The 56343-nt window shown below is 41.0% G+C and overlaps 1 protein-coding gene across 1 annotated transcript; it reads right to left on the reverse strand.

Moving 5' to 3' along the window:
• Positions 1-11953: 11953 nt before the first annotated feature.
• AQP1 (aquaporin 1 (Colton blood group)) lies at positions 11954-31337 on the reverse strand. Its single transcript, XM_005442310.3, has 4 exons — positions 30768-31337; positions 15858-16022; positions 15374-15454; positions 11954-13836 (listed from the first exon to the last, which is right to left on the reverse strand). The coding sequence occupies exons 1-4, from the start codon at positions 31155-31157 to the stop codon at positions 13657-13659; spliced, it is 816 nt and encodes a 271-aa protein (XP_005442367.1). The 5' UTR covers positions 31158-31337; the 3' UTR covers positions 11954-13656.
• Positions 31338-56343: the final 25006 nt, after the last annotated feature.

Consider the following 56343-nt stretch of genomic DNA (forward strand, 5'->3'; position numbering starts at 1 on the left):
GCTGGCACTCTGCACCCTAGACCTTGGCTAGGAAATTACATCTGTAGATATGTACACATGCAAACACTCCTATATACACATGCACGCACACCCTCGCACACGCACATCCGCACGCTATTTCAAGCACCAAGTTATGACAACGGTGACAGAGGATGCTAGAATATCTCTGGAAGACATACGGAACCTGCAGATTATTTGAAATGTAAAAAACCACTTTGATCCAGTTTGAAACACCAGTCCCCACTCTTAGTGGCTGTGAGGCAACGGAAGCCTTTCAGAGACCAGCACTGAGTCCCTATAAAAGAGTTGTTCCAAATCATTAAATAAAATTTACCAAATCATTATTTTTCCTTGTATTTGACCACAGCCCTGGTGGTACCCCTTCCTTACCCAGCTCTTTTCTTTGCTGGCTATATTTATTAAAGGCAGGGCACACTTCCCAAGCTTTTCAGTGCAGGGATGGAGAAAACACATTGGGCATCCCATCCTGGCAAGTCACTTGTGCCTCACTGTCTCCTTATTCTGCTTGTTTGCAGGACCTATTTTATTTTAAAGAACAGAGCCCTTCACACTGGTTAGTAACAAGCTGTGTCTCCGGATGCCAAAGGGACAACACAGAGCCACTTTGTAAAGAAGTAGATTGGCTGTCCTCCCCGCTCGGAGGGAGAAGGGGCTAAGCGAGAAATGCACTTGGATGGTGCTGAAAGCGGTTTGTCAAGTCATCAAAGGGTCTCTGCACCTCTTCGGAGCCGGCCTTGGGAAAGGGAGAAGGGAAATCTCCATCCCAAGACTGTCTTTGTCACACTGGGAGATTAAGAATTAGTGTTTGCCCTTGGTAAAATCAGGGAGGGGAGAGAAGACTCCTGGGAGAAACTTCACTGTGTCAAACACACCGAGGCCAACATCATGGCAATTTACCTTGGCAAGCCTTACTGATCTTATCCCCCCTCCCCCAGTATCTTCAGGCTGCTTTTTGATCGTCTTCAAAGCACATTTTTCCTCTGCTGAATCACAGTATGTTCTGTTCATCTCCCTTTCCCAGACAGTAAAAAGGATGCTTTGCAAGAAGGACCCAAAGGAACTAGATGTAATAAATCCCCATGATGCAGGAGGGCAATTGTCTCACAGGGCTCTGACACACAGCAGCTGTGAGGTCTGAATACAATGCACTTTCCAGTACAGTAAACCTTTGCTTGGCAAAGCTTTTCCATCAAATGACTTATCTGTGGGGGCAGCAATACTTCCCTGTTGGTCTCATTCTTCCAGCCTCCCTCTCCCACCTCAACCATTGTCAACCTTTCAGTCACAGCTCCAACCTAGTCTAGCCGTCGTCATTTCTTTTGGCCCTGTTTCAGACAAAGGCTGTTTCTAAGCTATCTGACAGAGCCGTACCATGTTCACAATGCCATGGAATGACTTAATCCAAGGAGAAAATGTTTGCAGATTACATTTGCTGGAGTAAATACTGGTTTTCCTGCTCCTCTTTTAGCTCAGACGAGGAGGTGTGTTCCCTAGTGACATAACACCAGCAAGCAACAGACTGAGTAATGTACCCACCGTATGGTGTGCCTTTCTGCTGCTCACAGATTGCATCGGTAACAATCTGCAAAAGGCTCACAGTCCTTCCCTGACAGATTGGGGATGTGGGACGTGGTTTTCTCTTTGTGCTTGTGAAACACACATCTTCTGCAGATCTCCATCATCAAAAGGATCACTCGCACGTCCTTCACCACTGCAATTTCATTGAATGTTTATCACTTGCTGGACAAAATGTACACTTTGCCTTCAGGTAGTTAAGTTTGTGCTAAATCCCTGTTTGTGTATAAGCTTAATTTTTGTAGGCAATTCAATTTCTAATGAGATGGCTGCATCAAAGCAAGAAACAAAGCAGGATATCCAAATATTTTCAGCCAGATGTGAGGCAGCTAATAACTTCTACAGTGTGCTATGGAATTGGCCTAGATAAAAACTAAGAAGGAGAACCAGGTATATAAAATGCTTTAGGCCATCTTTTTCAAACCTCATATATTCAAGGAAAATGCCTTTTTTCTGTGGTAAAGGAAAAAATAAAGAAAATCAAGATAAAGAGCATAATAGAAACAAAAGAAAGGCTCCATCATTTATGGTCCCAGTCAAAGTTGTACACCTCAGAATGCTACTACATTTTTTAGAAGAGAAGATGAGAGAGGAGGCTGATCCATGGTAAGTAAATGCATAGAATAGTCAAAAACAGACTACAGCAAAGCAGAACCCAGACAGTAGATATGTATATTCCCATGTATCATGTGTTCTCTGGAACACTTTAGGAAACAACAGATCAACTGCATAAATTTAAGCTTTTGGTTATTTGCCTCCTGCCTCTGAAGTGGCTTCTCTGCTACTTTCCTCCTCTTAGTGACCTCTTCTCACCCATATCCCCTGCATTTTGTACTTTTAATAATTAGATAGCTTTTCAATTAGATAGATTTTGTTTTGTTTTGTTTTCAGGAAGAAGGGAGGAAATTTTCTTACTGAGATATCCATATTATAGCATACGGTTATACCATGCTCCTAAGAAATAAGCAAGGGAAAACATAAGGTGTAATCATCTTCCATTTATATGGTAATAACTGGTGTTCCTCAAAGGACAGCGTGCATTATTTGTATCAAAGCATAAGTTAGCCTTAGGGGAGCGGACTGAATTCAAGACAACTATTTGTGCTGCTTTACACACCAGTTAGTCTGAGGTGCTGCTCTTTCACATCTCAACAGAATTCAGATTTAGACTGTCTTTTCCATCTGCTGCTTGCCTTCCCTGTTGAGTTCAACCTTTCATTCCCCATGTCTCCTCAGACCCTGATAATACTTCTTGTATCCCTTGTGGAGATGATTAGTGAGAACTTGGAGTCAGGAACCTGGATGTGCATTGCATCCAGCAAATGATAAAACATTATAGGAAAGAGCTTGGGAGAAGGACGAAAATACTGTATATGTCTCTCAAAGTCAGGTTGTTCAACAACTGCCTGTGCTAACCAGGCTGTTCCATGGAGTCTGGCTGCACTTCAGGCCAAGTCTCCTGAAGAGCTAATTATCCTTATCCTTCCTTTTGGTTTCTATACCAGTGTTTGACTCCTAATTTTCCCTTCTCCCAAATGTCTCCTTTCAGCAGTCCAGGTTTAAACCCAACTCTATGCTTAAGTGCTTCTCCAGGTAGGAGTATGCTGGAATTACCGGTCTCGGTGATGATCTAAGATTTGGTTTTAGATTTTGATTGGGGTCAAAAAAATAGGAACAAAAGGGTGAAGATAGTTTCATTCCTAAAGGGTGTTTGATGCAGGATGGAGTAAGCCCAGAGCATACAGAGTGTGCAAGGGAGATGCTATGTCCTGAAATACAGGAGGTACCAGAAGCTCTGCAAGAAGGATGGGAGCTGAGCAGCCCAGTTCCTGATTGTATGGTGTGCTGATGGGTGAAGAACATCTCCTCTGAAGGTCAATGAGGAAAGATGGTACTGAGCTGGGAGAAGAAATTTCTGTTAAGGTAGTGACGAAGGTATGAAATACATCATCATCAGGGCTAGGTATCTATGCAAAAATAGGACTGGTCTGATTACATGCTCCAGTATGAAGCAGAGGAAAGGTAAATCATATTAGGGTAAATGTTAATGAAGAAGATCTGAAATAAAAAAGTATGGAAATATTATGAGGTGTGGAGAAACACATGCAAAAGGGATGCAGCATTTTGACAGGGATGTTCTTCATAGTGCAGCAAACTCAGTCGCGTCTCCAGTCTGCTTGGCTGAAGGGAAAAAAGCAGAACAACCTTCCTAAAAGTGTCTGAAACAAATCAGAGAACGGTTCCCGCTGTGGCTCTTTTTTCAGCCTCCAGTTCAAACACACCATGGCCTGTTCGTTCCCACAGTGCAGGGCTGACCTTAAAATCTTTCATGAGCTTTTGCTAACTGCAGCCCAGCTGGCTGCAGCGTTCCAGCCATCTGCTTCTATTTTTAAAACCCCAGGTTGCAGACAGTTTTCTTTAGCTACCACTCCTCTGGGGATTGCCTTAAACAGAACTGCACAAAGCAGCAAGGCCCCCTGTTAGCATCCCTGGGATCCTGAGGGATTGAAGTGCAGCAGAAAAGGAGGCAGGACTGATCTTGTTCTAATAAGGATGTTTAATGGAAGATCCATTCCTATGAAATCTCAGCTCCGGAGGGGCCAGAAGGCTTGGCTGTTCAATACTTAGCCATCAGGCAGCATTTAGGCCAGCTGAGCAAGCTACCAGATGAATTTGGGTAAGGAAGATGTGAAAAAAAAAAAAAAAAATAATATGAAAACTGCATCACCAAGAAACAATTCTTGGCTTGAGGTTTATGTTGAAGACCATAGACAGGAACAGAGAAATTCATTTATTCAGAAAGTTCACTTGCCCAGCTGTTAGAAACATTACTTTATGTACCCAAGTCCACGGTTTCTCCTATAGCTTCGCAGCCCACAGACTGCCCTTCCTACTCACATCTCCATTAGAGCGGGTTTTGGCTCTGAGCATTACTCCAGGGAATGCCCAGATTTACCTTGGCTGTCCTGTCCCATGTCTCATGAAAGACTGAGCTTTTGAAAATCTTTGCAGTCAAACTGCTTCCATGAGACTAAGGGACAGATTTAGCAGACAGCTATGTACTAAAATGTTAGTGGTCTTCTGGATCTCTATTACAGTATAGGCAAATAATTTCTATCCAAATTTAGATGCCATTGGGACACAGTTGATTCCTTTGAAGGTAAAAATCCTTCTTTCTTACCAGACAGGCTTTCTTGACAGGACTACATTGAATATCTTCCCTGGTCCCTGACATTCATGCTGGCAAGGAATTACATTTTATTTTTTATAATGCATAATTTGCCCTTTTGGTGCTAAACCGAGCTGTAAGTTCAAAACCATAGTGTAAAGATTAATGTCAGCTATTGAAAATGCTTTTATTTTTCTTGAAATTTTTATGATATTTTTAGTATTTTATTCTAAATTACTAGTCCTGCCTTTATGTTCTGTTTGCATATGTATGTATCAGCATATACAAGGGAGACAGGTCTCTAACCGAGTCAGTCAAGGCCTCATCAATATTGTCAAGGAAGTTTCCAGTTATTCAGCTAACCCTAATTATGTCATCTGAATAGCTTTTCATGTTTTACTAACTGAATTCAGTAGATCTGCAGTGATAGGCGCCTAGAAAATAACCTCTCATGTGAACTCCAACCTTGCCAACACTTAAATTTAGATGCTTTGGCTTGCAAGTCAAAGCACATCTTCTCTGGAATATCAGAATTACACTGCATCTCAATATTATTAAAAATAATAATTTGATTTAAAACATTTGCAGAATACAGTATGAAAAGGTAATGTTTCCTGCCTCCACAAAAATTAAAAAAAAAAACAACAACAAAACCAAACACAAAAGAAACACCGCAACAAAAGAGTGAAATAGAGCTGTCCAAATCATGCCTATAACTCTAATGTGAGTCTTCATCAAAACTCACCCAAGAACTGTGTTACATCTTCTCTGGGATAACAGGAGTTGGAAAAGTATGTTCCACCCAGGCTCATTAGTATTTTTATCTAAGTCTGGCCCATATACATGCTTTTCCATATATAAGACCACATGCATAAAAGTTTATACACCTACACATGCACACTTTTTACTGAGTCACATGAAAGTCATACACTAGTCTGAGAACCAAGCTTGGCACAGTGCACCTACCACAACAGGGTGTGTGAGCCCACTCCTTTCCATACTGCAGATATCACTAAATCCCATACATTGCCAATTAATTAAACCTGCAGACCTTGCAGCTCTTCCTTTTCTATTCTATTTTCTTTACGCATGCAAAACATTCAAGTGAATTTACTAAACTAAGCTCATAGGACTAGGCACCATTTAAACCATTTACGCTGATTTATATTTGGAATAAATGTGTACTGGTAAACTCCACAATTTTTCTTAGGCCATTATTAAAATTTAACAATGATTTCAATGTTTGAATGGGATCAGGAAACAGCTTTTATTTATCAAGAAGCCAGAGTCAAGGCTTCTTAACAATATTGGACAAAACCAACTAATCAGACAAACAATCCTTCAAGGAAAGAAAGAGGTCATTGTTCACACAGTGAAAACCCTAGCATAATAATTAACCACTCTGAATGTTTTGACAAAAGGTCAGATGCAATAGAAGCTCTAAGTGTTTGAAAAGTCATGTGAAAAGACTGCATGTGACAATCCAAAGTACTTTAAAGATGACATAAACTGACTACAAACATGTAAATATGAAGTGCCTAAATCACTTACTTGTCTACACTGAGCCTAGGTTGTCTTCAAGGTCCCTCAGAGCCTAAAGCTCAAGTTCTGAACAGATCCACACCTTCACTCCTGCCAAAGCTCAACCAGAAGTCAGAAATAATTTCAGAAATCAGAAATTTCTCTAATCTCTCTGAAAGCAGGCATTCCAGGTTGCACTTGGTGCATATCAAGAGGACCAAGACACTTGCCAAAAGTGTCATGCACCTTGTTTGATTTTAGTTTTCTAAAAGCTCATTTCCATGTTTCTACTGAACAGAAATAGGTGACAACTGAGACTAAGTAACTTCATCCTAAAAATGTCACCAAAACATATTCAGTTATTTCAGGATATATTTGTATTAGTAAATAAAATTGTCCAGTGCCTGTCTGCTAGGTCCGAGAGCAAGTAGTAACGTGATTTGCAACAATACAGCTAAATTCTCTTCCTCCCAGTCCAAGGCAGCATCATCCAAACTGCATGTTTGGAACAACCTAGGCACACCCTACTGTACTGTACAGAGCAGAGCCAAGTTACGCCTGCTAGTAATTAAGAGCCTGGGCAGTAGCAGGACAGCATGAAAGCATGCATTGGTCTTTGTTAGTGTAGATGCAGTCTAAAAGAACAAGTGTAGACCTCTAGGAGGAAGGGAGCATCTGGGGCAGTCCTGGGTAACGATGCACTGGTGATGGGCAGCGTTTCAAGGGCTGTCTGGGTCTAGAAAGCTGCTTGTGATGCAGGTGGTTCCAGCTTGAGTTCTGGCATACTTGGTCAGCCTGGTGAAGGAGAAGGGACTAAATTAGGGCTACAAAAGTCACATCTGGAGTAGTGTGTTTTGAGTTTGTTTTGTTTTAAGGAATAGTTTAAATAAAAAGTTTTTCTTCCAAGCACGATGCACTATGGTCACCTTTGACTAACACCCCCAGCAGCATATGGCAACAGTTTTCTTGTCAATCACAAAAGCAGGTGTTTTCTTCTTCTTCTTCTTTTTTTTTTTTTTTTTTTTTTTTTTTCCCCAGTAAGGAAATACAACTTTCACATTCCTTCCAGTCTTTTACCAAGATGTGTAATGGAAATGGGAATCTAGATTCATAAAGCATTTTCTCTGCATTCAATAGACAGAAACTAATGCCAAAAGATGTAAATCTATCAGCACCAGCAATGACAAGAACAAACCCAAAATTTACCCTAAAGCCAAAATACCCACCTGTGGCAAATAAATCTCAGTCTGTCACTTCATGTCTCCTTTATCAATAACCTCTACAAAGAAAGATTCATTGAAGGACACTTCGATGATTAACTGAAATGGACAAACATGGATTAACAAGGAGTAAGACTACGAACCCAGAGCCTCCCTGCGTACTGCACACTGCTGGCAGGGCTTTCCAGGCTTCTCCACCGGTGGCATCCAGGTTAGTGCTGCTTAGACATAAAGGTAATGTGCCAAAGGCACATCATAGGTCTTTCTGGCTCTCACAGTTTGAAATAAGTGTTTGAGATTCATTCCCATGCCTGGCTAATTACCAGCCAGAGCTGAGATCAGATCTCTTATAGGACACATGAAAGTGCTGCTGTCCACTCCCTCATATCTCAAAAAACATTTTACACTACCATGACAATGCAACACACTTTTAAAGCCAGATAGGAATACAATCCAGCTCTTCTTTCATTCCTTAAGCAATGCTAAAACACTTTTGATGAAATCAGATCTGGCTTCAAGACAGAAGATACAGTCACCATACAAGTGACCTCTCTTCCCACACAGCACTGATAGGATATAAAATTGGGCAGGCCCATCATTTCCCCCTATCCCCTTTAATTCATGCCTGATTCTTCTTGATTAAGTAATAATGTGAAATGGTGAAACAAGAAAAAAATTGAGAAGTTCAAGGGAAACTAAATGTGTTCTGCGGCTTGTCGTTTTTATGGTCACATCTGTCTTGAATAGGTTGCTACCTACAAGTGCTCAATTTACTTTTCAGGAAAAAAAAAAAAAAGTAAGACTGTTTCCAGCAATTGCACTGAACTGCCGCTTTTTTGCCAAGAGTTGCTATTTGGCTCCCATGCTTCCAGAGAACATTGTTTTGTTTGTTTTCAATGGCACAAAAGAAAAAAAAATTAATAGACGGTCCCTCCAGGGTTTTTCTAGGAGTAAGGATACACCCTTTAGAAAAGGGAAGTGACCACAAGCTAAAGGGAGAAGAGGTTAAACGGAGGGATCACCTTTAACTGTTTGTCCTGCTCAGGACCATGAAGATGAAGTATAAATGAAAAGAAGAGAAAGAGGAAAGAATTTTCTAGATATGCTACAAAAATGGGCAAATAGTTTCACTGCATTGATCATTTTCCACAAGCTTCTTAATTCTTACTCTGATACAAGAATAGAAACAAAACAGGAAAGGGCACAATGAGGGCAGCTCATGGTAAATGTTAGAGTATAACAGATCACAAAGTTCAGGAGATCATGAAAAGGTGAGCGCATTGAGTTTCTGAGGTTCTTTTTTATCAAAATCTATAAATCTCGTAACAGTGCTTGAAGAAGTTGAAGACCTTTTGTTCAAACAGCCATGGCTCAAGAGCAGTAGGGTATATAGTTCAAGCAAGGTGAAAAGGGAGTGAATCCTTTTGAATGTTAATGAAATCCACATATCTATTGTCTTGTATGTGATGTGTCACTTCCCTCCATGCATTCTTCACTCCTGGATTTGTTTGGGGTTTTTTTTGTTGGTTTGGGGTTTTTTTTGTGTGTGTGCTCAACCTCTTTACCAAATGTTGAAGTATACAAGAATTTATCACAGTATTGCGGCCAATAGGGCTGACATCCACATCTGAATACTATTACAGCTGAAGCAGCTAACCGGTTCTGCCAGTTGCTGTTACCTGCCCGTCTCTTACTATGGGATTAGACAGGGTGTAGAAGAACAGGAATGGCCATGGGCAGACATCCATACTTACATAGAAGTGGTCAGGAGCACAGGTCAGTAGAAAATTTTACTCAGAAGCAAAGACTCACAGCAACAAATAACCCAATCTAGAGGCAAATTGGGTTTCTATCTGGTGATAAATAGTTGCAGTCAAATTTTGCCTTCTCAAAATAAATAACAGATGATGACTGTGGCTTCAGCGAGAATAAAATTCCCCTGAGGCTGTTTAAGCAAAGTCCCACTACTGTCAAATCAGAATTTAGTGTGTTAATTCCCTTTGTAGATCTGAACATATTAGATTTGTCCAACAGCACAAGGGAATCTTGAAGTCAACAGGAGTTGTGCCTTCTCAGGAACATCATTCATAGCTCTATGTGGCACATGATTTCAAGAACCTAAAGCGATGTGATCTCATAGATGACCAATGTCTTATTATCAATGAACCTATTTAAACAGAGGCTTGATTTCCCAGCTTTGGAAAGTCTATAAAATGATGCACTTGTCCCCCAGAAGGAATTCTGGTGCAATTTCTGTAATATCAGGCAATTTATATACAAAAAATAAGGTACTTTCAAGGACATCAGGCTTGGGTAAAATGAAACACAGAACTATTATTGACACAGATGTTTACTAGAGCCCAGGCTTCAGCGGAATCATAACAGTCATATTCTTAATATAATTTTATTGTGTGACTCTTGGCACGTTCAAAGTTCAGCTGGGTAAAAGGAGGGAAAACACCGAAATACTATGAGAAACTCTTTATTGGTATTATTGTGTTATTTTAATTTTTAAAAAACATTAAGCTCTGAATTGTGACTGCTGCAGCTGGTGGATATGGAAAGACAATGGAAGCTTCCTGGCTTATTGGCTGTCATTATGTTATGTTTCAATCACCTTTCTTTCCTTGCACGTGTTAAAAACCTATGTAGAGTTGAGCAAAATGAAACCTAAAATTAAATTGCCACGGTTACAATGGGGAGGCAGAGCATGTATTTACTTCTAAAGATAGATGACCAAAGTTAGGACCTATATCTCTTTAGATTGTCTATAGAATCAATGGGATAACAAGGGGCTTCTCCAGGGATGAATTCAAAACACCTTCATCGGGCTTCTTCCAAGTCTTCTTGTGCTGGTGCGTGCAAAAACCAGGTGGTACTGTCAGCTGCCTAAACCAGAGCGAGTGTGTCTGCCCTGGGATAACAACTGGCCCTCAGACAAAACAAAGTGGGTCATTATATTGGTCAACTTTTCCCAGGAAAAATTTGGGAGAACGTTATTTGGGATGCCCCATACAGGCACTAGCAGCAGTGTCCCTGTGCTTGGGAATAATCCCTTGTGCTTTTTCATTTGCTAGCACCTGTGTGGCCACCCTCTGTGGATATTTGGTATGCTGTGGGCTACCCAGCAGGGTGGCTACTGAGACCATGGCAGGTGGTCCCTAGCTAATCTATGAAAGCACCTACCCTTTGTCATCTTTTCATGTTAGAATGTATGATAAATGCAAAGGTTTGTCCCTGGGAATCACCAGGGCACAGACATGGTCTGTTTTTCCATAGGTCAGAAACTACATACATCATGGGAGCTGTTTCAAATAACCGTTCCAGGCTTCCTCTCAGTGTCAGGGAGATTTTGTTGAGTTTCTGGGTGATCACATGTAAATACATTTGCCCACTTGACATTTGTTACTGGGTTTCGATACTTGCTGCTTCAGCTTTTAATTCCTTTGCTGGGTATCTTCCAAATATTTTAATAAGATTATGATAACTCTTAAGTGTGCTTGTCTAGCACAAAGCAAAACCATTTGTGCCAGGGGTGGGGAAACTTAACAGCTATGGCCTTAAATTGTTTAGAAAATGCTGATCTCAGTTCATAATCTCCGGTAAAGTGCTTACAAAAGCACTTTAAATGCACCACTAATCTTTTCCTGCTTTAAGAAGAGAGGAGTTTAAGCCTGGAATTCTGTTGAAATACATTTTCACTTGATTTCCAAGAGCTTTACTCTAAATTGTTTAAACATTATTACTGTGAATAAATACACTAAGAAATAGCACTTAATTTACTTTCACCTGTTCTTTTTTTTTATTTCTCTAGTGAAACAGTTGTTGTGCATCTTTCATCTGTTTATTATCATGGCGATCATAAGCAGCAGCTAGAGCAGCTAACGTGACTAGTCCTATTGCACACCAAACGGAAAGGCAGTATTGCTTGTCTTCAGAGTTTTGGGCTTTGAGGCATAGAAAATAGGACAAGTTATTGCTCTTCACAGGGTATAGACTAAGGAACAAATTGTGAATCTCAGATTTTCTCCATCACTATATGTGTTAAGTTACCTCAAGCTTGTAAAAAAGCCCTATATGCTGCGGGTGATTCCGCAACTGTTCTGGCCATAGATTCTGCAAGGCAAAAAAAGGGTTAATTGGGGGTCAGTGGATGCACTAGGATACCAACAAATGAAGTTGAGAAAAGATTCTGGAAAGTGGGCAAAAGGTTGTGGTACCTTGCTTTACTTCTAAGTATAATTTAGATAGAGCTTTCTTCCAGGTGAGGGCCTGCTTCCCCTGCCATAGGAAGGAAGAATCTCCCTTTCCCCAAAGACTAGCATCAAATCAAAGGAGTGGAAAAGCAGAAATGGTCTCAGTGTTACAGGTGGGCACCTGAAGAGTGGTATAGGAAATGAAATAGCATTGTGTTACAAGGCAAATTAAAAATCAAGAATCATGAACATTTCATGTGTTAGCACAACTGATTTTATTTTTAAACCACCCCAAAATTCAATCATGCTGTATGTACATAGACAATACATGTGATAGCACACCAAATGTAGACAAGAAAGATAAAATGTATTCTGTTTTATTTTGCTGGTGAATTTCCTTTTTTTTTTTTTTTTTTTTTTTTCATTGTGCATCTGCTCAGCTTGATGAAATGATCCAACCTATGCGGATTCCCATATCAGCCCTCTCTCAACTTCCATGTCCACACCGTCTCTCCAAGGGGAGACATCCATCATATTACCCCTGGGGTGTTTGAATGGTAAAGTGCACAGCTTTTTGTGTAGGTTCCTCTGGGCCTCATTTCTTATGTAAAACTGTTTAGTGCAGAACAAGTATATCAGCATGTATCTGCTTTAACTATATTCTATAGTTAGTAGGTAAGACCAGCTAATGCTTTGGATTACTCAGGAAATCATAAGTAGCACACACACAAAAACGAAAACAGAAAATATTCTTCCACATCATTTAGAGTGTTAATTTTCTTTATGTTTCCAGTGTCATTTATTTGCTAAGCACTGCTGCAATTCTTTCCATTTGTCTTATTTTCTTACAAAACAGTATACTAGGCTTTCTGTATAAAACATATATATAAACATTTATATATATATATATAAAAACAAAGCAATGACCCCCAAAATGGACTTACACACAGTTATGCATTTGTCCCTCATTAGAAAATATACTGTGTGTATATCTACTCATTGTCCCTGAATGTCACAGCACTGGCTATTAGAATGGGGTCAGGAAGAAAGGAACCTTCCCTCCCCCCCCCCCCCCCCCCCCCTTGGTTTGCTTTAAAACATACGGTTCAATTTATAAGATGAACAAAAGCAGAGTAGTCACAGGAACAATCAGATCCTGTTTAGGTATTGGCACTGTGTTGTTCTTCTTGCCATTGTTATTACTACTCTTCAATTTGACCTCTAGTTATTACTTCCTGGTAATTAACGTATCTATACATTTTTTGTCATACGTTCTCTCCCAGCACAATGAGCTGGATGCTCAGGGAGAATGAAGCACAGGAAAATCTAAACGGGTCCTGGGACTGGAGGATCTTGCCCTGCTTAACCTTTCTGGTGCTCTTTCTCAGAGTTTATCAAACATTTAGAAAATCATGGCTGAGTCTACATAACAAGTCATTGTTAGTGGTGTTTGCTTCCAAAGATGCGTTCGGGCAATGGTTTGACATCGTTTTTCACATGTGCTGCTGGCATTAGATACCAGCCTCACATATTTGTATAAATACTTTTTCCAGTATAAGGCCCCTGTTATTGGTACAGAAGGTTTTCTGTCCCCAGTATCTATTCTTTCAGCAAACACACTGGTCATTTGGACTACTTATCATTACTGAGTGATGTGCTGGGAGAACCACTCATGTTAAATACACCAGAAAATTTGGTGGTGGTAAGAAAGGGGTTAATTTTCAGCCCAATTTATTTAGCTCACACAAAAGTGTCTAAAGACTTCTTGGTCTGAAGACTTTTTAATTGAAAAACCCCAGATATAAAAATGTTATTAAGATTGGGGGCAAAAAATGGAAAAACATATTGAATTAAAAAACAAAGTACTGCTTTCTGGTTTACAGTCTATAACACTGATAAAATCTTCGGAAACCAATGTGCTTTTTTTTTTTTTTTTTTTTCCCCTTGTCCTTCTTTATTTTGGCTTCATTTCAACCCGGGAGTTCATATCATCTCCTTCCAGATCATACTCTTCTACTTGGCCACTGGTCCACACCTTCACACGGTCGGTCAGGTCACTGCTTCTGGGAGCCAGGACGAAGTCATAAATCAGGGCAGCGCTTGCTCCTCCAATGATTGGGCCAACCCAGAAGATCTGAAACACAGTTCCAAGCCCAGTTAATGCCTCAGGTATTACGGCATTTCAAGCTGTTCTGAAAATGTCCTCTGAGGATTTTTCACCACAAGATTTACAGTGCAAACATTAAAATTACAGTCTATCACCGGAATGTTCACTCAACTGCAAGGCAAGAAACTGGGAATGTCTCACCATGAATAGGCAATAGACAGAAGAGATTAATAGCTGTGACTATCAAGTGACTTATCAAGTTCTGATATTTAAAATCAGGTATCCGCTGGTAAAACATCTCAGTTCCTCCAGATAGATTTGGCAGGGGAGCACAAATTCTAAAAGCAACAAGGGCATTGGATTCCATTCTCCCACTATCAGCGATTGGTACTTAGAAAGTAACACTCAGTGAGAACCTAATCAGGTGCTTAATTTGCTGCTAGCTGCTATTTAGCTAGTGAGAGTACTGTAATTGTACTGTCTACTCACTTAAGGTAAGTAAAGTTTGGAGGGAGAGGTAATAAAAGTATATTTTTAGGCAGGTTGGTTTTATTAAAAATAACAGTTGATTTCGAGGGATTTGCATGGCCAAAGACTTTCTGAGGCTGAAAATGTTGGGGGTTTTTTTTCAGCAATGTCAGTGGTTTAATATGAATCTATCTCCTTCTCTCTGTACAAAGGAAAATATTTTATTAAATTCTGAAAATAGTAGCTACTAGCTTAGTCACATTACCTTAGTAACCCAATAGAAGTATTTCAGTGAGATTTAAGTGCCATTAATTAATAGCAAGATTTCCCCAGTGTTCACCTTTTGTGTTTTATTCTTTGGATTAAAATAGCATCTGTATCCAAAATTTTCACAATCCATTGTACTACCACTAAATTTCCATGGATGTCTATACAACTGGCTGTCGAAATCATGAGTTGTAGTGTTGGAACAAGCTATATTTAAAATATTCAAAAACACATGGTCATTTAGGGCTTTTATAACAGCCGCCTTTATTGAGCTTTAGTGAAATGTTAATTTTTGTGAAGTTCCTCATGTTAAACACATTTAACCACAGGGAATAATCTAAAAATTATAATGTTTCCAGAGCACTTATCCATGAAAGCACATAAGCAGACACTTAACTTTAAGAAGATTAATATTTTATTAGCTTCCAAATATTAGATGATCCATTTCAGTTTATAGACCTGCTTAAGAACCTTCCTAAATTAGGTTTTACCAGATAAAGCAGTAGCACGTTACAAACCCAGTTTAAACAATAAATACTCAATACAGGATTCTGTGTATGATGCTTTCACATTTAAAAATATTTGAAATAAATAAAATTTAAGGGAAATAAAAAAAATGACTGTATTACTTTGAATATACACACTCAATTTGAGGACTTTGTGATCTCCAGAGGCTGGTTGGAAGTAAAAGGAGATTATTCTTTGTTAAATGAAATGGAAATGGAAACTCACTGACTTGGTGCTAATGATATGTGTTTATATATTCCTGATTTTGTAGATTGTGTATATGCATAGCCTCTTGTAAGCTAAACAAACTGATTCAACTTACCCAGTGATTTTCAAAGTTGTTGGCAATCAGCGCTGAGCCAAAAGATCTGGCTGGGTTAATTCCACAACCGGTGTAATCAATCTAGAAGGTGGAAAGAGAACCAGTGGTGAGGCACTGATGCACGTGTGGCAGCTTCATTACACAGGAGGGCATGTGACAGCCGGCAGTATGGTTTGGATGCTCACAACAGTTTCATTCATCCCACCCACTCTTCCTCAGAAAAAAGGGGGAAGACTCTTTGCCATGTGCCTGTCCTTTCCCACCAGGGAAACAGTTCCTACTGCAGTGGCTCCTCCAACCTCATCACTTAGTGCCACAGCCACAGAGTTCAAGAAAGAAGGGCCATGCGTGTGGCAGAAACGAGGTCAGTATCTGAAGTGGAAGGAGAAGGAAAAAACTATCATCTTCCCATCATCTTCCTGCCTTCACTGGCCCATCCTGGGGTGGGACATTGCAGCTATCAACTGTGAGAGCTAAAACTTACAGCAAGAAGATGTCCCAAGGCAACGGAGAGACCAATGGCCAAAGGTGCTGATCCTGAGACATCATTCCTTCTCCGGTCTGTGGTGGCAAGGACACACAACACCAGCTGGAAGGTAGCAATGATTTCAATACCTAGTCCTTGTCCTGCATTGATTCCCTCTGAAAGCTGCACAGAGATAAGAAGGAAAATGTCACTTGATGCTCCTACCTGACTTCAACCAGTATGACAAAGTTTTGCAGGATCTACTGTCTCAAAAGGAGAATGCAGACCTGAGCAGACATTTCTCTCCTTGGGTTGCTTTTGCTTAACAGGGAAAAAGATAAAAGAAGAAAAAGAAAAAGTGAACAGAAATTCATGGCTGATGGGGGAATTATCTCAGTTTCCTACTGAAGTAAAGCAAATTGTCTAGAAAAACTGACACTGGCAAATGTAGATATTCCAAATGTATTATTAATCATTAAATCAGTGGAGCTTCTTATTTATGTAAATGCTGTAGAACATATTGAAGCCACAGTAATTCACATAAATGAAGATTATACAATAGAAATGCTGTTATGTTTCAGGAGTACTGTTAGAAACTTGTGCTTAACAAGAAACCATGGAGCTAAACCATTCAATGTCATAAGAAGGTTTGAATTCTGCTTCTAATCGCTATATTCAGTGGTATGTCAGTTAAGACAAGAGAAGCCTATATCTGAGTTGAATAACTTGATGTTAAGCAGAAATAACTACATTGCACACACAGGCTGAAATATGAGCTTGGACACAAGCCAGAGAAACTGAGAATGTGAATGACTCAGAGTAGGAAGCAAACTGCAAAACTTCTGCTCAAGAATAGTGCTATCAGTAGGTTACCCCATCTGTTGTAGCCGCTGCATTAAAAATTGCTGGGTCATACATGGCAAAAACATAATGTTATTGTGACCTGTCACACTGTCACAACAATGAAACTATGGGAAAACATAATTTAAATCTGCTTTTGTAGTTTTACACCCTAATTTCCCTAAAACTAATATTTGTATAACTTTAAAAAGTGCAGATGTTTAGCTGAACTCTTTCACATTCCACCTTTGCTATTCACTTGTCTTGTTTCTTTGTAACAATGCAGCATAATTTCAAATTCCTAAGCACTGAAAAAAAAATCATCTGAATATTCAGCCAGCATAAATCTCATTAGCTACATTAAAACCAGTGAAATTATATTGTTTTCTTAGACCTGCCAATCTGAAGCATTAATAATATATTTCTATATCTTGTTCTTTAATATGCAAGACTGATATACTTTGAGTTAGAAGCAGTTTATCATCAGATAGAAGTGAATTCTGGTTGAAATTGTGGGCATTTTGCTTCCTTTGACATCCATACGGTATAAATTAATATCATCAATGAAACCTTCAGTGTTAATAGGACTTAAATAGTGAGAAATATGAGTCTGACATATATATATATATATAGATGAGCTGGCAGTGAAAATTATGTGATCCAGACAATCATGCTGAATGCCTGATATGACTTAAATTACCATTCTGTTACTTTTGTCATCCCCTTTTATAAATAATCACTTTTTTTTTTTTGCTGCAGAGTCAGTGGGAATTGTTGCTGTCAACAAATTAGGTGACAAATGCATCTCATTGGTACTAAAAGTAGCTCTTTAAGAATCTGGACTATAGACTCTCCGGTCAATCCTATCTCACATTTGGAAGTGCAAATGGTCAAACTTATAAAGGCAGGTGTATTGGCAAATGAGTGATATACAGATGCCCAAAAGTGGATAAGAAACTAAAAGATCTTCAATCATAATGCAACAGTTAAGCCCCAGAGAGTCTAGATCTGAGGTCTGACGCACTGAAGTTAGTATTTGACAAAGCCTCGGCATTTCAAATTATTAAACACTGACCTACCATTAGTCTTTCCCTTCGTTTGAAGGCCTTCTATAAAAGGAAAAAGACAATAAGAGCAAAATTGTGTTTTTAAAACCTGTGATAATCCTTATCTTTGGGAGGAGGAAATCATATTCTTCCTTTCCCTCCAGGAAAACACATCCTACGGCTGACGTGACTTGAGGTCATTCTCCCTGCTAATCAGCACTTATTGATGGTCTGTGTGGGATCAAAGAAAACCTGGAAATATCATAGGAAACCTTCTGCTTTCCTCTAGCATGTAATTTTACACAGCCTGCCAGGGATGTAAGATTCCACTGTGAAAGCAAGGACTCTGGGCCATGTTCCAAAATGAGGCAAACTGAGGCAAACCTTGGATGTTCTGCTTTGCTGTGGTCTGTGGATCTGCAGTGTGTAAGTGTACAATCATAGACATTTGTTACCTGCTTCCCTGTCACAGCTATAGTGTCGCTGTGGCAGCAGCCTGGACCATCCAGGGTACAGCAACACATGGAAGAGTATGAGTCTTGACCACCCTAACCATATCCCAGCCAAAGCATAACATGCGTAGTAGGAAGGTGCATTTCCAAGTATCAAGTTAAAATGTACATATGTATGTGTGTGTATTTACTTATATAATCCTTAGTCACAGTGGATTTGCAAGTGTTACTCAGCTAACAATGCAATATGGAACATTTTGCACCTTTTGAATCTGCTCTTTTAAATTCTTGACAGAACGAGGTAGGCATAACCAACATGAGTTTCTGTTTCATTGGTTTTTTTCATTGTATTTTCCATACGCTATGCAGTTTTTTTAAGGAAAGCTTGAATTTTTGTAGAATACCTGACTTAAGAAGCTTCAGGGCTGTCTAAATCTTACTCTGAACCTAGTAGGAAGTAGTACTATACATTACAGAGACCTGACTAGCAAAGGCTGTCATTAAAATAAAGGCAAAAATTAACCACTGGTCTTAATATCTAGCATTCTGCTACTGGGAGTATCCAGAATCTAAAGTGACCGTATCTCTGGTTCTCAAATAGATAGAATAATGCCTTGAAACATAAGACACAGTCACCTCTGCTGTAGTGTTGGGGTGAAGAGGTCCCTTTCCAGCGACCCATATGCACAGTGCAATGACTCTCCCCTGCCTTGGTCAACTGCTCATCAACGGTCACAACAAGGGATGTGGGCAGCATGTGTGGGCTGACACTGCATTTGCCCTTGATGTGTTTGCTGAGAAATCCCTGACCTATTCTTATCTCTGTCCAGTAACTCTCACAAGCTCTGCATTTTAGGTGATGCTCATCAAGGCAACAGAAAAACTGTCAGAGGGCAGGGAACAGCATAGCCACTCCCTCAGCTTTTCATGCTATAGACTTGTGAAACTTGAAGAGTGGATTTGGTGCTTTAAGGAGCCAAATATGCTCTGAGGGATTAAAATGAAACACACAAGCCCACATTAATCTCCCAAACAGTTTCCCACACCACAGGAACCTATCTAGACTTATCCTCCTTTTTCGTTCACAGGAATTGTTCCATTAAACTTCATCTCTAAGTCACTATTTTGACAGGAGAAGCACCAGAAACACAGCAAGAAGTGGATGACATCATTGGCAAGACCTGGGTGTTAAATATAGACACATATAACTGATCAGCTGAATGAATCTTGGCTGCATCAGCTTGCACTGAATAATTCTGCCTTGGCTGCAGTGGCACCCCGACGAGAAGCAGAAGCCTACCTGCAGGCACTCCAAGTGAGGTATACCCTGTGAGCTGAATTCTACCACTAAATCTCAACAAGTTTGCAGAAGAAAAATCCACTGGAATTCAGTAAATTTATAGAAACCACATCTCATTCAGAAAGCTCTTGAGCTGCAGCCAGTTGGAGCCTAAAGAAGCATTTAGGGCATGCTGAAGCCCTCTGATTTGCGTTACTGGACATGGGATGAGGTACAATACTGGTTCCCCATTAAAAATTTTTCTTTATTTGATAATGCTAATGCCGCTCCTGTGACCTAGCTTGAATTCAGTGCTGACTCTGCTTTGAGCAAGAGATTGGGCTAGAGACCTCCTGAGGTCTCGTCTAAGCTGAATTACCTAAGAGACCTTTTTTTTTTGGAAAGCTTCTCCCTGTGGGAAGGTTGGGGACAGAGTTGCCTCAGTGCTGCTCTTTGAGTTTTGCCAAGTTAATGTCCAGAAACAGCTGGTGACATGTGCAGATAGTGGAGCCACGGTCGGTGGGTCCGTCACTGGGAAGTCTCTGCAGAGATGGAATCTGTATTGGTGAGTGAGTCAAGACACTTGTAACACAGTCAAATGAGGAGTGTTAAACTCGAGGGCAAAAGTCATGAAAAATCATTATCTAGTTATTACTGTAAGACTAGTAATTAGCTGAAGCCAACACCTGCTTTTTTTTTTTTTTTTTTTTTGTCTTGGGAAGTGGGCAGTGGTCGCATTGCTTCCATTTCTCCACAACATCAGACAGGAGATGGGAACTAGGGACACCCATTTCTCAGAAGTACCCTTAACAGCCATGTTTAGCTGACTGACTTCCACAGCTTCAAGCAATAATTTGGGCAAATTAATGGGATGTTTTCTTTCCTTTTCTTTTTTTTTCTTTTTTTTTTTTTTTTTTTTAGAGCAGGATATTTATTAGTTGCCTGCCTTCAGACAAGAACTGGGGACAGGAAATTAAACTGGCCCAAGGTAAACTCAGTTGTGTACTTCTCTAGCAGCTTCATATTCTTCTCATTAGGAGTAAAAGTATATCAAGTTCAAACCTGTTTCCCGTTATATGGATAAGACAGTTTGTTATGCAAGGTGGTTTCACCACGTGGTGCTGTGCTCCATCTCATCCAACAAAACCTTAGCCATGGATTGTATCTCTAGGGTCCAGCTTACTTTCATATAACAGGGATTAGTTTCTCATTGTTCCTGAAAAATGAGAGGCCTCTGGAAATGTAAAAGTCTATTTTTCAGTAGGGGAATGTCAACTTTCTACATTCTTATGAAACACTTCACTGCGTGCCATGCTGACTGGTGTTTTTTGGGAGAGGTAAGTTAAGCCACAGCAATTTAGTGACACATACAACATCCTTGATGGCTGAGACTTCTTTGCATATCCCAGCCATCCCCTAGGGAAGGCAGCTTTTGCAGAGCCCCAGCAATAGCATGGCTAGCACATAATAAAAAGCATGTTGTGGACTGACTAAAAATGTATTAACTTTTAATAAAGTGGTTTTAATCTTCATGTTGGGAGAACTAGGTTCTCCTGTCCACACAAAATCTAGCATTTTAAGGACCTCTGCTGCAATAAATAATATCTTTATAGCAGACAGAACTCTTTCCTTCTGTTGAATTCAAATACAAAGCTAACAACATTCACCAGGCCTGCTGTTTTCAGCATTCCAAATTATTAGATTAGCTCAGCCACAGCAGACTGTTTTCTTAAAGGAAGACTTCTAGCATTTTATTCAAGGAAATTCTCTCTGTCTTACTGTGTTTTCTTCCTGTAGCTTAAAAATTCCCTTCTTTGATTTTCTTTATTTTTCTTAATAAGGAAAACTCTTCACATCAGTTTAAGTGGTTCATGCTCTCTTCTTTATCCCCACAGTGGAATTATTAATTATGCTGCTTTATATGAACTATCACTTAAGTTTAGCTGGGCAAATTCTTTAATGCAATGTTCTTCAAATGTAATCTCAGAAATTAATCTCCCTGTTTCCCTCAAAACCATCTTCTACTGCCTGGCCTGTCACTTTCTCTGACTCTTCTCATGCGTTCAGCTCCAACTCTGTCTTGAAAATAACTTGATAATTTCCATCCTGATTATATACCTTTCTTCCACTGGAAGTCTCTTCCTTTAACTCACAGTCAAAATGTACTCAGAGACTTTATCCCCATATATATATAACTGCAGTTATTCTCTTCTCTCCTTGCTATTGACCAGTATCACTCTGAAATGGATGTTTCTATACCTGTTATTTGAGCGTTAGGGATTCAGAGAGTACAGAAATCTAATATCTTTAGTAAGCTGAGACAGGCAAAGATCTAAAGAGTTTCACTTAAAATTATACAACAGGAGCACTCAGAAGAAGCTGCTTATGAGGCAAATAATTAGCTTTGGATCGTATCCTAAATCAACAATAGAAGCATTCAGCAGAACCTAGGGACAAAACATATTGTCCTCTGCTAGATTATCCTTCCTATAAATACAGCCTTAAGAGCTCTAAAGGGGACTCATTCAATTCCCAAAGCAGAATTCATATTTTCCATTCTTTGGACAGCAGACACCCTCCAGGAACAAGCCTAACCTCCCTTCTCCCACCCTGTCTTCAGGCTGATGAGAAACTAGCCAGGGCTCTTCGTGGCAGCAGCCTGCTAAGAGAAGAAGGACGGTTTCATTTATATTAAACCAGAGCACATAAAGTTTACATGTGAGGCCAGTGACAGACAGTAAAAGTCAATTCCTTTACAGCACTTTCATTTAGCTCAGCTCGTTAGAGATAGAGCATTTGTTTCATTTACGCTTTTACTTTTTGATGTGCCTCTGGGAACATTGCTTTGGGGAAATTTTTTTTTTATAAGTCATGCTGCTGAGAAATAAACAACTTCTATTCAGAGGATGAGGAATGGTGAGGGTTTTTTTTTTCTTTTCTTTACCCAGCAAAACCCAAGCAAATAGTTCATTTTCCGTAACACTTTCGAAGCACTCATTTATACCATGGAGCTATTTACGATCTCCTGTATTGTCAGCCCAGAAGGAGGTGGTTTTTCAAAGGAGAATTTTGGGCATATCTGAATTTTGAGCCTAATAGAATTTTCCTTTCTATGTTGTTCCTGGAATAACTAGCTGGATTTGCACAAACCTCACAGTATGGCTGTTGGCAGTTGCACCAAAGCGATATTCACTTTATACTTCTAGACAAACACTCCAGCAAACCTGTGAAGTTTTCAGGTTTCCCAAGACTGAGGTAGTTCGTACAGTCAGTCTTGTGCAGTGCACTGAAGATTTGGCTTTTCCATGGAATTAAAAACCAGCTCTGAATATGTGCAATGGATTTCAGGAACTAGGGGAACAATTCCAGCTCCTTCATTTCTCCACCTTGTTCATCAAGCAAGACGTATCAAAAAAAGGAAAAGGGGCCAAACCTGACTTTATTCATTCCTCAGTCCAAATACAGCCATCATCAACTTCAGGAGAAGTTGTGCATATATGTGTAAGGAAACATGTGCCACAGTTCTGCTTTGAAAGCATTCATTGACTTCGCTTGGCACCAAATTAAGTGTCAAGGGCCTGGAAAAATTTGGCTGTCTGTGGTACCTCTCAGCGGTTCCTGGAGTGAGGATGCACGAGGCTCCACCAGGAAAGTACACAGAGGATTTCTTTGCTCCTTTCCGCTCCACAGGTGCCAAAAGAGAAACCCTGTGCAGAGATTTCAGGACATGTTTTTGCTCTCCTGCTGTTTATAGAGTTTCCTCCAGGATGCCTGTCGGGCCCTGTATATTTGATTTAACAGGTTAATGTTGTGCCTTAGCCTCAGATCTCTTTGACTTCAGTGGAGCTGCAGCAGTTAAACACCAGCACTAGCTTTGGCTCTGGGTGCCAGAAAGATCAGTACTTTCCCATCAGGTTACACATTAATAAATACACAGGACCAAATACTGCTCCCAGCCAGGTCAGAAAAACCTCCAGAAGACATTCACTTGCTCCACGACACTGGTATTTATATTATTCTGGAGGTACTGAGGAGCACAGCCACAGACGATGATGTCTTATTGTGCCAGGTACCCTATCAGCCACAGTGGAAAGGGTGCCTCTGCGCATTGGTAATAGAGACAACAGTTTAAAGACAGGGAAGCACAGAAACTGAGAAATGCAGAGGCATAACATACAGATAGTTTGCTATTTATGAAGTTGAGCACAAGCACAATAGTTTAGACTGGTTTCCCTAACTCTTGAACGGAGATTTTCTAAGAATGAACATTTCTTTGACATTTTCAGTTGTGATACTAGGTAAAGATCACTCTGTTATTGAATTCTCTCAATTAAGCTAAAGAATGGACAAATAAGCAAAAATGTACCACTGCTCTAAAGAAAACAGGCAATTTCCTCTTGAGACAAACAGGAAATTTTTCAAGGGCTATTTTTTCTTCCTTTAGTACTTGTGATGTGGTTTAGCACCCTTGCTTTAAAAATGTTTCCCTTAAAGGTAGCTATATACAGGCAAGATAGTAACATTTTTTAGGATTCTCTGATTAAAGAGATGCTGTTCTCAACTCACCTGAAGGTTCACATTATCTGCTGAAGTATGTGAGCCCTGATACAATGACTTAGAAGTTGTTTTTACCATTGCATCAATTTAACCTGAAGAGCTCCATGATATTCATTCTCATGTTTGCTATGGAAATTTCCATTTGTCCTCAGATTGTGGTTCTTGACATGTCAGATCTTGATTTAGAATCAATATACACTAACAGATACTTTCTTAAATATTTCTAGTTAATTTAAATTATGAAATGAACTTTGGGTTTACCTCATCTGAAGAATCTTTCTATCTATTGATCTGTCTCTGGTATGTGAGTATGTGTGGAGGTGTGTATACACATACACACAAAATATCCGTGTATGCATGGCATAATAGATAGAATGCTAAGGAAAGGAAAAGCATTTTAACTGTTTATTCACCAGTCAAGAAGGGTGGTGGCAGGATCAATTTCCTTGTATTTCATAGTTAATCTTAGTTTGGCAGCTGGTCAAACACAGAAAAAAAAATTGTTCTCAAAAAATCCCAGCATGACTCCATTTGAATTACAGAACCAATCTACCAAATTAATAGTGGGTTTATATCTAATGCAACTCATTATTTACAACCCTCTGTGCATCCCTTTCATAAATTTCTATAGTTTCTAAGTAGAAATAAATAAAGATGACCTTTCATCTGAGGCTTGCAGAGCATTTTTCAAACAATGAACCTGTCATCCTTGGATCCTCTGGACATGGACCCAGTTTATGGCACAAAACCTGCTCTGAACCAGTCTCTTCTGTCATCAGAGGACTGTCCCACAGGTGGACGATCACTAAGGACTATGTCCTGTACCAGAAACAGCCATGCTGTTGCATCCCTGCATGCTCTCTGACAAAAGCTCAGGATATGGCTGTATTATTATAGCAACACTAAGCAAATCTTTGGAGAAATGGAAATATGAAATAACTTGTGACATCTAAGGATTAAAGCTATAACCCCTGTTATCCTGAAAAAATCTGGAGGATGGGTGATAACCATCAGGTTTACATCTCAGCCCAAATGTTTCTGCTGTCACTGTGTGAACACACTAGAAAGCAGCCAAGACTACGGCCAGTTTTGAGCAGGTGCCTTTCCTGTGTTCCACCTGCCCAGCCTGGTACAAGTCAGTACAATGCTGGCATGCCATAAAAGACTGCTGTTGTAAAACTGAAATTGAGTAATGAACTATTGTTGTGGCGCCCTTTGTTAAGAAAATAAAATCCCAGACTAATCTCATGTACAGGAACCTTTTTGCTCACTCTGAAAATGCAGCAACTTCTGCTCCCTTGTAGAAGTTCAAGTGCTTAAGCCCCCAGATGCCAGCACAGGCAAGGCTGGCAGGAGAAGCCTAGGCTGAACTGAAAAGAGGGAGGGCAGAAGACAAGGACAAGGAGAATGAAGCTCACTGTATCAAAACTTGAGAAAGGCGTAGTATATAATCTGCATTGAGAAAACGCATCCAGGGATTTTTAATAAGCGCTGGAGGTCAGGAACTCAGCTGCATGTTTCATCCATCCAGCGGCACCTCTGGAACTGCAATTTTCCATACTGACTCAGAGGAAAAGCAGCATCACTTACTCAATTGTCCACTCACACTGTCAAGCTCTCAGTTTATTTTGGAAGTGCTTCCAAGTCAACCTGACTTTGTTTAATTTGAGGTTGGAGGAGAACAGACTCATAGGGCAAGGGCACAATGAGAGAGGGAAATCACAAGGTAAACACTGAGTCATCGAGTCCAGCCATGCAAGTCCCACTGCCCATGGTCAGAGGGCCACCACTGGTGCACTGGTTTGGACCAAATGTGGGGAGTTTGGTGATTCCTCTCCATGATCCCCTTGGAAGCAACTTTCTAAAGGATGGGAAAGATTCAGTGAGGTATATCAAGATAAAAACATCAGTCCTGACCCACACAAGCCATTAAAAGGTGTGGCAGGCCACAACTTCATGAAAGGGAACTCCCAGTGCAGGAGCAATTTTACGTTTGCACTAGAGGTTTCTGTCTTGGCAATTTCTTGGCAGAAAAATCACCACCACTGATGTCCTAGAGATAAGATGGTACATCTGTGGAAGGTAAGGATCTGCAGACAAGAGATTGTCCAACCTTCAGCTTTCACAAGTAGCAGAATAAGGCTGAACCTGGGGGACACAGACAGCACAGAAAAATGCCATCTCCAGCAGAGGGGTTCAAAGCTGCTCTGCTGCTGCTGCTGTACCACAATCCAGCTCATTGGGATTACCTATGGAAAGGGGACTCATTCTGTAGTGTGACTTTGATGAGTGTGGAATGTATCTCAAAATAGCAGATACTGCCCTGGTATGAAGAATCAAGGACAGCAAAGAGGTCCTTCCTCCCTGTCTTTGACAAAGGATTTGGAGTTGGCCACTGTGTGTTTTATCACCAAAGGGCATTGCACCCCTTTGTGCACCAATTCTGCTGCCACAGCTGATCCAGCTCTGGGGACACTGCTGGGCACTGGTGGCAGAGACACTGGAATGCCAAAGGGTGTTCCAGCAACAAGTGACTTTTCGTGCTCTGGGAGCAGTATCTATATGACTACTCACCTGTCTTCAGAAAACGTTCCAGACCTCTGAATCAACTGCCCACAGATCAATTCTGGCTTTTCCAGAAAGTTCCTCAGTTACACAAACAACATTTATCAGTCCACTGAGTGTTTTTTAAAACTAAGTCCTTCTATTTGTTATTCTTGGTTGGTTTTCTTTTCTCTTTATCTACCCGAGCAACACTACCTTCAGGTCTGTTTTTCTTGCCTACAATTTTTGATCCACTTATAACTTTTAAAATAATATCTTTCATCATAAACTTCAAGGCAGAGTTTTCAAATACTTTCCAAATTATACCCCCAAGACTTAGGGGGCACGTTTCCTGGCACTCTAATCAGTATGCCAAAATATGAAATTGTAAAACAGTGCCTGCATTTTTCACAAACTCTGATAATTTTCACAAATAAAAATAAAAAAAGAAACTGAGCTAAGTTTGGGTGGGTTTTTTTTTTTGCTTAGCATGTTTTTAAAAGCTTGATAAAAGTTCTCAAGATAATCATTGCTGAACCACAAATATTGTGTTACCTTACAGTACAGAAACAGAAGTCTCCTCTCACCCGCCTTTCCTGCTTGAGCTCTTTGTTGGTCATTAACTGACCGTGATGAATAGTTTCTTCCATTATCCAAACTACAGATCTGTCCTCACTAGACAATAGCCAACTATGCTGGCAGATGAGTGCATTTTGGATTAGGTATTTTCTGTTCTTACAGTTTTACCTAATGGAAATTTGTAACATGTAGTAATCCAATTGCCAAAAAAAAGATACAAGATACTCTAAGAAAAATATTTAAATTTTTAGAACAAACACACTCCATGGTCCTCTTTCAGCTTTTCCAATTTTTGAAGATTTTACTTTGGCACCCACATCACTACTAAAATATATGGGAGTTTAAGTGTCTTTAAAAGATTCAGTAATCTAAATACCTCCCTGAATATTGCCTAGAATGTCTTATTTGGAAACAATCAACATAACTAAAAATCTTCCCATTGACTTTAGTAAAGTTTGGAACAAACTCTTCCTATGTGACTGTTTTGCTTGTCCTAGTTTAAGGCAGACCTTACTATTGAACATGTTAAAGGACCATCCTGCTTTTCCATCCTCCCTTCCTTCTCTTAAACCTTACACCTTCCGTGGTTGGTTTTTTGTGCTTCATTTGCTTCTGTTCCCCTTTTTCCCTTTTTCCCTTTGGGCAATAAGAAAGGGACAGATTGATCCCACTTCATTCTGGATACTTAACAGAGGCTCCCAAGCCTTGAACCTCAGAGCTGGCTGTCTTTGGAGGACAACTCAACAGATATAAAGTACCTCTCTTTGTTTCTCCTTCTCTGTGAACTAGAGAGGACCCTATGGAAATGGGTTCCTCACTTGGCCCCTCAGTGCAGGACCTACAGCTGGGCAGGATAAATATAAGTTTGGGCACACAATCCCACCCAGTATCCACTGGGGACACTGGATGGCCACTGACCCCACATTTTTCCTGTAAAGAACACCCCTCCACAAGCATGGTAGGGTCAGAACAGGGGACACAGGCACATCCCAGCCCTATTCCCAACCTTGCCAAACAAACAGCACTCCCTTTCTATTCTTTCTCCCAGTAGTGAATCTACACCTCCTTTTCCACAGGAAGGGCAGGAAGACAAAGCAGCTGGCAGGAATGCCAGCTCTGTCCCTCCCTTCCTTGTCCTCAGGTTGAAGAGCATGACATAAAAGCAAATCTCTGTGGCATCTCCTTATCATCTGTTTGCTGGGGGAGGCGGCATGCTCTCCATGCTGGGCTGTGGTTCCAGGCCAAGCAGAAGGACCCTGCAGAAGGAAGGACAGCCGTTCTGCCCTTCTCCCCCATGTGGGGCTCAGACCCAACTCCCCCTCAGCCCTCCTCTCCCCACACAGTCCAACCTTGTCAGTGGGAAACGAATAGATCTGCTTTCCTCTCTAGTTCTTTCTTGCAAGGGAGAAGAACTGCTGCCGTCCCCATCCCCATCTCCAGGGGGGGTCTTCTCACAGTTCCTCTAGCCACAACATTTATAACTGAATGTGAAAAAGAAAATTAAAAACCCCAAAATTCTGAATGTTTGACAATGGCAAGCACTGGAACCAGGGAACTATTTTTTAGGAACTATTTTATCCATCAATTCATGCACAGAAATCATTGCCAGATTTATAAAATTGGTATGATGGAGACTTAGATGATTTGGTTTTGCCTAAAGTGCATTTTATGGCCTTGGAAACAATGCATTTGATTGTATTCCAGAGGTGCTTGGCGGGGGTGGGGGGGGTGGGGGGGGGTGGGAGGGATGCAGAATAAAGGCTTCTTCCCTCACATGCTGGTTTTGAGCTTCATGAAGTAGTCTCCTAAGCTTACTACAATCAGTGAGTGCACTGATCTATCCTGACCTTTCCATCTGTCCCCATAGGCTCTGCTCTTCTGGGATGCCCTTGTGCAGAGTTCTGAACTATATCTTTGTAGCTTGGAGACTTACTGACTGAGAGACGAGAAGAGTTTGGGCTTACCATCTACACCCCCTTTACAAATGGCCAGTTACAGGGCTTTTGGGTAGAGAAAGGAGACCGCTGTCAACGTTTTGTGGCACGTAAAAGGGAAAGACCAAACACAAGTGCTACTGAAACCAGACCTCCCGTGTTTAATGGCAGTTGGACCTCTCGAGGAAACCACTGGGGCGGATACCCCGTCCCATGCGGTTGAGCAGTTCCCTCTGCCAGTGGTTTCAGAGGAAAAGATCACGTATCACACAGACAGTCAGAGACTTCTGGAGTTAATAAAATGTTTCGCTCCTCTTCCCCAGAATGTTTTGGATTAACTGATCAAAATTTCCAAAACAGTGGCATGATGGAATACCTGCAGGCACCAGGCTCGAGGGAGGCAAGCAGCCAACCCGCAGAGCGACACAAGGGTGGATGATACTAAGCTGCTCAGGAAACACCTTCTTAATATCAGATTTTATCATGTTTTCAAAAACCACCCCATTTTCTGAATTAACTGTAATGCCACAGCATGCAAATATTACTTTATTTATTAATTTATTTTTTTAATCCTTTCTTTCCCTTTTGTCTAAATGATTTCTGAAAAGGCATTGTATTTGCAGCTTTTATGTCTCAAATATCCTTGTGGCTTCAAATGGGCGTAAGATTTCAAATTACTAAAGTCTCAAACTGCAGTCAGGAGTATTCTGCAAGGAAGGGGCCATAGGAAAGATGTGAAATACTTGCTCTTCACTGAATCAGGTGAAATAAGTGAGTATAAGGCAATTGCCATTTATAGTACCCCCATGTACTGCAGTGGCTGTAGCACTGCCTCTGATAGTGGGATGATTTCAAGTTTAAAAGTGTATCTATCCTTTTTTTTTTTTTTTCTTGTTCTGGTACAATGACAACATTAAAAGCAACATTTTGAGGAGGAGGAGTGGTGGCCAGGCAGATTTTGTGCAGCATGCTGTGAGCACCTGGCTGAGAGAGGGCTGAAACTAGACCCCTGTTAAATGTAGCTGCCGCACATCTTTCTCCAGGCTACACCTGAGAATTCAGGGTTTTACCCATTTTTCACAGCAAAAGGAGAAACCCACCAAAAGTGCAGCTGGGATTGTGTGTCAGGCAGGGTCTGAGCACTCTGCCTAATGCAACAGGTAGTGCTCACACCTGTGCTGACAGGGGTTCTCTTGCTACAGCTCTTTCACTGTTCTCATAGGTTTTCATTGCAATCATCATCAGGTTACACAAACCATTAATTAGGTATTGAAAAAGACCCACGTTCATCGAAGCAAAAAACAACATTGGTATATGCACATTCATCAGTCTGTTACCTGAGACCTTCAGAGCCACAAAAGGGACTCTGTCATGCAACTGCCAGTGATTTTCATGCTAAATTGGTGTCAAAAGGCACCTTTCAGCCACTTGGATATACACAATTGAACATGAGCAAAAGTGATCACGGCCATAATGTCCTAAAGATCTGAGGAGGGGGTGGGGAGGAAGGACCATCTCTGTGACAAAGATCGATGCTGATAACAGCCAGCACCAGATCCCCTGCTACAACAAGCAACTGGCTGCCTGAGGTCACCATCACCACTGCACCCCCCATGCACACATCTTTAGCAGATGACAGGTGTTACATTTCTACTCCAAAACAAAAAGGGAAGGAGGAATTAAAAGTTTCTACTTACCGTGTTGAGCCCCAGGGCATTGTCTGGGAGAGAGGAGGTGACTCCAGACAGAATAGCTGTGGCCACCACTGCCCCCAGGCACTGGGCAATGATGTACATGAGCGCCTTGAAGATGCTGATCTGGCAGCTCAGCAGGAGGCCCAGGGTGACAGCTGGGTTCAGGTGTGCACCGCTGATGTGGCCCACGCTCTGTGCCATGGTAGCGATGGATAACCCAAAAGCCAACGAAACCTTCACGTTGTCCTGAGACCTTGTGGATGTTTTGTTGCCCACCACTGGGAAGTTAAAACCCAGAGCTGAGCCAATGCTAATAAAAATAAAAAGGCTCATGGCAAGGAACTCAGCCACCACTGCCCTCCAGAACACTTTCTTTTTGAATTCACTAGCCATCTTTTCTCTCTCTCTCTCTCTCCTCCTCACTTTCCCTTCTCCCTCTCTCCCTTCCTTTGCCTGATATTTTTTCCTTTGAGGTCTGAAGAGAAATCTGGAGAAAAAATACAGTCCTTGGATTATTTATAGGGCTTTGGGTGGTCTGTAGGAGGGAAGGGGTGTTGCACAAAAGGAGGAAAGAACATCTACATAGATGCTGACTGCTAGATTGATGTAAGACACTGTATGCCTGCCAAAGTTTTTTTCTTCCTTTTTTTTTCCTCCCCCTCCCCCCCCCCCCCCCCCCCTCCAGCGTTCGATCTCTGCTGCCGTTTTTAAGAGGCTTTTTTAATTTCTTGGAAAAGTCTTTAGGAGTGCCTCAGGAATTTTACCCTCACTTTTTTAACTCCTGTATCATCATTCATCACACGGTTTGGAATGAAAGCGTTTACAGGATTTCTGTCTCGAGCTGGACTGAAACGAAAAGCAAAGTTATCTGTGCAGCCTGGGAAGTTATTCCTGCTCAGCTTCACCGGCGGCAGATAACATCTGAAAGTAGGAAATAAACCTGACAACTAAATCCACACTCCAGAGACTTCAGTACCGCTGTTTCATTTGAAAACAGGTGGTAATGTCTCTTCTGCTGGGTCGGTGGAGGTTTGGACTTGTTCCTGATGCCAAGCCTGCCGGCTGGACGGGCAAACACGTATTCACACGGGCTCGCACAAGCCGGTGTTAACTGGTGAGCGCTGGGGACCAGTCTGAATCCGTGCCCGCCGCGTACAACTGACATAACACTGCGAGTTAGCGGGAGGCTTTCTAGATGCAATTTGGATCCTGAGGGACAGACGATTTGGGGGGGTTGCTTTTGGTTTGTTTTGTTTTTTGGTTTTGTTTTTTTTTTTAACGTGCAGGATTGCATCACTTTCTTTCTTTCAAGCACAGAGGTGTTTCAGGGTTTCCGCAGCTTGCTCTCCCGTACTCCTTCAGACCAGGAGGAGGAAACCCAATCTGGGGGCTTCCTAGCCCACGTCGCGCAGTGCAAATGTCCCTCTGGCCACCCTGCGAAGGTCAGCTGTCCTGGTTGTCACCAGGGAGACTGGCTGCCGCTGAGCCACAGCACTGGCTGCAGGCGGGACAGAAGGGGAGAGCAAGGGAGAAGGGAAATTACATGCCTGATTTTGCAGACAAAATGAATCTCCCAACAGTGCCAGGGTGTCTTTCAGAGCAAAAGGTCTAACCGCCTCTGGTTTTATCACAGCAGGACTTGTATACATTCCTCAGATTAACCCTGTGTTATCAGATCTCTGCCTGCTTTAACAGCTGGTGGTACCTTCATCTGTGAATCAGGGAGGCTGCTCTGACTCCAAACTATGCAAAAATCTGATCCAGACTCAGAAATTAACTCCCCGGGCTCAAGTCTTGAACGATGGATGTTTGAAATCAGCTTATTTCTCTGCCTCTTCTTCTTTCTCCCTCTTACTTTAATGCACTAGTGTCAACTTCTAAATTGTACTTAAATTATTTCAAGGCTTTTTCATTAGGACAATATGTCAGTATGAAGATAAAATCAAATACACACCTGGATATTATTAGACAGTCAATAAGGATCTTTGAAATATATTCGGCTTTCAAAAGATGATTCATATACAAAGCTGAAGACTATTTAAATAAAAATCCAGATGTCTGCAGCCTGTCATCCCTAAGTTCTTACTCTTTCTAGACATCAGATGTTCTTGATTTTCCATATAACCATTTTTATTTCCTTCTGTTTTATAATACACTTACACAACAGAACTGTACCAGTGAAAAAAAGGAAAAAGCAAAGAAATGGGAACAAATTATTTGTTTACCCTTCTAATTACCATGGGACTTCAGTGAGCAACCATTTGACAGACAAATCAAAAATCAAATTTTGCCAAACATGGTACATGGTGGGATTTTAACAGAAGATACAATTGATGTTAGCTGTATTCTGTTCAGTGAAAATTTTATTTGCCGCAAACAGTCTCTGAGATTTGAAGAACTTCAGTGACCAAGTTCTCTGGTCCTACCAAGCAGATGCCCAAGACACAGGACATACATCACATACCTTCAGGGGACTAGGGAAAGCAGAGCTCTATGAATAGTTTACACGAGTTTCCACACATCCCAGACTAGCACCTGTGGGAGAGAGCTGCCTGGATATTCAGCTGTGCCCACAGGACATCCCCTCTTTACACCCTTCTTGCTACAGTTAGGGTCTGGGTGACCAAACAACCCCTGTACCAGTACCGATAAGGTGAGAAGGAATCTCTCAAAGGAAAACTTCTAGAAGCCAGGAAAACAGGCTGCAGAAATATTGCAAAATGCTGATTTCTGCAGTGTCCTCTGGGTATCCCTGAGTGGCCTGTTCCAGAGACAGGGTACCAGGCAGGGAAGACCTTTAGTCTGACCACTGGCATATGTGAACAACGCACAAATTAAATGTGCCTTAAAATCAGCAGGTTGATCACCTGGGATTCAGTTGGGAGTCAGTTAAAACACTTAGATTTTCATCCTGGGACTCTCTACTGGTCCCTTCATAACTATTACTTATCTCTCATTTCCTGCTTTGGAACTTGATGCCACAATAACTCAATAAAATTGTCATTCAGACAGAAAAGAAACAAAAAAAATTCTGAAATAAAGACCGAAACTGTTACACCCAAACAGGGAAAATACACAGCTAGAAGAGATGTGTGGAGGTAGGAGCCCATCTTACCCATCTATGCTCTGATGTGAACAAAATTGTGATCATCGTTGCTGTGTTGTTATTAATTGCTTCCATGATGATGATCCCCAGAGGCCCTCTGCCTTCAGTGCTGTGCAAAGAGAGACAGCAGAGACAGCCTTGTCCTGTGTGTAAAAGAGTGACCGAGTGGGGAAACAGAAGGAGATGGCAACAAAAGAACAAATATTCTGCACCAAAAGTAGAGGGACTTGGCAGAGAGGACAAATTAAATCAACAGTATAAGCGTAATGAGAAAAGAGGAGACAGAAGGTGTGACTAGAACAGCAACAGGTCAGTCAAACCTCTTCAGAAATGTCCACCACAATGCAGATCTAATTGCTGCCCAACTCGTTATGTCACTTTCCCACAAAATGAGCTCCATCTTGCTTGGGCTGATGGCAAAGACCCCAGAACTTGGCTAAATAATCAGAGACCTGTATACCCCCATCCCCATAAACCAGCAGGAACCAAACTAGGGCAAAATCCAGTGTCCTGCATCTCAGAGGAACGGGGGCCTGGGCAGACCGACAGCTTTTCAAGGTATGGTTTTATCTTATGTGCCAAATCACACTTGAAGGTGGGGTTTGGGTTTTTTTCTGGAATATTTACCTACCAATAGAGACGCCTGCCAACCTTATGTAAGTGTTTAGGACAGGCAATGAAGAACGTATATGAGGGGAGCAAGAAGGGGAAAGTAGCTTTGTAGCTGAGGGATGATTCTTCACGGGTGATTTAAACCAGTGTACTCTCAGCAACTCTCTAATTTAGTTACGCTAGAGACAGTTGAGTGAAAACTCAAGCTTACAGTACTAGATATTAAATTGCCAAGATTCCAGGACAACCTCAGGTTTTGTCTGAAACAAATCAGGTTTGGAAGGGCTGTAGCACAATCCTTACTTAACATTTCAGGCAGAAAACAAATGTACTTGTTTAAGTGGTAGGCTTTGTTCTGTGCTCCCACATGTCAAATTGCTCAGGATCTCTCTACTATTTGAACAAGAAACAAGTGTCAGCGACTGCAAATTTGGTCGTGGCTAACCTGACTTCTCTGGGAATTTTCCACTTCAGTGAAGGAACAGTCAAAGTTGAAGGGCGGAGGGAATGTATGTCAGAGCAGCGGCCAAATGATTGGAAGAACCAGCGGAACTTCAGCAATACAATAATTCTCTTGAGAAAAATTAGTTATCCTGTGACCCAGTCAGCCAAACCTTTTAGCAGGCAAGCAGCAATGGCTAGGAAAACTACATCACTCACAGTCTGAGAGACAATTCTGCCCATAAACTTTCACCCCTCTGGGGTGTCACTGACTCTCACCACTGTGGAGAAGAGCAAAGCCATGAAGCAGGGAAGAGCTAAAGGATCCATCTAGTCTTGCCCCAACATCTCAGAAACGGAAGGGACTGAGCACTGCTGGCTGGAATGAAAATGTTTTCCTATGTACTCCATTCCGTGCAGTCCATACGGAAAGTTGGAGGTCAGAGGCAGGGTTTCCTGGAAGAATAACCACTAATTAAACAGATTTACACCAATATTCAGGAAACATTTCCTGGGCTCAGTCCACTTTCTGACCAGGAGGGGAACTCATCCCACTTCACTAATGTACCAAGTACGAGGTGGCAGCTGAGTCAATGTAAAGACACTTGGGTATATTTCTCCAAGAGAGGTGCCTGAGCACAGCTGACACCTGACAGCATGAGCAAGGTGTCCAAGAACTGGGAGGGGGTTTAGACTGAATCCCTGACTTAATGCTCCTAAATCCAGGAAAGATGGGATAATTCAGACACAGTCCCCTCTTCAGCATTTGCTATCAGCCCGTCTAAGCTCCCACTTGCTCCATATGCTGACAGCTGAAAATTCCCTCCTTAGCTACCTGGCTGACTTTGTTCCCTGCATGGTCAACTCGGAGCCTGTAATGTCCTCTTACAGAGCCAGACACTTAAATTGCTTTCCGAAGCTGAACCATAATTCTCAGAAACTCATCTGAGAGGATCAGCAGTGATTTATCAGCCACATGAATCACCTGCTGTGCCAGGAGCCGAGACGGTGTGCCACCCTCTAATGAGCAGGATTCAAAGGCATAAAGTTCACATGTTTAATTTTCATTTGGATATTTCATTACTTAGTGAAATCAAAGCAGGTTCTAAAGACTGACCAGGTTTTTCCTTTTCTTAGGAACAAAAATATCTGTATGTTCCTCCATATTCGCCAAGTTATCATAATTCTCTTTTGACTGATATCCTTTTTTATATTATTTTAATTTTCACTATATATGGATGTGAGCATTCTTACTACAGCACTTTCCTGTTTCTACTCTTTATTTTCCTTTTTCTTTTATTCTTTCCTTTCAGGCCATAATTAGACAACAGAAGAGAAAATTTTGTCAGTGAGTATACGATGACACAAAATCTCTGGTTGCACATTTAAGTGAATAAAGTTCAGTATCAGCAGAGACAAACCTATTTACATCAAGAACCAAATTAGTCCAGATAGACAAGATAATTAAAAAAATGTTTTCTCTTGAAGAAAGTATTGTAGGCATCCAAAAAGAAAATCACTCATGAATGTCATTGGAGAGTATGCTTCAAATTTCATTCGAAGTTGTTCTCTCTTCCAAGAGCAAAAGAAACTACCACAGCTCCTGAAAACGTACGTAATACAGTGACAAACGTGTTAGTACAGCACGATTTTTCACCACAACAAAGCTATGTGGGTGGCATTTGTCTCCCCTAACTGTTGGTATCTACTATGAAAATGACTCCAACTGAGCTGATGTCCTTTGTCTGCCTTCTAGTGAATGCACAGAATGCATTTTCAGAATGTGGTCACAGCCCCCAGTTTTAGACATCTACACTCCATTGGATCCATTGACACAACTGTTTAGGCTGCCTAGATCCGGAGTCAGCACTTACCTTTCTCTGGAAATTCCAATTCTGTGGCCATGAGAGCTGTTCAGCCTGCCAACCATGCCAGTGAAAGGACTATTACTACCATTTTTTAAACACTTCTGGGACATGACAAAATAAAGATTATTGTCTTCCAACTGGAACACAAAGGGGAATTTCCCAGACAGCTACTAAATCAGCCTGCATCAGGAACCAGATTTTTCTTTCACCCTGATTCTCTTGTACGGTCACATCGGCAGCAGCATCTCTCCAAAGGAAGCAGAATTATGGACCATGAAGTTTTTCCTGCTGCCTGCTCTCCTGACACACAGCATGTAGTGCTAGAGGAAACGGTACAGAAAAGTTAGCTTTCATCAGGATTACCTTTGTCTGAAGGCATCTTCAAAAATAGGCGTTTCTTCTCCCCAGACTTATGCTGGAGAGAGCAACCACACACTCCGCTGCTTAGAAGCAGGCAACTTGCAGCAGCGTTAATATACCGAGTAATGTCCATCTTCTAGCAGCAATGGATGTTAACCAAACAAACATCAACACACTTTAGGAGCAGGCCATTTTTGTGAGAAAGGACGTATGAATCCCTTACCATAAAATGGGAGAAAATCTTACATCTTTCCCCAAACAAAGATTCTCCTAGATGTGTTAGTTAAACACAGTTGTCTTGTGAAATGGTTGGTTTCTCTGGCAATCCTAGAAAATGTCACCACACTGAGGGTTAAATTCCTTTTTTATTTTTTTCCCTAAGTGAACATATTTAGCAACAATTGTCCTTTTGAGTTTCCTGTGCCCAGTGCATCACTGGGAGGTTGACCAATTTTTTTTTTCTTTTTTTTCCTTTTTGCCCTGCACATTGTGTTACATAAAATAACAAGTCTGCCAGGAATACTGGGCATGACACATCAGTGACTGTGCTAATGAAAGCCTTGGTGGTTCATTGCAAGCACAGGAGGTGAATAAACCATTGTTATTGCTATAGGAAAGTTTTCAGCATAGATCACAGTTTGGTTGTTTTTTTAATGTGCAGGAGAAATCAGGTCCAATCTTCTACTGTCATAAATTACAGAGCCCCACTGGAGCAATGCTGATTATTGGCTTGTTTTGATGAAGGCTTTTTTTATGTAATCTTCATCAGTTTTGTCACCCAGACTTCATCACTGCTCTATGCGCAAAGCTGTTTCACCACGGCTCAGCTGCTCAGGCTCACAGCTTGGCTTTGGCACAGTCCGAGGTGCTGATTCAACATCAGAGGTTTCTTTGTAATAGTGAATTTCTTTTAACTGCCAAGTGTTATAGGGCACTGGATGTTAGGCTGATATAAAAATAAAAGGGAGACCTTGAGGTGAAACTTGTGACCTATTTCCCAAGCAGAAAAGAGCCCTGAGGTGAACTTTGTCAGGTTTATCACACAGCCTGTGAAGTGTCAGCTGGACTTGTCAAATCTATGAGATCACATTGCAGCAGCAAAGTAGCTTAAAAATCTTAATACAGGCTGAAGAAATAAAGCAATAAAACAAAGTAAGCACAGGCAGAGCACATGTATGCCGCATAGAATGCTGTGCCAGAACTTCATAGTAAACAGATCATCTTGGGAGGTTACTTAGTCTTTCCTGCATCCCCAACTATACTTGTAATCCTCCTGAAAACAGTTTATCTAGGTTGTCTTGGAGACCGTCCTCAAGAACGGTGATTCTTGTACCCCTTTAGATGATCTACTCCAGTACTTACCATCAGAAAGGTTTCCTAACATCCAAACTTCCCAAATCTCCCTTGCTGCAATTAAAGCCCAACAACATGCATCTTAGAAAACAATTTATACCCTTGCTCTCAAAAATGTGTGAGATTTGTAAAGATTTTTTTTTCTAGATTCATCAACTCATTTTCTTACAACTTTCCTCTTGGTTTTCTGGACCTATATAAATGTAGTTCATCTGGTGTTTGCATGATTATAACATTGTGAATTTTCTCTACATGATAACCTCTTTTGTACTTCAGTACCAGTTTTACACTCACAAGGTTCATCATGAAGCCTAATCTTGCACCTCCAGAGTACTGCTGCCCCTTGTAACTCAGCAATGTTTGCAACTTTAACACCTGTTCACTACTCTACCACTCAAGAGATAAAATAATTGAAAATAACACACCAGAACAAGAACCTATCAGAGACACTATCTCAATAACATCTTCATTTTTTACAATGAACCATTGGTAACTACCTCTCAGGTGTAGTTTTTCAACACCTATGCACTTACTGTAGTTTCATAATCCTGGGTGGTATCGTCCTCACTTGCTTACAGGGACAGAAAACCAAAGTTTGACTAAGGTCAAGAGATAACATATCTATTGCAATTCATCTACATGTAACTCTTAAAACAAGAGAAAATCCTTAGCAATAGTGGCATTAATCTCATCTGACTTCAGAGAACTACCTTATGTTAGCTGCACTTGTTTCCCTTACAGTCAGTGGAAAGGAACAAGCACTTTTAGCCCTTGTCTCACTGAATCTCTCTATGCATCCACTTTGGACGCATGACACCAGAGACACCATTGCCCGTGTTTACCAGATCATCACTTCAAAGTAAACTTTGATACATAAACCTACTCTGTTTGTTTGTGACACAAATTATTAGCAAGACCTACCATATTTCTCCAGGAACAAGTGTAGAGCAGGTTGGCACTGGGGAAGTAGGAAGATGTGTCACATTGCCTACGCTGGTTGTAACAAAAACGTAAGTTACAACTGGAAATTAATAATAGTCCTGTAGACATGAACTATTACAGACTGAATCAGTTTCCTGGTGATTGTATTTCAGCAGGAAAGACTATATTTAGCCATGATTAACCAGTACACACACCAGTAAATCTGCTGAACTTCAGGAACCTTGTTCAGCAGTTACTTTACAGACTGAAGACCTGTGGGGCCCAGGTATACAGGCACATGTAGGCAACATACCTGCAAGGCCTTTAGATAAGTTTTCTCCTTTTTCACACTGAATCTCATCCTGATTGCATTCAGTCGCGTTTGGTCTTGCACAGCCATAGCAGAAGAGGACATGGCTGTCTAGCACATATCTGGCATCCTGCAAATCCCCTTGTGATCTGCATGTGAAAATACTGAACTTTCTAAATGATACTTTTCATCAGGAGGGTGGGTTTAAAGGAAATGCAATGACCTCCATCCTGAGGAAGATCTACTTTTCCTCTGCCATACATCAAGATGACATGAATCAACTTCAGAAAGTGTCTGTCTTTCTCCAATAGCTATAGAGGGACCTCAGATGATGAGCTTAAACTCAGTACTCAACTTCTAGATGGCTTAAGCTAGGTGAAATTAATCTTGTTCTCAGTGAGGATCTCCAAACTTCATTGACCTCTGGAATTTTCCATATTCTTAAGCCCAAGTATTTCTTTATACTCAAGTGAGTGAAGATGGGGTTGTCTTTAGCATGGCCAAAACACAGCACCACGCACACTACTACTTCTCTATTTTCACTGACACAGTCATCTTCAGTGACACCTAAAGCATCTTTGGTGATAAAGCTCTCCTATCAACTGCCTTTTCTCTCTTTTTATTGAAAGTACTACCTTTTTTCCCATTTCTGAATATTCAGGAATAATAACCATGGGTATTTGTGTGTCATTGAAGCCACAGTTTCATCCCTGTGCTTCAATGGGAACTGTAATTTGCTGTAAACATAGTTCAGCCTTTTTCTGAGCACTTTGTCTTCCTTGGGTTCACCAGCAGTTTGCAATGTGAGTCCTTATGTGACCATTTCTCTGGTTGAGTACATCTCCCTTTCTCTTTCACATTTTGTCCTTTTCTTTCTTTCTCATTTTTATCAAACGGATCCTCTTTTTCTTTCCAGGTTTGAAAATCCTGTTCATTAGAAGCCAAAATTACACATGAGAGTTGCCCTTCATTGTGGCTTGTTTTATCCCTAAACAAGGATGTGGAGGACACCAGCAAAGACATCAACATTGCAGCCAATTAATTAAAAATGAAATAAATACTGTAACTTTCAGTTCTCTCCCTACATGATAATGATCATTGCAAACATCTTACAAGCTTTACAACTTGAGATCCCATCTGAATGTAAAAATATACAATTAAATAAAAACAGATTGGGAGAGATTAATTATTCTTTGCAGTAGTAATTCCAAATAAATTCACACTTGTGGTATACATGTTTATAGGGGCCATAATTTTCCTTCCCTGTAGGAAAACATCAATATGAGGAAGCATGGAGTCAATCTAGAAAGTTTGCCAGAACTCAATGAGCTAAGTTGCTGAAAAAGTAGTCTGAGATGCGTAACTGGGGAGGGAGAAAAAAACCAATCAAACAACAACAAAAAAGTTTATAACTTATATTTGTTCCTAGCTTTCCTTCAGAGATCTAGGAACCATTAAAAGGTTTGGCCTTTCCAAAAGTCATATCCCGGTTTTGTGGTTGTATGAGTCTGTTTACATCTCACCGGTCATGAATGGTCCCTATCATATTTCCTCCTGTTTTTCCATCTCTTCCTGATGTTATAAGGAAATAAGACTCAAATGGTAAGTGCAGGCAGATTTGTACTCTGTAAGGGCACACCAGCACCTCACTGTTTGACACCGAGTGTGTTCACACTGATTCATCGATGCTGCATCACAACATAGAACAGAGATCCTGGCTTAGAATGAGCTTTCTGTAGGCCTTCATAGCTCCTGTGTCTAGTGCCGTCCCTGCACTGGACAGTCCCCATCCCACAGGTAAATTGGGGGCAGGGTCCGTGTTCAGAGGAGACTCAAACACGCTCACAAAGCAGTGACTTGGACAGAAATAGATGATGAATGTGCCCACCGTGTGGTGGTGTGTCACAGCTAGCTGGGTAGAAACTTTCCTATAATGGGTGGTAAAAGCCAGCCAGAGATGAACCCACTACAGCTAATGTGGCAGAGAGCTGGGCCACACCCTTCGTTTGTGCATTCATTCCCTTCATTCAGTGAAGGTTGGGATGATTGCACACACACACACGCACGCACACACACACGCACGCATGCGCGCGCACACACACACACACCCCCCACCTACCCCCCCCCCCCCCCCACAGTGTTTGCAGAGCTCTCAGTAATTCCAGACTAAGTATTTATATTCTGCTGTAAAAACATGTGTGTGTGTGTGCGTGTTTTTATATCACACGGTTTTCCAAGCTTTTTCTTCCAGTGGGACTATCGGAATACCTGTGACTGGTTCAAATGTTATCTTTGTAATTGTTAATTACAGCCTGTAGCCACATATTGCACTGACCTGTTAAATTCCCAGGAAGTGAATTAAAAAGAAAAACATTGCCACGTGCCACAAGGGTGCTTTAAGGGAAAGAAGGGACTCCAAGAAACAAGGCTTGTAAGGCAAAACCTAAGTAAAACCAAGTCAGAGGTAGGCATGCAAATTGAAAACCTTAATACCTGTTAACAGGGAAACTGGCTTAAATGAACCTCTTTTGAGCGAATTATAGGAGTCTGTAGGCTTTAGAGATTCCTCCCTGCTCTGCATTCCCACTTTGTCTCATGGCAGGAAGACCTGTGTGTCTTCAGAGAGAGTGGAACAGTGGGAGGAAGGATGACACTCAGTGGCCAAGACTTTCCGAACAAGGAAGAAACAGGGAAAGCCAGACAGATGTCTGGTTCTTTTGAAATAGCAGTCCTTTCCCTCACACAACAAATCTCACTCCAACAAAATTTCTGCCATAAAGTGGGATAGTGGATCCACTAGCTCCAGGTCAAGGAGAAAAGGGAGGTTGTGTCAACACTCATCTCTCATTGATATAAGAAAGGAAAGTTGATTTGCATGAGCATTGGATCAAACCATCATGAAACTGGATGGAGGCTGATTTTCTTCACATGCAGTGGTTCTGCATCTCCTTTTTTGCCTTTGCTGGGCAGGAGGGGAGATGGGAATCTCCTACAGAGTCCCTTTGGTTGGCCTGAAAGAAAGGGGAGAAGCCCCCTAGTCTGGTGGCATCCAGCAGAACTACTCAGGGTTTGACTCTCAGCTTCCCAAGAGATTTCTGAGGCAAACATTTAGCTCCATGCCCCCTAATCTGCTCCATCCTGTGGAAGAAGGAGCCATCTGGGATGAAAATATGTATAATGACCGAGGATTTCAGAATTTGCACTGAGAAAGATGCATGTCCTGGAAGGATGTGTCTCTGCTCAGCTGGTCATTTGCAACACAGGTGAGCAACAGAAACTGAACAGTGTTCCATAAATTAAGTCTGCCCCAGTGATTAATTCATTTTCTCATCATGACTGGGAGGAAAAGAAGAGTGATGATGGATGATATTCTGTGTTCTGAAAGATGACACAAATAGAATTTGGCAGGTTGGAGTAAGCACGTAGCTTGGGCTAGTGGGTCAACAGCATGAATATAAACGGTAGTTATGAGAGGTTTTTCTATTGAATGTTCTGGAATTCCAACCCTCCCAAGCTTCTTAAGGCACATCTAGACTACTTAAAAGTCAGGGACAACTGCCACTGTCACAGAGCAGTGGCGTTTCTGTTAGCAAAGCAGCTGCAGATCTGGATTAGGGTGTGATCCTGTTGCCTTTGGCTATCCACCACTGCAGAGCCACACAAGCGTACAGCCAGGGTGGGAAAGCTAATAGTGAAGCAAATGGCCCTTGAGAAGTTGGGCTCAACTGTGTGTTTCATATTAGAATTATGTTTGGATTGAATATGGCGGAAGGAAAAATGTCAGTTTATCTGAAAGAGGGACTGTCAAGGGAAATTAAAAAGGAACAGCTGAACTTTGTTGCTTGCATATACAGGCAGTTTTGGCTGGTAATGTTGCACAAATTGAGATGCAAACATTAGCTGAAGCTCAGCAGGTCTTGCTAAATAGCTGCTCCAAAATCAAAAGCACACTGGCCCTCTGGGAATACCAAGCATGCCTTCCAGACTAGAGTCCTCTGAGTGCCGTATAGATATAAGACCAACCACAGTTTGAGCCTCCACCATTCTGTAATCCTGCAGAGGTCACCAAATTCTTACAATCATTTTGGCTTCTATAGACAAGGAATTGCAATGGCTTCAAAGAGCAGTTCCCCCTCGCCCAGCTGGCACACCGTGACAGGGACTGGGACTGGCACAGACTGTGATGCAAGTTAATTAAAATAATAGTCATACCAAATGTAGCCCTCACTCTTCCTTCCTCTCAATCTGTGCAATGTAAGGAGCCTGAAATAGGACTGAGATGGGCAGTAAACATGTAGATTGAACAACTTCACACCACTTAAATGCATGGTCTTCAGTAAAATTGCAGATACTAAGTTTTCCAAAGGATTGGCAGTTTACATTATTTTGTTTACATTTAGTGTCTTCTACTCCTAAAAATCAAGATATATTAGGGATGTATTGTGGACACAGGAATAATTAAAGTAGATGGTTATCTTTAAAATATCTCCTGCCATCTGGACAGCATGAACATCCAATAAGGTAAGATTTGGATAGAAATTTCTGGTGCCTTATCCTATCCCAAAACATAGTTGAACTCAAATACTTCAAGTTGGTAGCATGCTAGTCTTTATTTTATTTCTCTGTTTTCATCTACCGGAGAGACACATATGAAACCTGCTTCAAGGTTTCTCCAGCTGTCTCAGAGAGAAGGGGATGATAGTTCCAGGTAGAGCCATTAGGACAGCTTAAGTTTGTGAACATGGAGTTGTTTTCATCAGATGGCATTGTGCGTTAGCCTTCCTTGCAACAAGCTGAAAAAATTAAGCTTCTTAGGCTTCATAATTAAAGATTTCTTTTCCTGCCCTGGATTGCATTTGCAGTTCTCCTTTGAACTTTCTCCATTGTTTAGATATCTCTTCTGAAATGTGTACTCCAGAGCTGGACACATCATTTAACAAATATTTTAAATGATGTAGTTTATAAAGGCAAGGTCAGTTCCCATCTTCTACTGAATGTTCTCCATGTACATCCAAAAATTGCACTGGCCTTTTCTTTTTGTAATAGTTCACACTGAGACAGCTATCGATGCTTCATTTGCCATCTGTCAAAGTTCTCCCCTCCCACACACAGAACCTGCAGTCCTGTGTCCCAGACACTTTACCCTCAGTTTGACATTATTAAAATAGATTTCATTGGACAGTGAATGTTTAGTTGTTCCTGTCCTATTGATTATTTACTAATCTGCCTTTGTGGTGATGGCAGAAAACTGAATGCACAAAGATATTGTATTCTAGTGAGGTGGTTCCTAAGCATTAGATAGCATTGGACCAAGATTATCTTTAGCTTTTTCTGTCTTAGGTGCTTTACTGAAGCCTGAGAACTTGGAAGATCTCTGGAAAAGTGGATGATATAGAGTCATTGGCTGACATAATAAATCACTTCCAAAAGGGTCTTTTCTGCTGACCTCATGATCTTACTTATTCTTGATGTAGGGTCCTTCATTTTCTTGTCAGGGGAACAGATAACTGTACTACTGTTGTCTCATTGAGCAACATTCTGTCTAGTCTTTATTATATTTTTTAATATATATCTAGAAAATATTTTAAATATATAATCTTTATTGTTTTGGTACAAGGATAATCTGTCTTTCCTACCCAGTTCTGGAAGCCTTCTTAGTTCTGTCTGATGTCTACTGAGTTTAAGCTAAAAAATTTCTCAGTTCTCTACTTTGTACCTATTTCAGTAACTTCACCTGTGGCAGGTTCCTGCAGACTGTTCTCTTCAAACATTTTATTTGTTGCTTTTCGGTTTTGAAGACACACTCTGGGTTTTCCAGCTCTCAGGTTCCTGATGTTTGTATGTTCCCTAGTCTCCCCTTATTTCTTGACTCTTCCACACTTACCTGCAATGTGCAGCAGTATTGGGAAAATCCAAAAAACTCCACATCACCCCTTCATACTCTTGGCAATGTGGCCAGCAGTTCATGGACACCTGGACTCTTTGGTTCCTTCAGGATTATCAACATGAAGAGAAACATTTTGAGTCACACAGAAGTTTCCAAAATGTTCAGTATGAATCTTTATGTCAAAATCTATAGTCACAAACCAGACTTGCAGAACAAGCAGCTGGTGAAATTACTTCTCTGGCTCACTGTACTGTGTCCACATGGTCTGGAAAATAGGTGAGGAATGGCTGGGGTTCAGGGCTTACACTCCTGTCCTTCCTTGTGCTCATAACACTCCAAAACTCTCCAGTGATTCCAGTGTTATGGGTTTCACTCAAGGATGGGAATCAGGACATTTGAGAGGTGAGGGCTTAGGGTCTCACAATGTACTTGAGGCCCAGCTGAAACCGTCACTCTTCTAAATGTTTGTTTGCATTGACTTTTCCAGGATAAATGCTCAGTGTGGCTCACTCTAACCATAAAATCTATGAAAGAAGGGGAGAATAATACATAATGCAGAGTCCTAAATGATGAAGATCTTTCATACTTACAGGAACTTTTGCTTGCACAGTGGTGGGTACTGAATTGCCCAGAGAGCACATTCACTGCCAACTACCTAAAGTCTTGATATCTTTGGCAGGATTGCATAAATAATGTTTCTTCTGGAATAACATGTTCTTGAATGGCTTCTCCAGTGTATTTTCTGCACATATGTTTCCTATTAGTAGCAGATGGGGAAGTCTTACCCAAGAGCACTTGTATATCCAGTTTACAGAGGTGAAAAGGAGGAACCTGAAAGATTTCTAACACTGATTCTGGTTTGAAAACTTTCTGGTCTGCCTTATGCTTCTTTACAGTTGTGTATGTGTTAAAGGACATGAAGCCTGTGCAAGACTTTTGATGCTTTAGGACCACTTCCCACAGTTGTGATCTCTGAGAATTAGGTAACTCTTCAGGTTAGGAGTGAAGCCAAATATTAAAACCAACTATCATGTCGATATTTTTATAAAATAAAACAAAAAAGCCCCTCTACATTAGGCACTGTGAGGTAATCCCATTTTAAGTGGATGTGGGGGTAGAAAAATGATGATGGATTAACAAGTTTATATCAGGAACACATTGCATGGAAACTTCATATTGCCCAATGAATCCAGATAGCACAATCAGTGGACTCGGGGGAGTCAGTCAGCAGACCAGGGCATGGTGCAATTTTTCTGTCTAAACATCAGTATCTGGCGCTATTTTATGGATCACAGTCTCTTGCCTGGCCTCTGGCAGGCACAGCAGAAATGAGGGCTCTCCTTGTGCCGTCTCTCTGTCGTATCTGCCAGCCCTATGTGGATATCTCAGCTACCCAATGGTAAAGAGATTCCTAGCTTAAATGGTGGGTGGTAATCTAAAATCAGTGCCCAGGTGTATGACAGTTGTGTGGGGCTCCTTATATTGACAATAGATAAAGATCAACGTGGTCGGATGGTAACACAGCCTCTTGCAGCACAGCGTACAAAAGAGATGATGCAAACCATTCCCTGGAAATACCAACTGCTCCCGAGAGGGGAACCTGCCCCTTCATTTTCAGAGGACTAGAGGTGAGGTGGACCCCAGGCTTTAGATCACACTCAGTGCACATTCATCCAATACTGTTTCTCTTACCAGGAGAGGATGACCTGTAACTCAGCCGTAAGGAATCACTTCAGCCTCACCTACTTGCCCTCGGAAGCCTCTCTGACACACACACAGGCTTGTGCTAGCACTTTCCACGTTCACAAACACACAGGACTGACACGACCTCATTCCGGGGCTGGAAACATAATTAATGATGTGTCAGAATGACTCACATCACCACTTACCTCATGTTTCCCCTTCTACATCTTAACTCTGCATAGTCTTATTTTCCAGCTGCCACCGCTGTGCAGGTGGCATACAGACCTGTCCACTCTGAATTTTCATCCTGCTCAGTGTGGCTTCTTCTCTTCACCTCTCTTTGAGAAACTAGAGATAAGCTGTAAAGTTTCATCATTTTCAAAGTTTCCATGTTGTTGGGAAAGACTGTCATGCCATTAGCCTTCCCACTTTGCTGCAATTAATATATTATTGGAAATTACTCTTTCTGTCCATCCACAGAAAGGCAGATCTCATTTGGGCTCTTACCATCTTGTATCTTTTGTTTCAGATCTTAACTTACACAACCTTACCTGGCTACTACACATCCTGAATTCTCATCCACCTTTGCCTAACTGGGAGTTATTGCTATGTCATCTTTCTCCTCTGATTCCTGGCCTCACTGCTTTTCTATCATATGAACCAAACTGCTTGTTTTCAATCTCAGATGCTTTCATGGAGCATATTTATCTTCTTTTTATCCAGTATTAACAAGCTGATACAAATCTCTAAGCAGGCAGGGAGGACAAACCTCCCTATCTGTTTAATTTTCAAGCGATCTCACCTTAGATTTTTTTTTCCCAGGTTAAGTTTTTCACACTCAAAAATTATTTGTATGTATGTTCAGAACATGTTTATTGTTCTTTACTTGCCTTTTCAGAGAATCAGAGAAATTCAGAGATATTGGTAGATCCTCTGTATTGGCCACCATTTCCACGTAGATTCATTCCAAATGGCACTAGACTCTATCTTTAGGCAACTGAATCAATTAGTAAAACCAATAGAGCTTAGGGACTTTTGAAGCTTATATTATAGAAAATGCATACATTTGACCAGTTTAATTATTCTCTAGACTCCACTGATTATATTGATTGGACATCCACAAACTGCAGTGGGAGATGGGACCCAGTTCCATGTAGACATCTAGATGTGTACACCTAAATATAAATGTCTTCATCTCTGAGGTAAAACCCAGCACATATTCCTAGACAACCTGCTTCATAGGATGCTGCCTGCATCCCATTATGTTTCTTGAGATGGCACAATTTCAAGTAACAGCTGGAAAAAACACCTGTAGAAAAAAATACCATATATTTCTCTATTTGTTGGATATTATTTTTGAGGGCTTTTATTTTTATTTTTTTCTGGAAGCAGAAGGTTTGGAGGCCTTCCAAGGAAAGTGTGATCGGCATATACTAGGTTTTGTTCAACAGCCAAATGTTATGGACGATTATATATGAAACTGAAAGAGTCATATTGAAAGGATCAGTTTATTTCTTGTTCCAAGATACTTCTCAAAAAATGATACCTAGATGCAAACATTGATAAAGTAAATGCATTCACTTCAGACCATTAGGAGTGTTTTTAAATTGTAATGTTAACATATTGATTGTACACTTGCTTACTAAAATATTTTTATACTTCTCTATCCAACCTGAATTTAGATCTCTTTAACTGTGAAGACCTATTTATTACTTGGAAAACTGTTCCAGGACCTGACAGAACTCACTGTTATGAAGTTGTTTATTGCATTACATTTAAATTACCTTTTGCTTCTATTTTATGCCATATTCCTGGTTATATTCCATGACATTAATAGTGCCAAGTCCTTTTTTTCTTTGTTGCACTTACCCTCCCATTACTCTAGGATTGCTTTTAGGCCCCTGAACCATTGTTGGATTGGGTTATTTATAAAACTTTTTTTCCCCCATAAATATTAGCTCTTTCATAGCCTTTGCTGTTTCTCTGAATTCATTCCAGTCTCTCTCCATTTACATATTTTACATGTAGAATAATGTAGTTCACAATAGTTTTTTCCAGCCACAATATGTCACATGTAAATATTAAGCATTAAAAAAAAAAAAGTCTTTCTGTGGATTGTCCATCTGTATTTTAGGATTATGATGTTGCCATTTCTTGCACACTTAGCACCTTTCATTAATTGACAAACATGATAAGTCTGAATGCCTAAATTCTGTGTTGCATCAGTTCTAAATCAAGTGTTGACTTCTGTAAGGAGCTGTATCTATTCTGAAGAGAAATGAGAGGTTCTGCATAACGTTTTCCATCATGGATTTATAGTGCCGTTTGGCAAAGTAATATGCCAGTTATTCACAAGAACAAAAACACAGTGAACTCAAAATATCCAGTCTATTTTTTTTTTTCTTACCACAGGTTAAAATTAGAATAAAATAATCGGCTAGATATAAACTTGGTGAACTTACAGTTTCCAGCTGCATTTTTTCCTTTACCACCTGAAAATGTGAAGCTAACTGACCTGGGTCCAATTTTGAACCAGTTTACCCAAATGTAAATAAGCAATTGAAACTGAGAACATATAGAATGTAAGAATAGTATGTTGGGACCCCTAGGCGATATTATTTGCTAGCACAGAGTTTCCCAGTACAATAAATGGAAATGATCCAAGAGAAGAAAACAATGAAGTTATCTATGGTGGTGTACCGTGAAAGAATAACAGAGAAAAAGCATTGTTGTCGGAAAAAGCAGCTGGAGTTGTAAAGGTACCCTTCTTGCAATGTGTTTGTGATGCTGTAATCAATTCTCTAAAAAGCAGAGCATTAATGAATAGGCTATTATACAGCAACTTACTCCAAGGCCTGGTTCTTTTCCAGGTGATTGTCAGCTTCACCCTGTCTGTGGTGTGAACACGCTGGCCCTGGGCCTTTGATTCAAGTCTAAAAGTGCTCCTCAAAGAGGCTCCATCCCAGCACAATTCTCCCATATGCTATGAATTGCCATTTCATGGTTAGTTATTCTGTCGCTGACCGCAGCAGGCCATGGTCTACAGCAAAGCCTATATTCAGAGAGATTAAGTAACATATAAACCCTCTTTAAGGCAACACCACACTATGTAAATAATATACTAAGGCCTCCCTTGCTATGTGGCACATCCACCCTATGCTTTATGTCTCCTAACACAGTGGAACTCCTTTTGTGTAGGGTCACGAGAAGATGGGCTTAGGAAGACAAACTTTGATTTTCAGGGGCCACAACATTTTTTAAAATTACTATAAACACCGAGAGAGGTTGGAAAACACTCTTTGATCCTGCTGCACTTCTTACAAAGTACCCATAAAAAGTTAAGTTATAGCAGAAGAGTTTCGATAGCAACTTCTATGGTGACAATGGATGGAAATAGAATATGAGAAAAGAGGCAAAAAAAGGTCCTAGAAAATAAGAAACAGAAATTAATCAGTGATACATGGCCTTGTTGAGGATACAGAGTGAAAGCAGATTTCTTGCATTGTTTTGAAAGTTTCAAAGGAGGAAAAAACAACATATTTCAGGCTGGGGTTTAACTGGTATTTGGAAGACTTCCAGTGGTCACTGACTGAGCCTTGTGCTTTAAAATAAAATAAAAATGGCTTGACAAACCACTGGGAATTTGTGTAGCCAAGGAAAGAAGAGGGGGGCGGGCAGAGACACATTCCTAACTCTCGTCTGGATGGGATCCTGGAGTGCACCAGTCCTTATCTTGTGTCAAGGATATATGGTAAAAGCAAGTCTGGGGATGTAAAGGACATAGGGGCTACAGAGCTCTCGGAGTATTTCCCGGGTGATCCAATAGCCAGGGGCTCAGCGTTTGCTGCTCTGCACACCCTCTTCTTCTGCAAAACATTCAGAAATGTGGTTTACATTTTGAGCTTCCTAAGCAACATGGAAAAGACAGGTATGCTTAAATGAATAATTATTCAAATGATGTTTTCTAGGATTTATAAATACATTGATTCAGTATGCAGATTAAAGCCTGAAAATTGTTCTTAAGAAAATCACTTGAAGCAATTTAAAAAAAAAAAAAAAAAAGCACGGAGGTAGATGATGCAGATATTGATCTTGGTTGAGTTCTCAGTGCCAAGGGACAGATGGCATGCACTGATGCATGCTAATAGTCATACAGATCAGCTTTTAGTATACTATTTGTCAACATGAAAAGAAAATCATGATATGTAACCTATTGTTATTTTCTACTATTTTCATTCAGTGCTGCCAGGAAACATATTATTGGGACTGTACTATACATCAGTATTAGTGAGTGTTCAACTGAGCATGACCCTACACGATGACCAAAAGTATGTTTTTAACTTTCTGCTCCCTACTTTCCTGCATTCTCCTCCACATTCAAAAGCAACTCTGAGGGTGTAGGGCCACACTAAAATCAAATGTCTATACAAGTGTCTACAGCACTTGAACAGCACGTGCTGTTCCAGAGAATCATACACGGACGAAAACCACATTGGCTAAACTTCTCTGTACACTCAGCAGGGAAAACAAGACTGAGTTGTGATTAGAAATTTGGCTACGTGACTTCCACCAGCACAGGTGAGAAACCAGTGAGCTACAGCATCCCATTCCCACAACTATGGATAGGGCCTGCAACAGTGGAGTTTCATCCAGCTTCAGTGTTTCAGCCAAGAAGTTTGGCAGGTTGAAATCATTCCCTGGTGTTTCTGAAGAGTTGTTATCCTACCTCTCCCAGTGAAAGGTCTGGGAAGGCAGCCACAACATGCTAGAGTTGACGGTAGCAACTTAATGATGTAAATGGTTGTGTCCTGGACCCACTGAGTTTGGTAGTGCAAACACAGACAATTTCAGTCACCTGCATCCACAACATACTGCTACAGGAGATGAGGTGGTGTGATTATACAGTTCCTGCCCCAAAGGCTTGCTCCTAACTATACTAGGGGAGACACTATGCTACACTGCACTGCAATAATCTCTCATCTTTCCTAGCAGTCTGCCGTGTTTTTCCATTTCCATTGGCTTGGCCAAAGGGCTTCTGTATTTTTTTCCTTTAATGTTATGCAACAAGAATATCAGGTAGTAAGATCAAGCATCTTGATGCCTGGCTGATTCATCACTTAGGTTTATTAACTAAGTTAGTCACTGTGGAGCCTTAGATGGAGATGGGTAGACAGGAGATGGGATGGGCATGAGATATTATTTCCAGATTCTTTATCTTCCTGTTGTGGTCAGTGTTCAGAAGCAACAAATGCCAGTCTCCACACTGAAAAATGCAGACAAAATTTCTCTACTCTAGACTTTTGTCTTCTCTGGATTAATATGGCAGTAGTAGTATACTAGCAGTATACTAGTAGTAGCCTACCAGTAAACAGTAGAAATATAATTGGCAAGCACTAGAAAAATTCCCATGATGACAGCAAAGGGTTTGTGCAGTACAAAAGGTAGGAATAAATGGTCTTAGAGTCTTTTCTGACCTTGAAAACCAACAAAGTCTAATGCAGCTTGAAATCCCTTAGGCACATTAAAGAAAGACCCTAAGAGGACAGCTGAATTAAATTAGACTTAAAAGCCATCATCCTTGGCACTGGCCAGTAGTGCCTAGTACAGAGATAAGCAGTGTGATTTTCCAATGGGATAAATTATAACCTGCTTCCAGTTTTGATTTGACTGCTTCAAATTCATGAGCTGATTGAGAAAAAAAAAAAAAAAAGGGCTCTGATATTGCTGAATGCGATAAATGGTGCCATGAAAGAATAGTCTTAGGTATGCATCCCCATAAATTTGACTGAGATAACAACACGATTTTATTGCACATAAAACAGTCTCTTCAGCTGCTGAGAACTACAGCCTGATTTCAAAAGCTGTCCTTTGCTGACATCTTCTATATCCTGTCCCTAATCTCCTAAGCCATCTCAGCCCTGAAGCACAAATATGAGAGAAAAACATGGAGATACATTTTCATCTCATGTGTTTCCTCTGCTTGGATGTGAATGGCGTTCAGAATATCTTAGCTAGCCCATGCACAAAGAGGACACGTGGGTTTGGCAACATCTGTTTCTTGGAAGTGAGCTGCATGACCTCTTCCACCATCAAATTAAATTCACCACTGTTAAAAAAGAACCAGTACTGTATTCTTGCTTCAGTAAACACATAAAGCTCCATCTTACAAGCAGTTAGTTCTTTCTCCTCTTCTTCTGCTTCTCCCATTACAATGCTGTTCCCAAACTTCACAGAACCACAGAATGGTCGAGGTTAGAAGGGATCTCTGGAGATCATCTAATCCAACGCCCTGCTAATGCAGGTTCTCCCAGAGCAGGTTGCACAGAGCCACGTCCAGGCAGGTTTTGAATGTCTCCAGAGACCCCACAGTCTCTCTAGACAGCCTGTGCCAGGGCTCCATCACCTTCACAGTGAAGTTCTTCCTCATATTCAGATGGAACTTCTTGTGTTGCAGGTTGTGCCTGTTGCCCCTTATCCTGTCGCTGGGCCCGGCACCATCCTCTTGACACTCACCCCTAAGATACTTATAGATGTTGATAAGATCCCCTCACAGTCTTCTTCAGGCTGAACAGGCCCAGCTCTCTCAGCCTTTCCTCATCAGGGAGATGCTCCAGTTCCCTCATCACCTTGGTAGCCTCCGCTGGACCCTCTCCATTAGTTCCTTGTCCCTCTTGAACTGGGGAGCCCAGCACTGGACACAGCACTCCAGATGTGGCCTTGCCAGGGCAGAGGGGGAGGATTACCTCACTTGACCTGCTGGCCACACTCCTCCTAATGCGCCTCAGGGCACCATTGCCCCCTTGGCCACAAGGGCACACTGCTGGCCCATGGGCAATTTGCTGTCCACCAGCACTCCCAGGTCCTTCTCCACAGAGCTGCCTCCCAGTAGGTCAGCCCCAGCCTGTGCTGGTGAATGGGGTGGTTCCTCCCCAGGTGCAGGACCCTGCACTTGCCTTTGCTGAACTTCATAAGTTTTCTCTCTGCCCAACTGTCCAGCCTGCCCAGCTCCTGCTGAAAGGCACTGCAGCCTCCTGGTGTATCACATGCTTCAGTGGAAGCATGGTTAGGAAAGTCTAATGTCAAAATATATACATATTACTTTTCAGATAATCCCCACTATTCCTGTGCCATGCTTTACCTCAATCAATTCTTCTCTTTCTCTCCTTCATCTTCTCTCAACGTAGTTAAAATGAACAGCCAAAGCCTGTCTCACCCATTGCTTTTAGTCAAGTCCTTATACTCCCTGCTCTGAAGCCAGGATGACCAAATTAAAATAGACATAGAAACACTTCAGTGTTCTAAATTGGCAAGATTTAAAAAGTTTATAAAGGTGAGCTTTGAGTCAAATTAAATTGTATTTCTATTAAAGTTCATCTTGTCTTCTCACATATCCATTCAAACTGTCTATAATTTCTGGAAGCCCTATGGTTATCAAATATTCCAGAACTGAACTCAAGCAGCCATCCTGGTTTCTAATCTAGATTGCTTCCATATGGGGCATCTTTTGGCATCATGTGCAGAGCCTGACAACATCCTTATGCAGTCTGGATTACATTTCATGTGAAATGAAATTATGCTTGGGGAAGAAAAATGTATTTCCTTGGTTAATATGCTTACCAGGAAGCACCTTCTTCATTTTTTCCTTCTACTGTTCGTATTCCATGTTATGTTATGGGCAATATAAGAAGGTCCAGACAAGCCCTTCTTTGCTGGCACAATAAAGACGTATTTCTCTAGGTTTTTAGACAGTTGAACTAAATTATCACCAATGTCTTTTATGGCCACAAACTAAGAAAACTAGGTGACCTGTATCAGGCCTGACCTTGTACTGCTTATTGGGATGAAGAATTCAATTTACTTCCCTGTGTGTGAGACAGGGGGACGCACCAGCAGATTCCCCCTGGCTGGTTGGAGCCAGCGGCTGGATTTGGGACCTGCACAGTTTAAGGATACTGGGAAGGGTAAAGTGGGAGGTGATGACCCATTAATGCTCCCCTGGTTAAAATATCTCCATGTGGTTTATATTACTTAACAATAGCATGCAAATCTTACTTCTGCAACTACAGCCTTCAGACCTTTTTTCCCTTTGGCTTTCAGATGTAGAATATAATTTTTTATATACCTCTGGGCACTGTTGTTGGATGCTAACCAACGCTGTCAAGAACTTTGCTCTTCTCAGAGACTTTTAGCTGTTCACTTAGAGTAAGTATTCTTCAGTGAGCAGAGAAGCAGGATATTGGAGTCAAGATTAAGTCCTCCCATCTCCCAGCACTGAATCAAATAAAATCTTTTTCCTCCCACACACTGCTATCTCACCTTAACAACAAAAACAACCTGCTGATCTCTCTGCAGACAGAAACCTTCAGAGTTTTTATCAAAAGTGCAAGAAAGGTACTGCAAAATTTCTCAAGCACACCAGGCAAGAATTGCCATAATTCCTTTCAAATTATTGTCTGTTATTTTCTTTGAAACCACTGGATGAATTGGATCAGGAGCAAGGGAGTGGGTTATTTCCTGTACCAAAACCACACTATAAATGAAGACAAGAAAGTTTTGCTCCCCTCTAGAGGAGCACTTATTGGCCAGAACTGTCAATGTTTGCTGAGCAAAAATGTCAGCCTGGAAAGTCAGTGATGCAAAAATAAATGGGAGCTTTAAATGCAGTTGTAGGTATGGGGGAGACTAATCTGGGAAGAGAAACCAACACAAAAAAGAGCAAATTCAAGAAGGACCTACTCTAAACAGGACACGAAAAGAAACGGGAAAACAGCAGTGAGATTAAATCTTGGTAAAGCTGAGACAGCTAGGGGGGGGAAAAGTATCCAGAACATTTACACTAACAAGGAACAAAAGGAACTAGAGGTGAATAGTCAGATGGAAAGATGGAAATGATGGAAAGAATATGGCAGAGCAAGAAACTGAATTTAGGTCTTCCTAGCCCTGGTTATTACTGTGTGGGCTGTGATGACTTACTAGAAGCAAGGTGTAGAAATTTATGAATATTAATAAGGGACTCATAAAAGTAATTTTTTTTATCC

This window comes from Falco cherrug, chromosome 4 (genome assembly GCF_023634085.1).
Source record: "Falco cherrug isolate bFalChe1 chromosome 4, bFalChe1.pri, whole genome shotgun sequence".
Lineage (NCBI taxonomy): Eukaryota > Metazoa > Chordata > Aves > Falconiformes > Falconidae > Falco > Falco cherrug.

Bases quoted from the DNA above. Each gene is read 5' to 3' on its own strand.
- AQP1 (XM_005442310.3), bottom strand. From the start codon at position 31,157: ATGGCTAGTGAATTCAAAAAGAAAGTGTTCTGGAGGGCAGTGGTGGCT. The intron at 16,023-30,767 runs GTAAGTAGAAAC...ATCTCTGTGCAG, and splicing joins ATGCCCTGGGGCTCAACACG to CTTTCAGAGGGAATCAATGC. The intron at 15,455-15,857 runs GTAAGTTTTAGC...TCCACCTTCTAG, and splicing joins CCTTGGGACATCTTCTTGCT to ATTGATTACACCGGTTGTGG.